At 47.1% G+C, this 68,142-nt stretch overlaps 20 protein-coding genes across 20 annotated transcripts in view; 12 read left to right on the forward strand and 8 right to left on the reverse strand.

The window, feature by feature from the left end:
• Positions 1-6,909: 6,909 nt before the first annotated feature.
• ATEG_10229 (uncharacterized protein) lies at positions 6,910-7,797 on the reverse strand (the record flags this gene model as incomplete). Its single annotated transcript, XM_001218576.1, has 1 exon — positions 6,910-7,797. One exon carries the CDS (start codon positions 7,795-7,797, stop codon positions 6,910-6,912), a length of 888 nt encoding a protein of 295 aa, XP_001218577.1.
• Positions 7,798-11,010: 3,213 nt separating this feature from the next.
• On the reverse strand, positions 11,011-13,374 carry ATEG_10230 (uncharacterized protein; the record flags this gene model as incomplete). Its single annotated transcript, XM_001218577.1, has 8 exons — positions 11,011-11,170; positions 11,593-11,723; positions 11,965-12,159; positions 12,311-12,576; positions 12,639-12,714; positions 12,760-12,885; positions 13,144-13,149; positions 13,207-13,374. 8 exons carry the CDS (start codon positions 13,372-13,374, stop codon positions 11,011-11,013), a joined length of 1,128 nt encoding a protein of 375 aa, XP_001218578.1.
• Positions 13,375-21,441: 8,067 nt separating this feature from the next.
• ATEG_10231 (uncharacterized protein) lies at positions 21,442-21,966 on the forward strand (the record flags this gene model as incomplete). The annotated part of the gene is made up of 2 exons (XM_001218578.1): positions 21,442-21,652; positions 21,713-21,966. 2 exons carry the CDS (start codon positions 21,442-21,444, stop codon positions 21,964-21,966), a joined length of 465 nt encoding a protein of 154 aa, XP_001218579.1.
• Positions 21,967-28,344: 6,378 nt separating this feature from the next.
• ATEG_10232 (uncharacterized protein) lies at positions 28,345-29,367 on the forward strand (the record flags this gene model as incomplete). The annotated part of the gene is made up of 1 exon (XM_001218579.1): positions 28,345-29,367. One exon carries the CDS (start codon positions 28,345-28,347, stop codon positions 29,365-29,367), a length of 1,023 nt encoding a protein of 340 aa, XP_001218580.1.
• A 935-nt stretch (positions 29,368-30,302) lies between these two features.
• Positions 30,303-31,003, forward strand: ATEG_10233 (uncharacterized protein; the record flags this gene model as incomplete). Its single annotated transcript, XM_001218580.1, has 4 exons — positions 30,303-30,357; positions 30,494-30,581; positions 30,636-30,799; positions 30,870-31,003. The coding sequence occupies 4 exons, from the start codon at positions 30,303-30,305 to the stop codon at positions 31,001-31,003; spliced, it is 441 nt and encodes a 146-aa protein (XP_001218581.1).
• A 2,080-nt stretch (positions 31,004-33,083) lies between these two features.
• ATEG_10234 (uncharacterized protein) lies at positions 33,084-35,025 on the forward strand (the record flags this gene model as incomplete). Its single annotated transcript, XM_001218581.1, has 6 exons — positions 33,084-33,323; positions 33,392-33,472; positions 33,537-33,969; positions 34,170-34,463; positions 34,510-34,705; positions 34,773-35,025. The coding sequence occupies 6 exons, from the start codon at positions 33,084-33,086 to the stop codon at positions 35,023-35,025; spliced, it is 1,497 nt and encodes a 498-aa protein (XP_001218582.1).
• An 806-nt stretch (positions 35,026-35,831) lies between these two features.
• ATEG_10235 (SDR family oxidoreductase) lies at positions 35,832-37,262 on the forward strand (the record flags this gene model as incomplete). Its single annotated transcript, XM_001218582.1, has 5 exons — positions 35,832-35,935; positions 35,967-36,273; positions 36,347-36,530; positions 36,588-36,847; positions 36,912-37,262. 5 exons carry the CDS (start codon positions 35,832-35,834, stop codon positions 37,260-37,262), a joined length of 1,206 nt encoding a protein of 401 aa, XP_001218583.1.
• A 1,505-nt stretch (positions 37,263-38,767) lies between these two features.
• On the reverse strand, positions 38,768-39,473 carry ATEG_10236 (uncharacterized protein; the record flags this gene model as incomplete). Its single annotated transcript, XM_001218583.1, has 4 exons — positions 38,768-38,965; positions 39,006-39,088; positions 39,142-39,256; positions 39,453-39,473. The coding sequence occupies 4 exons, from the start codon at positions 39,471-39,473 to the stop codon at positions 38,768-38,770; spliced, it is 417 nt and encodes a 138-aa protein (XP_001218584.1).
• A 400-nt stretch (positions 39,474-39,873) lies between these two features.
• Positions 39,874-40,426, forward strand: ATEG_10237 (DUF3237 domain-containing protein; the record flags this gene model as incomplete). The annotated part of the gene is made up of 2 exons (XM_001218584.1): positions 39,874-40,362; positions 40,406-40,426. The coding sequence occupies 2 exons, from the start codon at positions 39,874-39,876 to the stop codon at positions 40,424-40,426; spliced, it is 510 nt and encodes a 169-aa protein (XP_001218585.1).
• Positions 40,427-40,760: 334 nt separating this feature from the next.
• On the reverse strand, positions 40,761-41,873 carry ATEG_10238 (zinc-binding dehydrogenase; the record flags this gene model as incomplete). The annotated part of the gene is made up of 1 exon (XM_001218585.1): positions 40,761-41,873. One exon carries the CDS (start codon positions 41,871-41,873, stop codon positions 40,761-40,763), a length of 1,113 nt encoding a protein of 370 aa, XP_001218586.1.
• Positions 41,874-42,672: 799 nt separating this feature from the next.
• Positions 42,673-44,079, forward strand: ATEG_10239 (uncharacterized protein; the record flags this gene model as incomplete). Its single annotated transcript, XM_001218586.1, has 6 exons — positions 42,673-42,979; positions 43,147-43,171; positions 43,227-43,485; positions 43,675-43,772; positions 43,845-43,926; positions 44,056-44,079. 6 exons carry the CDS (start codon positions 42,673-42,675, stop codon positions 44,077-44,079), a joined length of 795 nt encoding a protein of 264 aa, XP_001218587.1.
• Positions 44,080-44,345: 266 nt separating this feature from the next.
• ATEG_10240 (uncharacterized protein) lies at positions 44,346-44,967 on the forward strand (the record flags this gene model as incomplete). Its single annotated transcript, XM_001218587.1, has 2 exons — positions 44,346-44,564; positions 44,749-44,967. 2 exons carry the CDS (start codon positions 44,346-44,348, stop codon positions 44,965-44,967), a joined length of 438 nt encoding a protein of 145 aa, XP_001218588.1.
• A 2,076-nt stretch (positions 44,968-47,043) lies between these two features.
• On the forward strand, positions 47,044-48,365 carry ATEG_10241 (uncharacterized protein; the record flags this gene model as incomplete). Its single annotated transcript, XM_001218588.1, has 2 exons — positions 47,044-47,390; positions 47,453-48,365. 2 exons carry the CDS (start codon positions 47,044-47,046, stop codon positions 48,363-48,365), a joined length of 1,260 nt encoding a protein of 419 aa, XP_001218589.1.
• Positions 48,366-49,576: 1,211 nt separating this feature from the next.
• ATEG_10242 (cellulase family protein) lies at positions 49,577-51,760 on the reverse strand (the record flags this gene model as incomplete). The annotated part of the gene is made up of 3 exons (XM_001218589.1): positions 49,577-50,301; positions 50,551-51,136; positions 51,185-51,760. 3 exons carry the CDS (start codon positions 51,758-51,760, stop codon positions 49,577-49,579), a joined length of 1,887 nt encoding a protein of 628 aa, XP_001218590.1.
• A 586-nt stretch (positions 51,761-52,346) lies between these two features.
• ATEG_10243 (putative beta-galactosidase) lies at positions 52,347-55,560 on the reverse strand (the record flags this gene model as incomplete). The annotated part of the gene is made up of 2 exons (XM_001218590.1): positions 52,347-53,496; positions 53,546-55,560. The coding sequence occupies 2 exons, from the start codon at positions 55,558-55,560 to the stop codon at positions 52,347-52,349; spliced, it is 3,165 nt and encodes a 1,054-aa protein (XP_001218591.1).
• Positions 55,561-56,370: 810 nt separating this feature from the next.
• On the forward strand, positions 56,371-58,022 carry ATEG_10244 (sugar porter family MFS transporter; the record flags this gene model as incomplete). The annotated part of the gene is made up of 2 exons (XM_001218591.1): positions 56,371-56,618; positions 56,675-58,022. 2 exons carry the CDS (start codon positions 56,371-56,373, stop codon positions 58,020-58,022), a joined length of 1,596 nt encoding a protein of 531 aa, XP_001218592.1.
• A 312-nt stretch (positions 58,023-58,334) lies between these two features.
• On the forward strand, positions 58,335-60,221 carry ATEG_10245 (fungal specific transcription factor domain-containing protein; the record flags this gene model as incomplete). Its single annotated transcript, XM_001218592.1, has 6 exons — positions 58,335-58,388; positions 58,458-58,466; positions 58,532-58,594; positions 58,764-59,372; positions 59,409-59,620; positions 59,663-60,221. The coding sequence occupies 6 exons, from the start codon at positions 58,335-58,337 to the stop codon at positions 60,219-60,221; spliced, it is 1,506 nt and encodes a 501-aa protein (XP_001218593.1).
• A 337-nt stretch (positions 60,222-60,558) lies between these two features.
• On the reverse strand, positions 60,559-62,079 carry ATEG_10246 (cytochrome and DOMON domain-containing protein; the record flags this gene model as incomplete). The annotated part of the gene is made up of 3 exons (XM_001218593.1): positions 60,559-61,634; positions 61,694-61,939; positions 62,037-62,079. The coding sequence occupies 3 exons, from the start codon at positions 62,077-62,079 to the stop codon at positions 60,559-60,561; spliced, it is 1,365 nt and encodes a 454-aa protein (XP_001218594.1).
• Positions 62,080-63,069: 990 nt separating this feature from the next.
• On the reverse strand, positions 63,070-64,674 carry ATEG_10247 (potassium channel family protein; the record flags this gene model as incomplete). Its single annotated transcript, XM_001218594.1, has 1 exon — positions 63,070-64,674. One exon carries the CDS (start codon positions 64,672-64,674, stop codon positions 63,070-63,072), a length of 1,605 nt encoding a protein of 534 aa, XP_001218595.1.
• A 1,514-nt stretch (positions 64,675-66,188) lies between these two features.
• The window catches only part of ATEG_10248 (MFS transporter), a gene marked incomplete at both ends in the record, with an annotated part of 2,118 nt that continues 164 nt past the window's right edge, over positions 66,189-68,142 (forward strand). Inside the window, 5 exons of the mRNA XM_001218595.1 lie at positions 66,189-66,512; positions 66,697-66,716; positions 66,840-66,877; positions 66,912-67,336; positions 67,402-68,086. Coding sequence (XP_001218596.1) covers positions 66,189-66,512; positions 66,697-66,716; positions 66,840-66,877; positions 66,912-67,336; positions 67,402-68,086 — 1,492 coding nt within the window. The remainder of the gene's footprint in view (positions 66,513-66,696; positions 66,717-66,839; positions 66,878-66,911; positions 67,337-67,401; positions 68,087-68,142) is intronic.

The raw sequence follows: 68,142 nt of genomic DNA on the forward strand, positions 1-68,142 counted from the left end.
CGCTATATTTAGCTTAGCTCTCTCTTAGGCTACTAGGCGTAAAACTATATTTCTTATTATATTTTCGGAAAATTCTAATAATTTAACTATTTAGAAAGTTTATCTTTAGTGTAAATAGATAAATTATTTTATTAATTATTTTAGTAGCTAGTTTTATATTCTACGGAGCGACAGCAGCGCTTATAATAATAAGATAATAATTAATAAGTCTAGCTGTAACAGTAGTAATCTTTACTAGCTATACTGTCTACCAGACGCGGAACAGCCTATCTACAGATAGTATATATACTATAATAATAAATACAATCTAATATATCCGACAGAAATAGTTAAAATAGACTTAAATAGTATATACTATAATAATAGTAAGTATTAAGCTATATACTGTATAATAAATATTAATAGTACTAAGTTATATATGTAGTATTTCTAGATAAAGACTTTATACTATAATAGAGGAATGTGTAATAATATTAAAATTATAAAATCTACTACTAAAAATAATAGCGTAGTATGTTATTAGCGCACAGTAAATATATTTAAAAAAGTCTACGAGTATTAAAAGCGCAAATACTACTGTGAGAATAAAGATAATAAGCAGTAAGATAATTATAAGTAGTATACTACTATTAGACTTATCTTAGCTAGCCGCAGTAACGTAAAAAGATACTATTAGAACAGCTGTCTAGATAATCGTATCTAAATCGCTATAGACTAAAATAAAAAAATTATATTAGTATAGAGACAAAATCTAAGTACTATAAAATAAATTTTATTATACTTAGCAAGCGTGCTTATACTAAAAAAAAAATAAACTAGTATAAAGTATCTAGGCCTTTATAAAAAATATAATATATAGATCTAATAGTTAGTATATAAAGCGCGAAATTAACTTTTATATCTTATATAGTAATTTCTCAGTAATAGAAATACTAATAATTATAATATAAAGATCTAGTTATAAATTATAATAAATAGTAGAAGATCTGCTTTTTACTTTAGCGGTGTAATATAGAGCTAGTATAATAAAATAAGAAATCTAGAATTAATACGTTGTCTCTAAGTATAAGAATCTAATACTAGCTAATATTTAGAATTAAATCTATTTCTAGACTAAAAACTTTTATTATTTTATAAGATTAATTATTTGTAATATATCTTATTATAACTTTTTATTTAATTAAAAATCTGTAGTCTCTTATAAATGTAAGATTTCTAACTACTGTAATAAAGATTATATATAATATTTTAGTAAGAAAGACAACGATAATACTAAATTCTTATTTTTAGTTAGGAATCTGTTGAAGAAACGGGCTAGACTACGATTTTTTAATATTATATTCACGAACGGCTAGAGTATATACTATATATCTTTAAGCTATTAAAGCCGAGGAAGAGTCCTGCTAATCTATCTAATAATATAATTAAAATTTATATATTCTAATAAAGTAAACTACATGATTCTTAATATTAAAATAGTATTTTTAACTACTATAACGTGTAGTAACTATACAATTAAGTACAAGCTTAAGTTTAATACTGTCTAATAATTTATTATAGATACTATAGCTGGTAGGCTCTAGTCTAGTATAGTAGCTTATACCTAAGCTATTTTAATATTCTTCTTTATTCGCGCTATAATAAGTCTAATTTTAATAAACTCTCCTGCTATAGCTGGTAATATTTAATTATATATATCTATTATTTAAGTGATAAATACGTTAGAAAGCACGAAGAACAATACTTACTTTATCTTCTTACTAAAAAGCTTAAACAGCCTAAAGATAGCAATCTAGATCAGCAATAATCCGATCAAATAAACTATTATAAAAGGCTTAATTAAAAATATAAATTCTAACGAAGCTTTAAATATTTTAAGATCGGCTTTTTTAGTAATTTATTATCTTAATTACTCTATAGCCTACGGTAACTAGATTTAGTCTAGCAAATAATATTCGTACGGAGTTAATCCGCGCGGAGTTAGAATAGTATAAAGTAGATAATAGATATAAGCCAGTTATAGTATTCTAGGATAAGTAATTACGCGACTTTATAATAGATTAAGCTAAAAAAGTAAGAAAATAGGTTAGAGGATGGGCTGTTAAGATGCGAAATATCTAGGCTGTGCGGATAACAGATAAAGTTAATTAGACTCTTCTAATACTGTCAAGTCTTTATAACAGCGCATCGGATCTTAGCATTAATCTAGATGGGATTGCACCAGGAACCGATCGACTAAGGCTGGGTTTGCGAATGAGGTGAAACATCTTGCTACGCGGGACGCCTGGCCGCTGCTTGTCATAAACCCCCTGTTAATCCTTCCTCCACTGGTAAAGTGAAATCGGGCTTCCATCCACACTTTGGACCTGTCGTTGTTGAGCCAGGTTCTATAATAGACAGAATAGACTTTGGCTGCTTAAATCGTTTGGCCTGCATCTCATGAATAAGCAGTCTTTCATATGTTTGGAGCATGATAACTACGGCGAGGGCTGAATAGCCACGGTAGTTCAAGCTATGATCAATCTGGTTGGGGGTTAGAAACGAGCAACACAATCCAGGGTATCCGCGTATCTGACTGTCCATGAGCACATGAAGGCATATGATGGGAATCGAGTACACGGCCATAGATTCTACTGGCATTCCACCGGGTTCCTGGGAAGCGTTTTGCGTACCTGGTGGTCATCCTGCTTGACAGTTCGGCTCCAGCTAAGCATCACCAATTCTTTGTACCGTGGAGAGGGAATGACATTCGCACCCTTCCGACTCTCCCCTTCTAGAATGCATCCCGAAGCTGTCGAGCCTTGGTGCCCAGTCCTGCTCCTGGCTCAAATTAAGACTATCATTGCCCGGCTCGATTGCTGTTGCGGTTTACCGCCACGGATTCGACGGTATGATGCGGTGTATTTGATGTCAAATTCTTTCTTGAGTTCCGCCTTATTTGGGCCTTGTCATGCCTTGTAGCAAGCTGCAAGCATTTCACAGTGTAGTTTGGCATGGGACTGCGTATCGCGGGTGGTGATGAGAAAACCCTCCCTCCCACCAAAGGATGATAAATAAGATTTTTCATTCGACGAGAAAGCCGACTTAGTGCGGGAGGAGCACGGCTATGCGAAGCATAGCTCCACTTATCAGACTCGGTGGTTCAACAGAAAATTCCCTTAAGAACTATTTCTCTTGGCGTTCTGGCGGGCGGAGTAGCGCTTCCTGCAGATAAAAGGAAAAAGGCCCAGCCCACTAGGTTTCTTTCTTTTCTCTACATCCGGTAAAAAAACAACAACTTCGACGCAGAACTAATTTTTGAAATTTCTCGCCCAAATTAACGTCTTTTAACTCCAAAAACCGCCTAGTTTCTTATAGCATTAACCGCTTTTAATTAATCCTACTTCCGTAGGGTCTTAATCGCTATATTATTATCGAAACTAAGATAGCTGTCTCTAACAGCTTCCCGCAGCAGCGGAAAGAGATAAAAAACTCTAAATAACTATATCTTAGAACTCTACTACAATACAGGCGTCTTTTTAAACTATTTAAAGATTTATAATTAAGAAATCCCGAAGCCTATTATTAATCTAATTACTAATATCTACGCTATCGTTAGGGAGGTTGTTAAAAATTCTCTTAGTAATAACTAGAGAAAGACAGTTGCCGAACTCCGCAAAATTATCCTTAATATTAAATAGAAAACTATTTTTATATAGTACGTTTTAACAACTTAGTCTATCTCTTTATTTTTAAAAATTTGCTTCTATATAGCTATTATAGCAGGAGCGCCGCCGCCTGCTTATACAGTCTCCTCCTATAGATTAGGCAGCTTTCTAGCTACTATATTTTCTAAGCTTAGCAAAAACTATAAGATAATTATTAAACTATCTAACGCAGGCGCGGTAACAACCCTTTAACAGCTTAAACTAGTTAAAATTAAGAACTAGACAGAAAAAACATATATAAAAACCTTTAAAGCCGCCGCCGCGGTTATACTAATTTTAGTTAAGTTTGTAGCCGCCTGCTAACTTAAGTTAGGTAACTTAAACCTTAGCCTACACACTGCCTAAAAAGCTAAAATTACTCGCTACTACCCTAGTTAAATAAAGTTATTCTACTAAAGGGCTGTTGTCTGCCTTTCTACCTAGAGCGTAATAGTTTATAATATCTAGATTAAATCTATTAGTAATCTAGCTAATCCCTAGAAGATTAAGCAGGTTAGTAACTAGTTAATAACCGCTAACTGCTTCGCCTAAGGCAATAAGACAAAAATTATCTATATAATCTGGCTAACCAACTAGCCCGCTAATAAGAAGTCATCTGCCCTTATAACTAAGTTCTCAACTCTCTAAGCCGCTAACAAAACTATTAATAAAGGAACTATTTAAGACTTCTCTATTTTAACCACGGTTTTATATAACCAGTCCGCTTAAATCTGCTGCTACTTTAAATATCAGCAATACAGCTATATAAGAAGTATCTATTCTAATATAACAGTATACGGCCTCTATATAGATAGTTATAAGACCTAAAACTACTTTCAGAGATCGTCGGCCGATTAAAAATTAAGAAAATACGCTAACTATAGGGGCATACATATCGCCTAGTTAAAAAAATACCCGAAGTACATAGAAAAGATAGATAAAGTATAGACTGTGGCTTAGTACCAACAGCAATATTATTGTATTTTATTTTATATATAGGACTTCCGCCGGGATTCCGAAAATAATAGCTTAAATTCTACTGCTGTACAGAGCGCCTCTATATTACTATTTAAAAAGACGCCGGCCCCGGTATCTGCCGTAATAAATATTAGAGAGACCTTGCTTATATAAATTAACAAGCCTAAGAGCTCGGCGGGGTTAAAAAAATATAAAAAATTTAAGGGCTCTTTCACAGCGAAAAAGACTACTAAACTATCTAAGGAATCTAAAAAAGTAAGATTAAAGCTATCTTGTACGCAGCCGCCCTATAGCTAGATATCTACTTTAACTACAGCATCCTCTCTACTTTAGTAGAATATCTCTAATACTTTAATACTCTTTAATATACTCTTTAAGCTAGATTAAAATATGTCAGACAGTAGAGGTGCCTGCCTCAGGCAGCCATTTAGTCAGCAGAATCAGGCATCTGTTTCAGGCAGCCATTATTGTCTAGGCAACCACCAGATTGATTCTATTGATTTCTATTGTTTTGATTTGCATTGTTCTGATCTATTCTTTCTGATTCTATTGCGTCATCTGCTTGCGTTCCTACGTCATTCCTGATTTTGATTGCCTGCTTCTAGAAGACTCTAGGCCTTAGGACCATACTATAAATAGGGCCTTCTGACCCATGGTTCAGGGCTAGAGTCAACCAGAGTTGTTTACTAGATTCAATTAATCATCTAGTTCAATTGTCAATTTCCTTAGCTCTCATTGGTTCATATTATCTAGTCAGGTCAATAGGGACTTCCCAATTAGGAAACCCTAGAGGGCCTAAGGCATCCGAGGTGCCTGAGGCTCCTAGAGTTCGATAAAATACTTAGAATATTTTATTTATTTTTTCGACCGCAGTCTTGTTCTCTAAAACTTTAAATAAAGTTTTAACTAAATAGACCTTAACTAAGACCCTAACTAAAACTATAACTAAAACTTTAACTAAGCTTTTTACTAAGAAAATTATTTTTACTAAAGCCTCCCGCCGCTTAAACTATTAATAAGAAATATTAGCAGATTTTTAATAAGATTAACTTTAATTCTATTATCTTTTATATATATAGGAAAGAAAATAATAATATAATTAAAGCGTTTTTATATATTAATAACAGTAAAAATATAGATAATTGTTACGGCACCCTTGCCAGTCAACTAGTTGAGGGCGGCCACGCTAGGCAGAACCGCTGGGCAATGACAACCGAACCTCGCAACAAAGAGATGCCCGCGACTCAGCCCGAGGCTCAGTGATCATGACCTGAGCGCTAGGCCTAATCAGGAAAGGGCGCACGGAATTCAAGTACGTATGTATCTCTACGAACTTGATTTTCTGGGACCAAGGAAATTACCTAATTAGGACTCGTGGTATATGGAACGGCGCCCGGATGGTAGATTCAACCACCAGCGTATACCACCCAACTACTACACCATCTACCATCGGTATACCATTACACAAGGCTGAAAGGATATAAGGACACTCACTACTATGTACTTAGATAGTTCTTGTTTAGTTCTTCGCGTTTAATACAACTGTCATTGATAACCATATCGTTGTCCTTGCTAGTACGATTCGTCAATCTCTTATCACAAGTGGATATACGTATCCCCTTGGCCTTGCTTCTATCTTTGCTGCTTCGGATCTTAGGATCATCGTGTTAGTTCTTAAGAACCTTATCGTCGCTCACAGGAGTCGCTTTACTCCTAGGATAAGTATCGATTGCCCGCTCGGACTAGTGGATTCTAGTCACCCTCGTGCTTGAGCTATAACACTAGCAGGTTACGCAGCTTAGACGGATACCAGGGTTTGACAACTACTTGTATTAACCCTTAAATTCTCGATCTTTCTGCGCATCACATCTTTTGCGTTTAATAGAATAACAAGCGCAGAGACGAGGGTTTTAGCGGGAGTAAGCTCTAGAGGGTAGTATTTGCCTCAAATCATATTATCGCATCTGCTTAGCATAAACACAAATGACAAGATTGAAGTGGAAAAGGACATGCTGGCTGAGAATCCTCGAATTATCTGCAGTAGGCCGGGAAACAGTCGCTAGAAAAGATAATAAACGTTTTGAAAACTAAGAATACTTATCCCCCGTGCTAGCGAAATCACTGGAGATCATCATACCAGCAGAACCGTCCTGGATCAAAAAGGACAAAACACCGCCAGTGACGAAGGCTTTCGTTACAGCGGACGGGAATAAGTGAAAACCTTTCAACCCTCACGGCGATGACGTTAAGGAGGATATGGATAAAACGTATACTCTCCCATAGCACCAGTCCACTTTTCAAGTTGGACTTTTCTATCGCACTTGAGAAGCTCTGGATCAATGTCGAATCCTGCTTTAGCTCCTCTGTGTGGAGTGAACCACCAGTATTTGATCGATCCGAAAAGATTCACACAAACTTTCACAGTGAGCCGAAATGGCCGTCTTGACCCAAGAACGAAGGCTCCTTGAAAGCCTGGCGGGATCCCGTTCGCATCAGCTCCACTTTCGTTTAATGTCCAGCGAGCCAATTTCTCTTTGCCCTTTATGCATTTAATGAAGCCGTTAATTGTCAGCCTTCTCTCCAAGTTAGCTTCGGTGGTGTGGCTTCCTCCGAGAGTTGCCCCGGTTTTCTTCTCTTGAATCCTGTATTCGACTGTTTGTGACCTTTTTGTGGTTTTAACTTCGCCCCGGGACCAGGCTGGCTTTATATCTTTGATGATTTGGGATCCAGTTACGTCTTGATCCACTTCACACTCCAGCTTGAGGAATGCACATCTGAGACCCGGATCCGAAGAAGAAAGCTCAACCTGAATGGTCACAACACAGTCATTCCCGTCTTGGAAATAGATTCCCCCTAATTTCACCTTGATGTCGAATTTGCCAGCACTGCATTGGTACAGCAACACACTTTCCCTATGGCAATCATGGGGGGTGAAATTTTCCTTTATGAAGTTCTTGGCTTCCTCGAAATATTGCCTGATCAGGCCTTTGGATATCTTATCTGCCTGTGTATCACCTTCCTCTGGCGGATTTGGCAGAATATAGGACTTGTGCGTATTGTCCCCCGCGTCTCGAATAACACTCCAAAGGAAGGATCTTGACAGATTCTGACCACCCAGATGTATGTAATCCATTGTGAGACATGTCTTTAGAGCTTGTAATTCTGCTCTCTGTTTTTCGGTTATGCCGCCTCTGGGGCCCCTTCGGCCGAATTTGACACACTCTTTGCGTTGTAAATCGCGACGTTCGGCTAATAATCCGCTTATTAGTTCCAAGTCATTCTCGGGAAGACTTGAAGTAGGTTGGCAAATGTCCGAACGAGTGGAAACTAACAAGTATTTTGTCAGTAGACTGTGATAATAGATTGTGCTATACGGGAGACCGCAATTTCATTACATTTCTCTTCCATCCTTCTCTTTCGCCTAGTTCAAAGGACGAATATCTTCTTGGTTGGTAGGGATTGGGAGTACTGCACCAGAAATCGTATAATGGGACATTCCAATCACGTTCCTCATGTGACGACTAGATATTCCGGGAGCTGATAGCTGCTTAGATTTATAGTATCACTTTCTTACGACACGGATCCGATTTACTGTTGAGATATATTTATCACCATGACGACATTATAGAATAGTCATGCAATCTCTGGAACCTTTGAATTAATATCAACTTGACGAGGGTGATGTAATTAAGCTCATCGGTCGCCAGACCATTCCACCGCCTTTGGAACACCAGGTGATTGGACGTCCCAGAATGTATAGGATGGAAAAGTCTAAATCAGCCTTGGACGAAAGCGGTGCGTTGACGTGTTGAATAGCGTTTTCTCCGTTCAAGGTATTATAGTTCTTGGATTGAATGCGAGGAGTATTAGCTGCTTCGTGAACGACGGGTTTGCATACGTACAGGCAGGACCAGACCGCTTGGGCCTTTAGGGACATTGGCCACCTATAATGTCCATAACTTTCCGCAGCCGATAATGTTACCGAACCGCGGTTTCGGAACGAACGACTCGGTCACCCACGCTGGTCGGTGACATTATGTTAGCTTAGCCTTCATAGTAAATAGACATGCGCCACTTCACTGGTATGCTCCCAGACATGGCAATAACTCTGCTTGCTGTAATTCGCTTACTCGTTATATTCGATGATACCGCAATTCAGTGATTTAAACTGATGTTGGACAAGTTACGTGTTACCAGTTACTCAGAGACGTGATAGTGCGATAACTTTAGGCAGGCTGTTCTTCATGAGTGCGAAGGTTCTAAATGCCTACTTGAAAGGGTCATCTCCTAGAAAACCACAGGTGGGTGTATATAGCGCAGGCTGGTAAGGCTGCTATTTCAAAGTTGCAGTCTCTGAACCGCCAACATAATTTAATTATACTCCTGGGGCCGTTGTGTGTAAGGCTGTGGCCGTGTAGACTTAATAGTTGGTGATCTATTGTGCTGGTGCTTCCAGGTGTTGGCGGATGAAAACATTAGGAAGCAGAGGTTTCGGTGAAAAAGGGGCGGCGTGGTGGGCTAAATGCTAACTCACGGAATTTTATCATAAATCACATGACTCCATAGTGATTTGAATAGAAGATGCATCTGCCTCAGGTCCAGTGATCCAGTTCTCCCTAAAAGTTTGGTGTTCACCCCTATACTACGGCTACGGCAGGGTTCTCACCAGGTTATTTCGGTCCCCATCTACCTACCTGGTGCATTGCTCCTAAGCGGCTCTTCATACAGCTCTGCCTGTATTTCATCCTCCAAATAAATCTACTACAAACTTGTGGGAGAATGCTGACTGTATTAGCAGTGCCGCCGTCAACGCATTGTACAGCGTAAAGGCTGTCTCTAGAAGGTCTTAATGATGATAGAGTTCAGATTCCGAACTTTTTTATGCTGGGAACTTTACCAGCCTATAGTATCATGTGGTGTGACTCCTGACTAACAAGCTTAATCCCCATCAAATGATCACTACCGGTAGCATGTTGGAAACCACTTCCGCGGAATGTCGCATCCCTATAGGAATGAAAGTTGAGTTCTAGACTGTAGTAAGACAGCAGAGATTGTCACGATTACGAAGTATCCAGATACTTATATTTTTCTGGGATCAGGTCCTCTTTCTTGTATCAGAAGGTTCCTGTATTATATTCATGTCCATGCGATGATGTTCTAAAGATGTGCCACCACCAACCCTGGTCTTTCTGATATACGCCACTGATGCCATGAGTTGACCCGGCCGTTCGGAAAGCTTCGTGACCATCCATCTGCCACCACTCGTTTAGCCCTGGCTGAGGATAGTGTACAACAAAGTGCCATGCATGGATCGAAGGTGGTCAGTATCATTGCCTGTAATACCATAATGCTTTCGCTGACTTCCTTTGGCGCATGTATCCGAGGTTCAGCCCAAATTTACGAGCGCCGCTTTGATGCAGACGACGGTTCGTGATCATAACCCTACTCCATAGTAGATGAGAGAACCTGCCCTCGCTCGATTTGCTTGCCCGCTAATTGGAGGGACATCTCTGACGACAACGCCTGCTACTGTTCCAAAAAAAAAAAAAGAACAGTCACGCCGATGCTGAGTGAACAAGCGTAGAATATTATCTCCCATTCTACTAATCCATACTAATTGCTTCTATTTCTTAGAACACTGCGGCAATTTATACCGACCAAGCATTTCTTGACTAAGTTCTTCATTTCATCATTGCCTGCCGTCTACCTTTTCGAACCATCGATCATATTCAGTTTAAACAACTGATAAATCTTACCGCTGCCTCGTCATCCCGTAGACTGAGTATCCCGAACCAGAAGCAAATCAATGAGAGGTTAATCGAGCTGTTTGAAGAAACACATACTCAGCTTCTCTCGCTTTCCAATTACCGGCAAGGTATCAATTGCAGTCGATTGTGGGCTTCCGACCGATATCCGGGTTTCATACAGGTGAAACTCTTGCTGCTATTGTACTCTCAGTTCTTCACAAGCATAATCTGTGCCATCGTTTATTAGGGCTGCCGGGCTCTACTTGATCAAGTTACTCATCTCCAGGATGTTATTACCAATACCGAGCTTTCCAAGACTATTCAGAACCAGCATCACATTCCGTGTCTCGCTCATGTAATTCAACTTGCTGTCATGTTATTCCTTAGTAAGCTGCGAATTGCAGCTGACAATGATACTGTTTCTTACATCTGGATGAGACTCTTAGATCATCTAGTGGTATCACACGAGCCATTGAAACGGTATGCCAAGATGATCCTGTACGGACTATCTAACTTTCTTAATCTAGCTTTCCTAGGGATTCCTGAAGAAGGCTTGCTCAGAATCCTCTTTGTTCTCTCTGCTGATATCTATTATCACTCTAATCTGAAAGATCGCTAAATTCGTGGACGCCAGCCCTTAAAGTCATAGAAAGTTCCAGCTTACCCAGTGTCTTGTATCCGCATCGGTATATATCTTCCTCCGGACTGTAAGACTCGATAGAACTCCTTCTATCTGATAATTCGGGGTGCACTAAAGCTCTGAAGATTGACAGAGAACTTTGTTCAACACTGGGAGGGTCATAACCTTGACCATCTTCGTCCTACATCCATTGCATGGAAATAGTTGAAATATCTTCTAGAGGTTCCATACCCTTTCTTTCTTTTCACATCCTGTCTATCGGAGAATTCTGGAGCGACTGTCAATGGGGTCTATTATATTTACAACAACCTGTTTGAACATCTAGAACTTTCCATCAATCGCCTGACGAAAAAACAAGCTTCCTGGAAGAAGTAAATTCTTGAAGGCTTACAGGAAGCCCACAAGAAGCTTTAAAAATTTCTATCGCCAAGCTTATCAGGCAGAGGGAGGGGGTTAAGAGGAAGTACAGTTACTGTTAGGGATTCACACACTAGGACAGCTGATATCCGCGAGATGGCCTCCAAAGCGATACCTGAACTACTTGATATTCAAATATAGGATTATAGGCGAGAAAGTTAGAAAGAGAACATGAATAGCCCGGAAATTTGAAGGTTGTAGCTGCAAATAAAACATGTCATAATCGCTAGGTGAAGTCGACGCAAGAGAAACGAACTAAGGGTTTTGTAGCACCATCGAGGTTTCAACGAAGTTGCCGGTCACAGAGAACCTTTCAATATTGAAGGAACCTGTCCCCGCCTCAGTCTATTGTACAGACTGTGGGCATGCCGCATAAAACCAGTAATGGCTCACTCCCGGGGCTCAGCAGTGACACTCGAACATCATCTAGTCGGATCCCGACTTGTACATCGTCTTTAGTCCGCATAGGGATTGGGATCGGCGGCAGCTTACATACAGGGAACTCCCACGCCCTGATTAAGACCACCACAAGCTTCGATATTCGGGTATATAGCTCAGCTTCTAACCGACCCACCAGGTGGAAAATGTTGTTCAACCAGCTAGGGATGCCGAGCATAAGCCGTTCGATATTAAGGTGGTCCATGTACCGAAAATTCAGGAACAGCTGCTCACCCCTTGTAGTGGCACTCATCTCAATTCTGCAACGCAAGTGGTACCTAAAACTTGGTATTGACCAGGGCATAGAAACGGCGACATTAAATGACACATCCGTAGATATACAAGCGGACTAGAGGCCTTTTTAAGAATATGAACCACTGGCAAGAAGGAATGTTAAAGCTTACCAGATTCGTTGAGCCTTCTTCAATGACCTTAACATCCGAAATTGGTCCAAACCTAGCATGCATTTCACCGCTAATGATATTTCCGAAGCCAAAGTTCTTTTCTTTTTCGATCTGTGAAGCAGCAAGGTTTGCCGCTGCAGTGAGCACCGACAAGTCTGCACCAACGAATACGCCTGCTGGCCAGCTGCCAGGCGGGGCCGCCATGTCTGGCGCCTTTTTACCAGATGTAGAAAACGCTAAGGCCTGGTGATTTCTAACAGTGACTTCTTTGGCAAGGTTAGTTACTTATATCACACAATTGCATCCTTGGCTCAGCAGAAGTACTTACGTGGTACACCAAGTCCTAGTTTCTGGGCGTTGGCTAATGCAGTTGGCGGAATATCAATATTATATTTTACTCGATCCTAGCTTACTTCAGCTTTTGCAGCTCTTATAAAGCATTAACTAACCTTAGACAAATACTCAATCAAGAACGGTAGCACCAGTCCGTTTATTATTGGATCAATGGAGACATCTTCAGCATCAGTCGATGTAAAAATACCATCATAAACGTTGACTTGCAGTTCAGAGGCTGACTGATCAATATTCACTGAGATCGATGCGATAAGGTCTATAGCACAACGTCGAGTTATCGAGGAAGGAGACTTCGCTTGTGGCCGATTATAGGACAGCAATATTGTGCATCTCGGAATCCGAAGGTTAAAACCAACTTGGGCTATCTGCTCTATAGTATTTTCAAAAGCCGACTCTTTTTTAGAATCCGGGAGGGCCGCAATACTAGGCTCTCTGAAGAGCGTGTCCCGCAGATGTTCTTGGAGATTAGATGAAAGTACCTTGTCCTATATTAACATATTAATAATCCTTTTCTATACTGCAGCATTATGGATATAGCAAACCTCAAAAAAGTCCACTGTAGGTGCTTCGTCAATATTTAGAGTAGCTCGTGCGGGCGACTCTGGCACTGAGAGTTCGATCGGATAAGGCGGCCGGCGTATAAAAAGCTGCTCAAGGATACTGTTTAGGTCTTCTTCACTAATACCAAATACTGCAGTCCTCTTCTCCATAAAGAATTCGTCGTAGTTCTGAGGTTAGAAGATATAGAATTAGACAGTGATGTGTGTGGGTCACGATGTAGATGTCTAATCTATCTGAAAGAAGGAGCTTGTCTTTTGACTACATCTGCTACCTATGTTGGCTGTGGCAGTAATCATGCGCCCTAACATGTCATTATGACGTGCTTCGGTGGCAAACATATAAATATCGGTTATTTTTGTCGTAGAGGCGCTCCATTTCATCCTAGAGTTAGTCACTTTCTATGGACTATGTATTATAACAAAGTTAACGTCCGGATTGTTTGTGACAACTAAACTCTAAAACTATGATTAGCCTGAAACTTAAAGAGCGTGCAGAGCTGTTTTATGCCTAGCTATTTGATTACAGCTGTGCTTAGTAAGTTTGAATGTTCTCAGCTCTACACGTGTAGAATCTATATCTTGTTTTCTCGTCTTCTTACACGAGCTCGGCGATATTAGCAAGATATAGGCGGAAGGCTTAGTATTTAGTATTCCAGGTAAAGAAAGCAAAGGTACAGAGAAATAGAAAGTGAACCATAGATGATAGTAAGTGAGAAAAGTGACAGAGTGAAGGGAGAATATAAAACAAAGAAAATAATAATGAAGGATAAGATAGTAGAAATTATCGCCCCAGCTTTTCTGTATTTTGGCCGAAAACCTTGTCCTTTGCTACCGCTTGCAATAGAAGGGCTAGAACCTCTGTGTGGCTACTATGTGATGCCGTTTGCGGACTCAGGCCTGTATTATGGGTCGGCCCAAAATATGGATGACTCCGCGGCAGGAGCTAGCTGACATACAGTACCTAGTGTTAAGTAGTCGCGACTCCAGCACACCCAGGAGCCGAGGCCTCTAGCCACAACAGAAATAGCATATGTAATAAGAGTTTTGCATTAACGTTCTGAGGATGAGTAATATTTATCATTTCCTATTTGTCTCCAAAAGCTCTGCCATAGTAAGGATCTGATCGGAACAGATCCGTGGGCTAGACGTATTGCTGGCAGGAGCCCATGGCAGCAATTGTAACGAAATTCCCATCAACAGAAATTTTGGATAAGCCAAATCCATATTAAGAGGGCTTTAAATGTAATACTTAATGCAAAGATTAGAGGGGTCATTCAGAAACCAGCGGAAGCTCTTTACATCATTATTTAGTCATGACCCAAGCGGCAAGCTCTAGAGTTAGACACTAGCATGTATTATCATATAATCCCGACATGTTTAAGGGATCTAATAATCTTTGCTCGATATATGTAGCATCTGTTGCTTGTCCAAAACTTTCTCTAACTGACACAAGGGGAAACGCACGGGGCCAGAGTAGAGGCTGCTAGGAATGCAACCCCTGGTCAATAGACTTAGCCCGACCTACATGCGCATTGTGGATGATCGCAGAACGGAAACGACAAGTTCTTGTCGAGTATCTCCTGAGAGGCAAAGTAGGTAATAGGGCTTTGCCGATGGTGTTAAAGGTTTGTATGTGTTCTACCGATTGCCATGATAATTTCGTTACTCACAATAATATTGATTCTTAATTAGACCGATGGAATACGCATCGGCAGCGCCGCAAGACAATTCCCCGTTAGGCGTACAAACTCGACAGTTAGAGTACGAAGTTTTGCAAGGAGCATTGTACTCTGTCGATAGCCAGCCCGTGCAGATACTTCTTGACTCTGATGTCGATATCACTACGCAAAAATCCACAGTATTGCGAATAGCATCATACTGTGGAAATTATCGCAGTGTCAAGCGATTGCTGGACTCAGGAGCAGACGCTAACATAAAAGGAGGGCGATACTGCTCAGCATTGCAGGCGGCCTCGTATAGAGGCCACAGTGAGATAGTCCAGTTGCTACTGAAGACTGGCGCAGAAGTTAATATACGAGGCGGGGAATACGGTACACCATTACAGGCGGCCTCATACCGGGGCCATGTTCAAATAGTCCAGCTACTCCTGCAGGCTGGCGCAGATGTTAACGTACGGGGCGGGAAACATGGAACGGCATTGCAAGCAGCATCGCATAGTGGACACACCGAGGTGGTAGTCCTTCTATTACAAGCGGGAGCAAATGGCAAGGTTTGTGCGCTAAAGTGCAGAAAAGTGAAGGCCATAGTTTGTATCTTTTTTTCCTTTCTCACTGCTTCCTTCCCCTTGTTATATCCGCCGTTCAATCTATCGCTTTTCTTTCTTACTATTAGCTGTGGGCTACTTTCTATCTTCCTGTATCTTGGCTTCACATACCAGGAAGATTAATACCTAGCTAGTTAATCTTCTGCCTATACCTTTGCAGCAACGCCGAGCTTTGGGACAATAAGGACGAAAACCAAGATTGTAGAACATAGCTTGGAAATGGTTGGTATGGCTCGGGTTTACCATCATAGACGTATGGAATTACATTACCAGGAGTAAAGTATCTCCGCACTATCTCTACGTCTCTCAAGCCACAGATCTTGAGTGTTAATGGTTGCAGAGCCTGGTTTACCTTGGGGTTTACATTTTTCACTCCGGGGTGGCGTCATAATGACATGTCAGGTCGCATGATCACTCTGCCGACATGGTTCAAATACTAGCTCAGTAAAATCAGACCCTTCGCACATCGCGAGCCATATATCAGAATCCAACTCTTTATATCCTGCTCTCAGTATGAGGATCAATTCACTATGGAGAACGGGACTGCTATATATGGTATCAGTGAGGAGGATCTAAACAGTATTATCAGGCAGCTATTTATACGCCGGCCACCCTCCCCGATTAAGTACTCAGTGCCAGGGTCACCGACAACAGTTACTCTGAACATTGATGAGCCACCTACGGTGTCCTTTTTTAAGGTTTTTAAAACCTACAGGGTTAACTTATAGAGCGACATGGCTAATAAGTTATTCTAGAGCAAGATGCACTCACCTAATCTCCAAGAACATCTGCGCGACACGCTGTTCAGGGAGTCTAGTATTTCAGCTCTCCCTGATTCAGAGAAAGAGCTAGTCTTTCAAAACACTGTGAAGCAGCTGCTCCGGGCAGGATTCAGCCTTCGGATCCCAAAATGCACAATATTACTTTCCTATAATCGGCCACGCGCGAAGTCTCCTTCCTCGACAAATCGACGTTGTGCCGTAGACCTCATCGCATCGGTGTCTGTGACTACGGCTGAATCAGCGCCTAACGTACAGATTAGCATCCATGATGGCACTTTTACGTCTATTGATCCCGGTGATGGCACCATTGATTCGATAATGAATGGCTTGGTGCTTCCTTGGCTACTTGAAAGAATTAAGGTTTGTGGGTCCTTTTACAAGTTCATAGAAACTCAAAATAATCAACAGGCGACAGACTGAATTGGAATCATTAACACTTCCAGCGGAACAATCCATTTGGGGTGTGAAACTTAGTACACCTCGTAAGTCGATCTAGACTTGCTGTTTTGTGCCATGACATGCTAACATTTCCAAATAAATGACAACTCAGAATCACCAGCTCATTGCATTTTCTGCAACTGACAGACCAACCCCAAGCATGATGGCCCCATCTGGCAACTGGCCCACTGGGACATTTGTCGGTGCGGACGCAGCTCTCCTTAACGCAGCTGGAAATATGTTTATCAATGCAAACCCCCAAGAAAGGGATTTTCAATTCGACTTCCTTGATATCTTCCATGTCAGATCCTCTGTCAGGATGAGAAGTGTTTCAAATATTAGCATAAGGAGCGATGATCCGGGGAGTATGGTATGGCTGCGCTTGTTTCACTTATGCATCAAACGGCTTTTTATTCTAACTAATGTTTCTAGGCTGTCTGTATATTTTGGGATACTAAATCCACGACGACTCTGCGTCTGCCTTGGTCGACATCGAACACCGTAACCTCGGATGCTATGATTAATCTGGTTCTTCGCCCCAGTGTTGTGGATGAGCATTTATGCATACAAATACAGAAAATAAACAAGTTTACCGTCACGCAGCGCATAGTGGGGATACCAGATTGGTTAAACGAGGCATCCAACAAGGTTAATCAGCTAACCAGTGACCTTTATACACGAATTTCGAATCATATTTTGGACTTGCTCCGGGATTGGCGGTTTCCAGTGCGTGCGTTGCGCCTATTTCCCTTACAAAACATAGGAAGGGATGATTCATGCCTCGGTATCCGCCTGGCAGATGCCAAAATTACGCAGCTTAATTCTGCAGGCGGGCCATTGATGGTGCTTTCAGGAAAACCGACACTTTGAAATAATTCGAGTTGACCACTGGATATTCCTACATGTAAAGCCGCTTATATCTACTACTTGCTTCACTATTTCAGGTTTAAACTAGTGGTGCGATATCACAAGTGTTGCGGGGAAATTGTTACCTGGTAAAGTCTGCTGCAAATTGGACCATAGGATCGTATTGGCACGGACAGGGATACCCAGCGAATAAGCGCCAGTGATCTCTGATTTCTCGAAACGAAACTAAGATTTGGTATGCTCTCTATTGAGTTGATCTCTCAGTGATTTCTATATTTAGTCATTCGTCAGGTTCGAACGCAGTCGCTGACCGCAAGAATTGGACTTTACTCACTGCGATATCGCTCTCTTCGATACTGCACTAGAGGGCTTGAGTCAGGTCGCCGGTCTTGACTTGGGCCTCCACCGGTTAAATTCAGCTCAGTATCACGCCGATTGTGAGACATAACGATTTTCTCGAGATGCAGCATTCCAGCTTCTGTTTCTTTTGCTCAGAGCCAAATTTGGGAACAAGACGACAGACGGCGCTATGGTCTACTATGGGGTGCTACTTATGGTGTCTCATTTTCATTCCTTGCCATATCTTTATCTTTCAGAATGACTACAAGAATGCTTCGGTTATTAACAGTCTCCCAACTCCAGCGGCTTCATGCGAGATTCGTCGCCCCCCAATGCTCTTCCCATCTCCAAGCATGCTGGAGTGTGCAGTTCACTCGCCGATGAATATGAAACACTACAAGGGGAACTAAAGCCGTTTTTCGACTTGCTGCGAACATTACTGAGAAGATAGTGAAAAACTATACATTCCAGGATGGCAGTAAACGCACTGCGTTACCGGCCGCCGATATGGTCTGAAAATCAACAGCTACTGCCTTCAAAAGGTACCATTCGCGTAGAATGTACAAAACAGGGGGCTACTAAATGCCCATGCCGCCGTTGTTACCAAGTAATGGAGCACTGAATAATTGGGAAACGGTTATAAATCCGTGGCAGCGTCTCGTGGTCCAGTAACTGCAGAAGTCATGAAGTATAAAAGCTCGGCTACTGAGTACTAGTCTCATACTTCGTCAACAGAGTCGGCTTTCTGAATGGCTTCCGGGTGATGTTCAGATCACACCATCGATTTGCACTTTTCGAACGGGTTGTATAGAGAAAGTATTTCCATGTCCGAGGTTGGTTTTGCCACTTATCCATTCTTTCGCTTTGTCTGCAGAGAAGTGGAGGAATCTCTTATAATGCAATACTTTATTGATTTACGGCTTATTTATATTACTTCGTCTTCTGTTACTTTGTCAAATTGAGACTACATCGCGTCCGTCCTGTTTTCGCTGAGACAGATGAATGTAGTGCTCACTACTGTAATTTTGTTTGCAAAGGAACCTGGAAGCCATTGCCTTTGGTTGTGGAACTTCAAGCATCTAGGAGATATTAATAGAATGATCTTGATGACCTTGGGATTGCTATTTTGGCTTTCAGAAGCAGTATATTTGCGAAATAGCACGCGTCGATATATTGGATACAGAATGTACCTTTGGGACCCAGAGTCTCCAGACATGGCTATCCCTGTGGCCATTCTCGGATGTCTTGGTCTCGAGAGTAGACCCTATAGAAGTATAGTAGCTACGCCTCTCCACTTCCTCCCACCAAACCAGTCACTAAGTACTTCTCGTCCCCCGCATTTGTCAGGCGGAGTTTCGAAGACGGCAGCAGTTATATGCTGATGTCGGTGAGGATGTCGCTGCTCCTGAGTCAATGACACCTATACCTCTGGCAATGACATACTAGAGGTACACCCCTCAGTATATATATATTGCCTACCTCTATAGTTAAGGAAGGCAATAATCAGTCTTCTAATAGTATTAGTCCTACTAGTACTATCGTGATCCGAAAATCTATTGTTCACCTGATTGACAGGATGTCTAACCTGCTAAAGTAGACTCTTCACATTCTGATTCTTTTACACGCTAGCTAGATTAAAAGGTTCAATGATTGCAGAACAGCCTTAATAGAAAGCGGTAGTTTTCTAGCAGTTCTATTACGTATATTTAGCATCTTGGAAAAGCAGCGTAAATAGCAATGCAAACCCAGCTGCTTTTAGAGTAAGAAATTAGGGCTATACGCGCTGAAAATAGACGACAACATTAGAAAAAGGTAAGAAAACGTGCTAAAATAGAAAATAACCACCTTTTTAACATACAAGAAGGTGAAAATCGTGTTCAGCAGCTTAACACGCAGCTTAACAAGCAGCCTGCAGAATCTACTCCGGCGCCTCGTCGACGAGCTCCGCAACGCTGTAGTAGGTGTGGAAGTGGAACAGTCGGACATACAATCCGGAATTGCCCTAGTTAATAGCTATTATTTCATGTATTTTAATTCATTAATTCTAATAGAGTTGGTGGTTTTAAAGGTTGATTTAGATAGGGGTGCGGAAGAAAACGGACCGCTCCTGGGTTTAGTCCGCTCGGTGGTTGAAAGCGTTAACGTAGTTCACAAACGAGTCGGCCACCCAAACAAGTCGGCCACGCCTGTATCCCATACTATTTTATCAATTTTTGAAATCCAATATCTTAACCAATATTAGCTTAATTTTAATAAAGCATAGGTTACAGATTGATATATAGATTTAGAATATATATCTCTATTACAGGTACATATAAACGAATATATTAGAAGTAATATAAATTTAAAATAAATCACATAAATTTACAACGTAATATATGTTACCCAGAGAACTATAGATATATAGTTTATAAAATTCCGGTAGCAGTATTAGATCTACTCAAATATAGCAATTTAGAAAGTATTATACAGATCATATAAAGTGTGGTTGAGATATTGAAGTTCAAAAATTGATAAAATAGTATAGGATACAGGCGTGGCCGACTCGTTTGGGTGGCCGACTCATTTGTGAACTACGTTATTATATTGACAATTTGTCAGCTCACTTAATGTACGACAAGCCAATATTAGACGTAAAACCCAATTTGAGTCCGAGATCACGATCCAAAACCTAACCCAACCTAGGTCTGGTCGAACTGCTATGACCCAGATCTAGCCCAGACCTAGTGACTAGGGCCCCAAGGAAATCTAAAGTAGGTTCAGTTTATATTATAATTCTAGCAATAAAACCATAACTCTGTAAATTCTTCTATAGGTTATCTGGGCCTAAAGTACGGGTTTAGAGTTCCGGATTCTAACCCAGATCCAGTACCGGGCTAGAAGTCTGATGCCAAAATCCTACCCAGGCTGGGTCTGGGTCTTAGATTCGAGGGTTCTACAGAAGCAGAGTTAATATCAAGTCGCTTCAAAATTGCTCCTCTATAAAAGTCCAGCTGGGCCACAGCAGCAAAAGAGCTAGAAATTACCAATAACTTAAAAAGCTAAGAAGAGGTGAAAGCTGGGTAAGCGGCCACGGGCCAGAACATCCTATATTACAAGGGTATCATGAGACCAGGCATATGACCAAGTACTTCAGTGGGTCACCGATCCTGAGTGGTGTATGGAGACGTTTATGGTTTATTCTCCCCATTGAGGATCCTAACGGATGTCGGATATGATAACCTTCTTTGTGTTTCGAAACCGCTATAGATACCAGAGATACGTCATATCTTTCGCCCAACATCCTTTATTGCGTAATTCGGCTCCCTGCTATTAAGTATAAAATAGACATAAGCCACTTTACTGTAGAATTAATTTATACCTATTAACTATTATTATTTTCGTTAACTAATCCACTACTACCTACCTTTGTCCTTGCTTTCAATTATATCATCTTAACTTTTGATTTTCTGTTCGCTCGATATTCAGATTTCCACAGAACAATACAGGAAATAAAGTCACCTATCTATGGACAAGTTCAACCCATCCTTCAAGACGGATAAATTCCAGCTCTTTAAAACATGGGAGTACAAAGACGCCGTTTTCTATCGAATGGCCACACGGACCAGCACTATCGCATACATAGCTTCGTGGTTTTCTGATGTGAAGGTGACAGTTGTTTTCCTTAAAATTCAGTTACCGACTTTCACCGAAGCATATGATGCGCTTGAGGCAGCTGGTGTTAGAGTGGACCCTGATGCTCGCGGCGGCCTACAGAATGACCTTCCGGGTATGATAGGACAGAAAATTGCCCTCTGGGAGACAATTTCTGGATGGGACATTATGCATCTTTGCAGAACACAGCCAGATAAGGTCCAGATTGATGTCAACGAAGTTGGCCACGAAAGGATATTCATGATTGCCTGGGCACCTCAAAGTGGAGACAAAGCAACACTGGAAGGGATGCAGGAGTTTATTAATGAGAACTACGCTTTACAGCTTGCACATGACCATTTTGAAGGCGCTATCAGGAGAAAAATCTCATCAGACTAGTATATAGGACTCCATTCCACGAGCGTTCTATATTCTATCGTACTTTATGCTTGGTTGCGGTCCCCACTCTATAGGCCTAATGTGAAGAATACCAAGACCAACTTTTGTTTCAAGACATATGATTTTGTTTCTTTTACTCTCATCATCGCTTCATTCACCCTAAAACTTTCCACTGCCTTGAACCGAACGTAGCTAAAAGCCTTGAGCTAGCCTTACAGTTACTCCGAGATGAGCTTCAACGGGGAATATGCTTCAGTTCATTTCCCTCCAGATTTATTTTAAGCACAGATACGCGCTTCCTTGTCTCGCTAGGGGAGAACATATCTAAGCTGCTACTAGGAATGGCGTGTGCTCTCTTTGTGGGAGATTTATTTCTGTTTCAGAGATTGTCGAGCTACACAATACAGACGGTCTGTTTCAACCACTATATGGAACCCTTAACCAGTGTGGGAAGCGTGGAAATAATCAGGACGTCTGCTTATTGTGCCTCAAACCGCTTTTACAAAACGCACTCCCCGGGTTCTCTGCTTTTGCACCGACTTATAACTCTGTGTCAGAACCACCCCTCTGTGCTTGAGGATCTCACGTTATTGTAGCTCATCGCGAGATATCATCATTATTTTTGTAATGTAAAACCTTGCGACCCAGAAGTCTTCGCTAAGCTACCGCGCACCTGCGGTCGCTTTTCTCGCCCCCCTGATTGGTCCAAATTTGACGTTCATCTGTGCTCCCGCCGCCTCCAGTGCGTACCCCGAAGCGGCCCGCTAGACTCTGATCGGCGCTATGTGTTCAGAATTCGATAGAATTTTTAGAGGACAAGCGTGAGGAAACACGATTTTGCTTTTTTCTTTCTCTCTTCTGCGCGCAGCGCGTGGTGGACGCGCTACCAACGCGTATAGAGATATCTAGAGATGTATAGAGGAATCGTCGTTCCCGGAAAACCATCGTCCTGCCTAATTATTAGGTTCTGTCGTACTGAGTCTAAATTAAGATAGACCTCTTTCTCTACAACCCAACCAATGAAATCTGGATCTGTACCGCACCTCACTGCCAGTATGCGGTTTCCCCAACTACTTTAATTACCCATCTCCGAACACGCCATCGCATCCATCCTAGCGCGGCGACTCCAGCCCTACAACAGGCAGCTTTAGCTGCTATGCTGCTGCAGCCTTAGGTAAACAGAGCAGGAGTTCTATGGAGCCCCGCCTATAAGTAGCCCTCCTATTCCTGGTCTTCCAGTCTATCAGGGTTATAGCTGCGCCGGCTGTGGCTATATCAGGCCGGATGTTGTAGACAATAGAGGAATATCGCCACCAGCGCCATCGCGACCAGAAAACGTCGCGGGGACTAGGTCGGCAATCTGCAGCGCAGGCCTAGGCCTCTCTTCAGGACCGTCTTACAGATCGAATCATAAGCTGCCAGCGCTTCACCACTACTCGCGCCGGGAGTCAGTTCTTTAAGGTTACTTGTGTGGACATCCCAGCCGACCAGAAATTCAAGTAGACGGCCTCTCTAGAGACTCCCGCGGCGATTATTCGGGCCTGGGTCGAGCAGGCTTTGCAGGAGGGCCAGGCCGCTGCGGAGCGGACTGACGTCCAGATATGCCTATCATTGACCTGCACCGTCTGCCGTCTCCCCCTGCCTGGAGCTTACCCGCTGGCCCCAATATCTCCGCGGTCAGGACCCGACAGCAGCAGCTCTACTAGGCGATCTGCTTGAGACGACCGAGCCTCTGCTTCAGCAATCTACCGCTAGCGTCGAGCGGTTGATTGATTAGGCCTACGAGACGATTAAGGAGGGTTAGATTAATGAACTCGACCAGATTCAGATAAATACTTTTTTTCCGCCGGCCGGGGATCTGGAACCGACCGATCCAGATCTACCTTCGGTCGGCGACCTATCGCCGGTACTGCCAGGTCTGGCAGCATCTAGTCTGCTTCGCCTACGGCAAGCAGCCGGACGGACCAGTCGATTGCGCTCCGCCACCAGCTGAATACAGCCCAGTTCGCCGCGCTCGACAAGATGGAGACCTATGGCCAGCAACTGGTTAATTTCCCGATCCAAGTACAAGGTCTCTAACTGTCGCAGCGCGCTAATCAGCAGAAGTAGGCTGAAGAATAGCTCGATAAGGCATGCCTGATATTTTCGATCGCCTTGCTCGACCATACCCTTAAGGGGGACCTCTTCGAAAATGCTCTTGTCGGGTTTCTCGCAATCCTTGGGATCTTAGGGTTTTTTGGGGTTTTCTAGTTGTTCTAAATTTCTGCAGCGTATTTTTGTAAGCTCTTTTAAATCTAAGATTTTAATTAGCCTGTTTAAAATACTTTTATAATTTAGAATTAGATAACTATCTAATAGAATGTTTTAATTAGTTAGTATAAAGACATTTGCTAAAATTATAAAAACTATTATTTAGCTCTAATTAGCAGGGACATTTTCTAGATCTATTCCTAGAAGTAGAGTGGGTTAACCTGACCGTTGTACCTCACTATAATCTGACTATAACTGGCTAGGTTAGGTTAAGGTATAAAGAACCTAATAACCGGACCGGTATAATCAGACTAAAAATAAAGATTTTATCTTATCGAATTAATCGGCTAGTAAGAAAGAGGAGATTAATTTAATAAGGTTACTAACTATAGGTTAAATAGTAATTAATATATTTTTATTATCTCTATAATTTACTATATATAATATATATTATTATTTTAGTATTAATACTCTTGTAATTCTATAATATAGTTTACTATTTAAAACTAATTAATTAAAATATTCTACTTTAACATACTAAAATAATATCTATTATTTATTTTTTATTTTTTATACTATCTAAGATATTATTAATAATTTTAAAAGAATTATATCTTTTTAATGGTCTAGGTAGTATATATAGATTTTAGTAGTAATCTATCTTTCGGATTCTTATCTATATTATTGTCAAACTCTGGTATCCGTCTAAGCTGCGTAACCTGCTAGTGTTATAGCTCAAGCACGAGGGTGACTAGAATCCACTAGTCCGAGCGGGCAATCGATACTTATCCTAGGAGTAAAGCGACTCCTGTGAGCGACGATGAGGTTCTTGAGAACTAACACGATGATCCTGAGATCCGAAGCAGCAAAGATAGAAGCAAGGCCAAGGGGATACGTATATCCACTTGTGATAAGAGGTTGACGAATCGTACTAGCAAGGACAACGATATGGTTATTAATGACAGTTGTATTGAACGCGAAGAACTAAACAAGAACTATCTAAGTACATGGTAGTGAGTGTCCTTATATCCTTTCGGCCTTGTGTGATGGTATACCGATAGTAGATGGTGTGGTAGTTGGGTGGTATACGCTGGTGGTTGAATCTACCATCCGGGCGCCGTTCTATATACCACGAGTCCTGATTGGGTAATTTCCTTGGTCCCAGAAAATCAAGTTCGTAGAGGTACATACGTACTTGAATTCCGTGCGCCCTTTCCTGATTAGGCCTAGCGCTCAGGTCATGATTACTGAGCCTCGGGCTGAGTCGCGGGCATCTCTTTGTTGCGGGGTTCGGTTGTCATTGCCCAGCGGTTCTGCCTAGCGTGGCCGCCCTCAACTAGTTGACTGGCAAGGGTGCCGTAACAGTAGTATATGTAATAGTAAAATAGTATTTATTTTATTCTGAACAGGCAATACTAATCTACCCCCAGGATTGATATGCGTCGAATTCAACTAGGTCGAGGTACTGGTTTTCAACCTGCTAGGTTAGGAGAACAAAGGCTTCCCGATTATTATAAGCAGTAAGATACGCGCAATACTCTTTAAACGAATTCACCCCTAATGAAAAACAGATCTTAACTATAAATATCTGTAGCTCGCCTGTACGTCGCTGCGCATGACCCGGGTCTGCGTAGAGGATGCCTACCGACACGCTATTAACTGGGAAACATTCGGCAAGAAGCTGATTAAGAACCAAGTAGTCCGGGCGAAGTTCAGCATAATGAGCCGTAGCCTGGATTCTACTAGTTTTCCGGTCTATATAGCCGCAGTATAATAAAGTCCCAGAATTTTAAATATATTCTCCTATAGTATCTAAACTATGTAGAAGCCCGCAAAATTGTACTTAATAAACTATATAATATAGAAAGGCTCTAGAGAAAACTCTCAGACTATAACGCACTTATACCTAATCCGCAGGCAATCCGCTATATCGCTGAATTTATACATTAAGTAGACTTGCTTAACCAGTTCCGCTACACCGATATAGGGGACGTGGAGTAGGCCTAGGAATATAGAAGTTTTTCATCGGGTTCTAGAATAGATATAGAAGACGATGGTTAGAATGAACGAGCCAGTTGCCTAGAAAGAGTTATTTTAGGTGCGGAATTGCGTCAGTTTAATAGAACAACTATATAGAATAGAGTGGGATAGGTGTTAGACGCGCAGGATGGCGCAGGGGAAATATCTCGCCTCGTAGCGGGCGAGTCTAGTAGTATTTTCGCTTTTAATATAGCTATACGCCAATTTTCTGTGTCTCTTCTGTATTTCTAGGTTTATATAGGCTTCCCAGGCGTTCGGATACCAGATTCTTACTTCATTTGGCGAAGCGCCTGCATAGCTAATCGCTTCAATAGATAGGCTACAACAGGTTAATAGAATCTTGATTGATTGATGGATTGATTGACCTTGTATGAGCTGCCTTATGTTCGAAATTTCCAATTATCTCCTTAAGCCGGTCCGCTTTTCCGTCTTCCGTCGGAAAGGAAGAGACAAGGAAGACAAGAGCAAAAATCAAGTGGACGACCACTCCAGTCCTGGGGCTCGGCTTCCTAGCCCAAGTACAAGTGGTCGTCATTCGAATCGTGCACCTGGCAGTCGCCATATTCCTCGCATCCAGCATTCAGATGGCGAAGTGGGCTCACCATATGTTTCATCATAATCTTACCTACAACAACCCGCTATCAGCCTCCGCAAATCGTGCCCTCATGAAGAAGTTGAGAACGAGTGAAAAGAGCACATGATCGGCAAGGTACAGAATCCACTACATGAATGTTTCTGGGACTTTACGAGCAAGGAGGGCTGTCTAATGTGTCAATTGTGTATCAGTACCTTCGTCTTGTGAGGCTTGCCTTTCTTTATCAGTCTCCATGTGAGTTTTGGATTAATCTCAAGCAACGTATGTGCTTATATATCCTTGGACATTACTAGCAGTATCAGGTTCCCGAGAGCAGATCGAGAGTCCCAAGGGCCCTAGGCCCCAAGTCAAGAGCTCAAACCCTTCCAGGCTATGGTCAACAGCCCCTGCACCTCCTTCTAGCATACCAAGCCAAAGCCCAGTGGTCTGAAATAGCAGCCAAAGCAGGCCATAAATAGAGTCACTGTTTTTGATAGCTCTAGATGAATTCAAGTCCTTGCTACAGTCCGGATTTGGCAGTATTTCGCGCAGTGATGCCGATATCAGCAGTTTGACAGAATATCCTGATTGCTTATCTTTGTGTTCCTCAACTTCCCAACAAATGGGTGGTATCGCAACAAATCTGGGAGAAAGATTGAAATACCAGTTTGAAGATTGGAGACCCAGGGAGCTAACCGACTAGTAATTGCGCTTCCATGATCTGGCGCAAGCAAGGACTACATACTGATTTCTTGCTCCGGCACTTCTTAAGACTCCAACAATAGTCGAATAACGCCCAAAGTTGTCTGTAAACCACTTATTACAGCAGTTGTCGTGGCGTAGCCCTTTGCCGCAAATGCTGTCATAATCACACAAAGAATGAAAAGTATAAAGAGGACAATATTCCGAGGAGAATGGAGAATTGCCTACTTGCTATAAGTCATTAAGCTGTTCAAGCAGTTTTGACGTGCGCCCACCTGGATATTCCTGAAAAAAATCCTGTTTACCGCCATTCTGATAGACTCAGGACATAATATCTGATTTGCATTCATAGTTCCTTTGGTCCACAGAAAACTGGAGCTCTTATCACCGTTCTCGTAAAGTTAAATTCAACTGATGTTTGAACCACGAGGTCATGACGTCTTCGGCTAGTCACAAAACACGATTGACTTGAGCCAAAAACGGACCAAAAGACCAACCTAGAAACGTTGTGTAGGTGTTCTAGATCCCATCATTTGTAACTGGTTAACCTTAGCCCGCTTGTATGATGTTATGTCACACAATACTGTAGTTAACTCAGTTATCATTTAGTTTTGTAACTAACGTACGCATTTGTTTGGGCATAATAGTCCTCTCATAAGATTCACGATGATGGCACGGATTCCCTACTGACTGTGGTAACGTCAGCGGATCGTGAAATAATCGTTCGAACTTATCAGAGATTTAAGCATCAAACCAAGCTTCCATTGATAGAGCAGTCTCCCTCTTCCTCGACATAGGTTAGTGGAAAAAAGATGTGTCCGTCCAACACAAAGAGCAGTGGACAATATGATGAAGGCACGAAGAATGTCGGTTACCATGGCTTGTGCCTTCTATGTGTCCTCTTCATAGTGCAAGTGGCACTAGGAACTACAATCACTGCACTTGCAGCAAAAGGATACCATCCTATGTCTACAATTACAGCTTTGGCCGGGACCAATACAGGTGTCGTTGCTTTGGTGATCGTGTTACAGCCCTTCTACCAGAGAAGGAAGGAAAACAAAAACCAACGGGACGAAGAGTCAGTGCTTCCCGGCTGGGCGGAAATTGATAGTCTCGAACGACACCTCGGCGCGCAGATTTGTAGCCTTAAACTACACCTCAGCGCGCAAATGGAAAGTCTCGAACGACATCTTCGCAGACAGTTCCAACGACACCCCAACGGGCAGAATAATAACCCGCGAGAAAAATACAAAAACAAGGCCGATAATATTCTGGAACATATAGAGGACTTCAAACAGGACCTTCAACATCAGTTTGATATCTACCAACACGATCTTGGGGCGCAGCTCCACCACTTGAAAAAAGTGCTCCAAGTAAAGATCGGTACTTTCGAACAAGGCATTCGCGCGCAGATCCATAACTCCCAATATAACCTGCAAGAGCCGATCTATAACGACCAACAAGAACTCTGGGTGCGGATCATACCTTTTAAAAAGAGGCTCCAAGAAACGATCAGTCAAGTCCTCCAAAGGCAGATTCATGTCCTTCAAGACATTCGCGCACAGATCGATGGTATTCAACCGATTTCCGATACACAGTCGATTAATAAAATCAAACAAGACGTCCTCGACGACATACAAAAACTCCTGGAAGGGATCAAGCGAGAAGTCCCCGCGGAGGACTTCAAAAATCTTAATAGCCTTCTAGAGGAGATCGATAAACTCCTCCGCCTCCAAGAGGAGATCAGCAAAAACCTCCAGAGCTTTCGCAAGATAATCGATTCTATAGAAAGCAAAATGGATTGGGGATTCCTATGTGGTCGCAACCCTCTTTAATTTGCAGCCACTGCAGGGGTTGGGAATTCCGAGGGCTGATCGCTTCCTGTTTTACTGTCAGGAGCATTTGCCGGGGTTTTTGTCTACGCTTGAAAATATGCCGAATATTGATGGTTGCTATGTCCCGCGACAGTTGTTGCACGGAAGCGTTACTAAGATGGCCTCCGATCTAGCTCTTCTTACCACGAATAATACTTCTGTTGGTCGATATTATAAATCGTTTAGTGTCGCCAGTGACATTGTTCTTAATAATAATATTCTTCTTGAGGCGGTTGTCTGCTTCTGAGCAGATGTCGATACTGTGACAAGCAGTATTTCATTCGTCGCGTAGTCTTGCTAAGTCCCTATATTCTTCGGCTTCGATATAGCTAACAGAGTCGATTTATAAGACTTTGTATATGTTTCTCTAACTTTACAGTTGCAAGAGCCAGTTAGAGTGGGCAATGGCCAGGTGAGGGGAGGTTAAGGACCTCCAGCATAACCTGACCGCAGGTTAACGGTGAGGTTAAGTACCTTATTTTTACCTGACCGCGGTATAAAAAAAAAGAGATTAGGTTAACCTGATTAACCGTTCTTGGCGCTAAAAATAATATATCTTGCTTATTTATGTTATGGGTTCTACAGGCCCTGTACGAACCATAGGTTGGAGCTCGGCAGGGCCTCGCTGGAACCTTTAGCCCTACGGGCTATAGGGCTATTCTGCCACCATACACCGCCTTTCCCCTATTTGTTGACGTCTGACCGCTGCCCAACTTCCTGCTCTTCAGCTATTCCTTCTTGTTTGTACGGCACGCTTAGATAGGAAGATCCATCTCCGTTCGTCCCATAACAAAAAGCACCCAGAGAGTTAAGAATAAAGGAAAATAGGTTTCTATAAGGAGCCATTTTCTTTCTAATATCTATTATATTTCTTAAGGATGTGTTAATGGCTAGGGATGCACGCGGTGCGGGTTGGGTACAACCCGCAGGGTCAGAATTCAACCCGCGCGGGTTTGCGGGTTCTAGATAAATAACCCGCAGCGCACCGCAACCCGCAGTACTAGATCTGCGGGCCACCGCCAAATTGCCCGAGTACGTATCCGGCCTGATCCTTTGTTGCCCCCGCGTGTAGTACTAACCACAACAGTTGCACACGGTTCCTTACTTGCCGCGATAGATTCGACTTCCGACTGGATTCTGAGATGGTGCCAGAAAATCGTGTCGGAGGGCATCAAGTACGTTCTGGTTGCTGTGTGCCCATGCAAAATCGCACTAACAGCGTGACTTAGGTGCATCTGTGTCAAACCGGATGCTCTAGATGATTACAATGTGTATACACAGGAGATCCTGAAGCGCACGGTTTGGACTGGAGGCTGCCGGAGCTGGTTCAAAGGCGGGAAAAGGGATGGTGCGGTTACCGCCATGTATGGGGGTAGCATCATCCACTATAAAGGTGAGTAACATAGAGCGGGCACGAATGTCACCCATCCGACCAACTCCGTCCATGTGACTGACATTGATAGCAGAGATCCTTGAGGGTTTCCGCGTGGAGGATTTTGATATAGAATATGATTCCACTAACCGCTTTAGATTTATGGGGAATGGGACGACACAGCGTGAGGTACTGCTGGAAGACTTGGCGTATTATGTGAAATAGTCATAAATAGTCATAGATATCGCATGATCAAAATGGAGGACAGATTCGATGTGGTCAACTTACAAACATGGCAGTAGTTTTGAAGACCACTCTCCAATTTTACCGGGCGCTGTGGCCATAGTGGGGAAGAAGAAGGCAGTAATGTTTTTTACGACTATCGAGCCGCGCCTTTTCTTACCAAAACATCTGCTTTCTTCATTCAACATGTCTTTATCGCCACCACAATTCAATACGCTTATTTCTAAGGAGTCCCGTATCCAGAATAGCTGCGGTAGGGTAATCAAGCGATAGGTACACTGACTGTTCGCTGGTCTCCTGAATGGGAGGCCAGCGGTAGGGGGTTTTGACGTGGCGGTAGCCACGTGACTAGCTGCAGTGCTTAGTCATCACCCGCGGTGCCTGGGTCCTAACATATATATAACCGGCGTAAAGCGATTACTTATTCTGGACGGCTATATTAGCCATTTGGCTTCGAATTCGATAACTTCTGCACGCAGAATGCGATTATATATCTCTGTATATCTCCCTATATTTCGTATCTTCTTCAACCCTTAATGTGGGCGTTTTTAGCCTGCTTAAAGGGACGTACAGAAAGCTTCTTGATGACCGTATAGCTGCCGGCAACAATCACATTGATAAAGAAGACGTTCTTTCGCTATATCCAAATGCACACAAAAAGTCTTTACTTTATCTAGTATCTGCAGTGGTTTTAAGAGATAGAGTTGAAGCCATTCGATCCAGACCATGTTCTCTCGAAACTTACCTTCCAACTACGTACGCGTACACCTGCATTAGCGCTAGTTATAAGGCTTGATATCCTCTGCGTTTCAGACTGCGCAGATTACTCGCCAGCTACATTGAAAAGGTTTGAAGCCCGCAGAACGGCCTTAACAGAAAAAAGCAACTTTCTAGCAGTCCTATTGCTCATATTCAATATCTTAAGAATGCGGGGCAAACGGCGATGTAAACTACCCTTTTTTGCATCAAGAAATCAAAGCTGTACGACCTGAACATGGACGACAACGTTAGTAAAAGGCGAGAAAATGTGCTGAAATACGCAATGGCCGTTTTCTCAATGTATAGGAAGGTGAAAACCACGTTCAGCAGCTTGATACGCAGTTTACTAAACGGCCTGCGGGATCTACTCCGGTGCCTCGTTGACGAGCTCGCAACGCTGTAGTGGCTGTGGAACAGTTGGACATACAATTCGAATTGTCCTACTAAATATCTATAAATTCATGTACTTAATTAGTCAAACTTAATGGCGTTGGTGGTTGAAAAACCTTCGGAAAGAGATGTTTTGGTAGAAATGGCGCCGCTCGGTTGTACGAGTGGCTCCATAGTTGAAAACGTAGCGCGGTTGAATGAAACTCAGAAGATTGCCTAGCCTACCTCGGCGGCGAAAAGGCCAGTCACCACCGTGTCCATAACGGTAAATGAACTAGTAGGGTGTAGAGAAATAGATTCAGTTAATAGAGCGGCTAAGGCCGTCAACAAGAAGAATCTCCATTTATGTCGATTCCTGTTAAAGCCGGACGAGTATATAAACTAGCATGCAAATTATTAGCCTTCAGTGTTTTCCGCATCGATCAAGACCTCTACTGGAAACCATTAGAAGGGAAACTCTTAAATCTCTACTCCTATTCATAGCCCTCGGGTCATTCGCATGATTCTTGAATTGATATACTCAACAGGCCTACCTGGCCAGTTCCGCCACGCAGAGAGCGCAGAACTCCAGTATTCAGATACCAACTCCTGCTTCATCGGTCCAATGCTCACCTGCCCCTTTCGAAGCATTCTGCCTTTTCCCTCAATGAAGATATCTGTGATCTGCCACCAACCCATAGCGAGCCGCGGGACATTTCGTTGTTCCGTGGCCCTGTAGGATGTTTCTGGCCTAATACACGGAACTGATGGGCGGAACAGGCAAGCCGAAGGCATGCCGACGGCTGGGGCAGATTACTGGGAGACTCACCTGCACAATCCAAGGCAAAACCCCCCAGTTTGCTCCTGAACAGATTAGCTCCCTTTTTACATCTCTTTCCACGCCTAGATGCTTTGAAATCTGACTTCAGCTACCATGGTGTACACTGCGGAACCCTTAGAATACCCGAAAGGGAAAACTCTGCCAGATCTTTTGCTCAAGCTAAACGTGAACAATGTTCCAGCCGAGAGGCCTGCTATAATCGATGGCGTTTCGGGGGCAATAGTATACACCTACAGCAGCCTTCGAACCGCCGTGAGAAGAGTGGCCAGCCACGTCCGAAGTGAGATCCAACTACCCCGCGGGGCAGTTGTAGGGATTCTTGCGGCGAATAGCGTGAGATCAATCACCTCGCTCGCAAAGATATGACCGTGGATCCACTAACATGCTCTGGACGCTTTCAGGATAGTTACCCGGTACTCGTGCATGGCATCTTGGCTGCGGGAGGGGTTGTTTCTGCGTTCAACCCTTTTTATCGAAGACAGGTAGGTCACCACATGGAGACGGGGACCCCGAAAGTCCAAACTTTCGCTTATTCGATGTCACCAGGAAATCGCGCACTCTTTGCGTCTTGCAAAGCCCAAGATTGTGCTGGTGGATCAGTCTTTGGCTGGAACACTCACGGATGGGCTGTCCCTGGCGAAGCTGGACTATGCGCCAGATCTTTACATTCTGTCGTCTGATACCTCCCATAGCGCTCCCTGGGGCCCCATTTTTGATCTGGAACGCATTATAGACACCGGTGCAGAGAGCCCCAATGTCTTGGAAGCGCAATCCGATAAGAACAGCAGCGATGTAGCCTTTATATGCTTCAGTTCTGGTACCACCGGACCGATGAAAGGAGTCGCTCTCACTCATAAGAACATTGTGACAAACATCTTTCAACACCGACAGCGGCTACCGGAGATGTTCAAGAGTCCTAAAACCGTTGCAGCTCTTATCACGCCATTCTTCCACATTCTGGGCCTGGGAGTGTTTGTCTGTCAGTATATTTGCCAGGTGAGAGACTCCAATTCCTCTTCGTGTAGCCAACCAGGGTAACAATCTGTCTCTAGGGGATCCCTATAGTGGTTTTCCCCAAATTTGAACTACCGTTGCTCCTGGACGCCATCCCGCGTGATCGCAGTGAGTCTCCAAAGGGCTCTTTAACACAAGCGGCCTCCAACTGACCAGTACGTCCAGTCACTCATATCAATATTGTACCGCCTGTTGCGCTGAGACTTCTTCAGGCGACCACTGGCAGCACCGCCGATTTCTCTTCCCTGTTGTGCCTCATAAATGCCGCTGCACCCTTGAAGGAGGTGGTCTCCAGCGAGCTGTCGCGACGCATGGGTTGTAGCATCACACAGTGGTACGGCATGACAGAGGCCAGCCCCAGCGTTATTTCTCAACGGGAGGATGAAGTGGGGATACCAGACACAGTTGGGAAGCTCCTACCGGGCATGTCGATGAAAATCATTGATTCGGAAGGCAAAGGTATGCCTCTTCGATGCGTGGAGTGCCTATACTAAACCTGAAATAGAGTGTCCGCCAGAAAAGCCCGGAGAGATTCTCATCCAGGGTCCGAATCTGATGCCAGGCTACGTTGGAATCCAAAATGGGGCAGCGGATGCCGCGTTCATTGATGGTTACTTCAAGACCGGCGATATTGGATACGCTAACGAAAAGGGGTATGTGTTCCTTGTCGGCCGTTCCAAGGAGCTGATCAAGGTGAAAGGGTAGGTCGATTTCATTTGTTTATCCCTATTCGTGGAACCAATTAACGCTCTATTCTGTGTGTCCTAGACATCAGGTCGCTCCGGCCGAACTAGAGTCCATCCTGCTTAGTCACCCCAACGTGCGCGATGCCGCTGTCAAAGGGGTTTACTTTCCAGATCAAGAAACTGAATATCCCGCGGCCTACATCACGACTGGCCTCAAGCAATGTCAGCTTGGGCGACTAGAAGCCGAGGTTGAGGCGTTCGTAAACCAACAAGTAGCCAAGTATAAGTGGTTACGAGGCGGCGTGCATGTCATAGCCGCGATTCCTCGCAAGTAAGCCATCGAACCCGGGAACACTTCTCAGCACAGGGGTCTGACTTAGTTGCCGTGATACTATAGTACATCAGGGAAAATTCTCCGCCATCAACTGCCTGGACCAACAAACAGTCCAGAATAGCACAAGTTGTAGCTACATTTTCAGTGTCCTGTGTTCTGTCATCGGTTTTTGTTTTATGGGCTTGCCAGCCAGACCGAGGAAGTTGGAATTGTGATCAGTTTGTTCGAGCCGTCTATCTATATTACGTGTGTTCCGTGGCTAGCTAGCTGTGTCCATTCCCCTTGCATGTCTGGTCTTGATTTGCGGCACTTTATTTTGCAGTGAGCTCCACAGAGAGCGTCCACCTCACCCTTGTTCCTCCATAAACATTGAAGACCGGCGTGTGCAGCTAGCAATGATGTCACTCAACTACCTATCTCGGTACCAGGGATATTCCGCTCATCGATGGAGCGGAATCAAATTTACGTCCATCTCCAAGGTCTCCCCCACTCCCGGGAGACAGTACAGCACGCATCGGATCAAATCGTGCTCCGTAATCTTTTCCGCCACAGTCCACTCAGGTAGTAGTCACCAGTAACGGGAAGAATGCCATTTTGTGCTACCCCGTAGCCATTGCCGCCGTTCCGCGGCGACGGCATCTCTGTAATTCGCGTCATGCTTCGCTCCAATCCTTATTCCATTGCCCGGGCCTCGGTATCCCTCATGGGGCATGGTATATAACCGTCAGTACACTGCCACAATTTGTGCTATCTAATACACAGCAATCGAAGAGCATCGAAGTCGTATGCACCATCTAGACCGCCACGATGAGTTCTCCCAATTTCGGCAAGACTGCTTTTGTTACTGGTGCAAATGGCATCACCGGGTACGCTATTATCGACCATCTCATACGCCTCCCCAAGGATGAGTGGTATGTTGACCCTTTTTGCGGATCCTATCAGCACCAGCTTTAACATGTCTGGCAGGAGCAAAATTATCATCACATCTCGGCGTCCTATCAAGACTGCCTTGATCGATCCTCGAGTACAATTCATCGCGTTGGACTTCCTCGACCCTGTGGACGAAATCATTACCAAGATGAAGCCCCTCTGTGACGAAGTGACCCATGCGTTCTTTGCGTCATATGTCCACTGTGACGATTTCAAGTTGCTTCGTGAGAAGAACGTTCCCTTGTTCCGCAATTTCCTCGATGCGGTGGATAGAGCATGCCCAATGCTGAAGCGGGTCTGCCTGCAGACGGGTGGAAAAGTAAGCCCATGCTAGCATATTCTTCCATGTCTTGCACGCGATTCTGCGAGCTGAGCTGATAGGTGCCTTTTAGTATTACGGCGTCCATCTAGGGCCTGTCAAGGTGCCCTTGGAGGAGTGGTTTCCGCGGTACGAGGATGGAGGTTACAATTTCTACTTCCCACAAGAGGATTATTTGAAAGAACTGCAGGCTCTTCGAAAGACGTGGTCCTACAACATCATCCGCCCTAACGCAATTGTTGGTTATTCGCCGCAAGGTATGTGCTCTCCGTATCTATACCACAATTTTGTCTATCACTGAACTAGAACGACAGCAAATGGAATGTCTGAGCTGGTGACCGTTTGTATCTACATGCTGATCTGCCGCGAACTGAATCAAGCACCTATCTTTCCTGGAAACGAGTATTTCTGGAATACCATCGACGATAACTCATATGCGCCTAGTCTTGCAGACCTCACAGTTTACGTTATGTCCGAGGACCGTTGCAAAAATGAGATCTTCAACCACACCAATGGCGATGTCTTCGTATGGAAGCATATCTGGAGTGACTTTGCGGCCTTTTTGGGGCTCGAGGTATTTTTCAACTGGCCTCTTCCCTTATCTGGTCACTTTGTTGGTGATAAATGCTAACTATCAGCCAAATAAGGCACCGGAACCCGAATTCGAGAAGGCTCGCGGCCAGGCCACAATGCTGGCCAATGAAGTCGACTTAATTGAATGGGCCAAGGACAAGCGCGAAGTGTGGGAACGAGTTGTGAAAAAGTATGGAGGGAGTGTCTCTGCGTTTGATTATGGGACCTGGGGGTTCTTTAGCTGGGCAACCGGCAAGTCCTGGCTGACCATTTCGTCTGTGAGCAAGGCGAGGAAGTTCGGCTGGAAGAGGTTCGACAACACGACGGATACTTGGTTCGAAACCTACCAAGCTTTCGAAAACGCAGGAATTCTCCCTTCACGAGCTGCTCTGTTGTCTTCATCCAGTCATCTCTGAAGTCTCTCCGGTTTTATCTGTTGTTGGAATGCATGTTTATCCAGTAAACTCCGCAACATGACCCCGGCGGATATTAGCATCATCGCTATCAAACTATGATGCTTTAGAAGTCCATTGGACTACCGATATCTAGTGTTCTTCTTGCTCTCTAAGCAATACGTCCGCATATGTAGTCTTTAGCATCCTTCTTTCCTATTCGGTTAGCTGATCTAGTTGAGCCGACTTTACAGAGGGTGTGAAGGGGTTCAATAGCAGCGGCTAAACACTTTGTAATTACAATCTGTCAGGTTAGGATAACTCAGCTTTCTGATAGTGTAATGCACTGGTTCACCATGTTCCAAATAATATACTTCTAACCTTTTCCATTCAAACCACAACACACTCTCAAGTGAGGTGTATAGATGACTTTCAGAAGACGCTTTGAACATTCAACACTGGAAACATCAATTGGAATGTCTGACCAGGATCATCCAGTGTAGATAGTTTTCTTCCTCGACTCGGTCCCATAAACGGCTCTGGAATAACTACGTGGTTTGCAGATTATATAGTCTACGTAAACCTTGAGCTTTAGAAATCACCCGAAGTCCTGTATTTATATACCAAATACAATATGTAGCTGTTGGAACTCCAATTCAGGATTCAGAAATGGCGGTTTTTCCCACTGTGCCACGTGCGTGGTCTGGAGAGAGATCCGTACATGCATCAGCCTCTCAGAACCCACGGAATAGATGAAATATCTTCAGCAGCTCGTCCAGCGACACCTCGCATGCAAAGTCCCACAAAGTACTCCTGCGATCAGCCTCCATCCAAAAAGAATGACTTATGTCTCACACCTCGTCACCGCAGCCTTCACGCGACCCATAAACGCGGGCGTGGAACCCCTAGTTCAAATCCGTCGACTGCACAGGTGGCCAAGGAGACTGCCCATGAGTGGTTCTCCTTTTCCCTCTCACTTCGAGAAGAGATATTCGGGTATTCTGAAATGCGATATCAAGGGGTGGCTTTTGGTGGGAAGTGTCTCTTGGGCTTCTTGTCGCCGTAATTGTCTACCAAGCCCTTGTAAGTGTGCACCTACCTGACCTTAAAACCTACGCTTTGGATCATAGGTCGACAACAGTCGCAACCCTTTCCGCTTCTTGCTTTCCGTCCCCCGTCCATGGGCGAGTTCCGTTTTCGCTGTGTCGGCTTCCAGTTATTCCGTCCATGCACTCCTTATGCGTGCCTCCCCCTGGCGTCGGGAAGCGGGCTTGATGAAACTATGGAGCTCTCACTGGGCTGCTCAAGAAAGCACCTGTTCCGTCGCGGCTACAGGTTGGGTAAAGATGAAACACCCCGGAGATGAGAGCAGTCATCGAGAGGGGGTTTGACGTCTGTGAATGTGCCGTCTACATGGAAGCTGGCTCATGTCATTACCACAAGAAATTGGATGTTATTAATATGTCGGCTTACTTCGGAATGAGGTTTATCAAAGCTTCTGTACTAGTTCTACAACCTGATGGTCTGATCTACAAAACCGGCCAGTCGTCGCCAATCTCGGGAAGATGCTCACCACGTCCCTCAAGAATCTCATCGATGACCCCAGACTTTGGAACCATATATCTGTCAGTTTGAATACCGATCTTGGCCAACTTGCGCCATTGCTCTATATGAGTCGTCTTGTGGCCTTGGCAGATCTTTCGATTTTCCTGACCCCATGTGAGTGTCTGTCAAAGACTATCAAAAATTTGCAGCGGGTGTACTTACATGATGACCTTTTGTAAAGGCGGCAAAAGTCCAGATCCTCTTTTCCACGATGTCAATGGTCTGGGTGACGATGGTGCCGGTCTCTGGATTGATCATGAGTCGACATGCTTTTGGAGGCTTGTTGGAGTCTCCTTACCTTCCATCCAGGAGATTTTGTACATCTTGTTAGGGTAAATCTCCTGGTACCAGGCCTGGACATAGTTGGTCCTTCCAGCAAGCGGACCTGTGACCGCTCGGTAAACAACCCGGTCCTTGAATGCACCGTCAGCATTGAACAATGGCGTCCAGATCAGCATCAACGCACCGGCGACCTATACCACATCTCATAGGACCAGTCCACTCCCTCAGTGTAGTGATACTGCACACGCTTGTTCTAATCATAATATTTTTTTTTGTTAAGTACTTCTTTCCGAGATTGGTAAAAGCCCGTGGAAAAGGAGAGCTCACCATCAGATCTTCGATCCCCATTTTGGTAGAAAAAGTCGTTCCTCTCGCTATATTGCCCTAGTTGTGATGCTTTTGCCTTTACATTATTCCTCGTGGTTCGCAGGTACTGTGTGGCTTTATAGAACAAGAACAGGCAAGCAGCGGTTGCGTCGGAACTGAACGGAATAGCCAACGATCGCACGGCTTGACGGCGGGGATATCTTGGACAAGCTCCCCTCACAACGGACAACCATTCGTACTCTTAGAGGTTCTGACTTCAGTAGACCCAGAGCGGAACACGTTGGTTCCGGCCGCCCGCACATAGGAGGCCCGTCCGCCTCTCTTCCGGGAAGGGATAAAAACGACTTGGGACACCACATCAGCACCAGTCATTTGATCTCTGCACCTCCGCACATTAATATTTGCAACATCTGACCTTACCATGCCACTTCCCGAAGTCCCTCATGCCTACGTCCCAAGGGACATCGACACCCTGAAGATTCCCCAGGCGAAGCGGCTGGAGTTCAAGACCGAGTACCTCTTCACATATACAATGCAGCTCCCCGAGGACGATCCCCCTTTCATCATCGGCAGTAACGCCGACGGAGTCTCATTGATTATTACGGAACGCGGAACCCGCGTATCAGGGCCTCGCATCAACGGATCGTTCATCCGCGAAGGGAATGACTACGTTACTATCCGCCCGGATGGGAGCTCGATTCACGACGTGCGCTGTGTGATTCTTACCGACGACGGTGCGCGCATTAAGTTCATGTATAAGGGAAAGGGGGACTTTGGTTCGACTGGTTATACAGATGTGCTAGAAGGAAAGATGCCCGAGAAGGTGAAGATCCGTTGCGGACCGCATTTGGAGACTGCGCATCCGGAGTATCAGTGGGTGAATGGGCTGCAGTGCATTGAGGTGGGCGAGGTAAATGTAGTGGAGAAGTATGGGACTTTTGATTGTTATGCAGTCATCTCATAATGATAGTTGAGGGATGGTCATAGCATGCTACCCGCTGCCGACATTCTCCGAGACACCGCGTCATACAACAGTGCAGTTTCAAGACGTCAAAAGCATTTATATTGTACACCATCAATTGGTTCGAATTCTGTGGTAGAATATGGCCATAGAAGATCAATCCTAGCGCAAGACGTTCAAGGAATCGAGAAATATTGTACTCTGTAGTGGCAGGTGTGTTTGCGAAACCAGGGTGTTATCCATGACCTATCTCTGATGGAAACTATCACATCGGTTACTTCGAATGAACGGATCTACCATGAGGTACACCGTAGCCTTCCTTTCAGCTTTAGTTCCTAAGACCCGGATCACTCCGCCTGCGGCTCAATAACAACCTTGACTGCCTTTCCCCCTGCCACTGTTTCGAGAGCCTCTGATACGCGGGTGAGAGGGAACCGATGCGTCACGCAGTCGACAAATGGGAATTCCCGATAGTTGGTCTCCACCAAACGTGCCGCCTGGTAATAATTTTCGGGGGAAGCATAGGTCGTTCCGATGATCTTCAAAGCCTTGTGAACGGTCTCGAAAGGAGACAGCGGCACGGTTCCAGCACCGGCCCAAGTTCCAACCAGCAGATACCGAGCGTTCCGACCCAACAAAGACAGTCCCTCTTCCACGGCGGATGCATGCCCGCTGCACTCAATGGCCAATTCCAAACCCCGCGGTCCAACGATCTCCTGTATGCGAGCGGCACGCGCCTCGGCGCTTCGGTACTCGGCGCTTTTCATGTCTAGCACCTCCGTGGCCCCGAACTTTTTGGCCATCTTCCGGCGTTCCGGGTTCCCCTCAATACAGAGGATGGCCCGCGCCCCAGCAATCTTGGCCAGGAAAGTAGCGGCCAGCCCGACAGCACCGCACCCTTGGACCAGCACAGCCGAGCCGCGCGTAATCGGGCCCATGTTCTCCAGACCCTTCAGCATGGTTGGCAGGGCACATCCAAGGGCAATAAAAGCATCTAGGGGCACGCTTGGATCCACGCGGTAAAAGTTGTTGCTCCGTTGCAGGGTCGCAACCTGTGTGTAGCTAGCCCAGGTGGTCTTGTTCCGGGCGGGAGAGACGAAGGTGCCGTTTCTACAGCCGGTGAGGTCGCGTTGAATCGTGCAGTCGAAGCAGGCGTAACATGGCCGGATCGGGTTCCAGTAGACAGTATCGCCCACCGCGATAGGCGCCCCACTATGGTCAGTTTTCACTCCTTCTCCTAAGGCAATGACCCGGCCCAACCCTTCATGTCCAAGGATAAAGGGCTCGTCATCCGTGCTGTCTCCCTGCCATAGATGAAGATCGGTACCGCATACACCAGCTCGAACAACGGCGATATTGATGCATCCAGCAGGCGGATCAATGTAGTCATATTCCCATATTTCGATCGGCTGGCGGGCCGCCGTGATCACAGCTGCCTTGTATTTCTCAGAGTCGGTCATGAGTTCGGTGGAGGACGGAATGACTCACTTCCAGCAACTCGCTGGTGGTTCAGAAACGAAGGACGCCCAAGATCCTGCGACTTTTAAAGACATTGACGACATCATGCATTTGTTCCGCGCGGCAGGCAACGAGATCATGTTGTCGGGCTGGGAATCATCATAGCATGATGTCTGCCCCAGTCCGTCTCTTTTCCGCATCAGCATGCGTAGGCCGTTCCGTATTTGTTCCGCCTCTGTTCCAGGAATTCTTGTGGGATAGAACCAAACAAGCTTGGAAAGGAACTCTAGTAAGACCGGGGCTTTTCTTAGAGGATTAGCTATCGCCGACAATATTAACTGTGAAATTCTTCAAAGGTAATCATTTATTGTATACACTCAAACAATGTTGGGAGTATTTAGACTATAGAATCCGGTAAAGGAGATCTGTGTAAACAACCTTCGCGCATAACGCCGGCGACAGACGATACATATAAAGGGCTTTTCCTTCCTGTGGGTTTGGAGGTGGCGCGTCAAGTGTTCTGGCTTGGAGAAGCTGCGATTGCACCGCTGGCAATAACGCTCGCGGGCATGTTGATTGTCAGGGCCTCTCACCTCTGATTTGGGCATGCTGCTCCGCCCATTAACATGGGGCTTAGGAAGAGGTGATATGGCCAAAGCCCTCCCCGGCCCACCGCGGACAGGGCCGTTGCTTCCGGCAGCGGAACCGTTGCGGCACTGGCAATTCCGCCCTAGTCAAAAGTCCAGTCAACACCCACCTTATCTCACCACCGTATCTTGGAGGTTCGCAATCAATACAGTCATGTCAAGCCCTCTGCTCACAAGGTCATGGGTGGTGCCGGCCACTCATCCTCGTGCTCCGCTGACAGTACAATCGCCCGAGGCGCAACTGTTCGTCGCAGTCAACGAATACAGACCGCGCAGGGCGAGTCCTGGGGCAACTATTCTCCTAACGCACGGGACATCATTCTGCAAAGAGCTCTGGGAGCCATTGATTAACTATTGGTTGCGGGACGATAGCCCCCTCAAAATCCAGGCAGTCTTTGCTATGGATGCCGCAAACCACGGTGACAGCGCCGTAATCAATCAGAATAGGCTGGGCTCCTCAAGTCAGTAATACCGCCATTTGCCATCGACTATATCCAATACTCCATCTAAATTGAGTTCATGCTAACTTATTCTTCTCTATGCTCCGTAGCGTACTGGCCGGACCATTCCCGGGACATTCTCGGCGTCTTGGATTATCTTAGAGCTGACGGACCTTTGATCGGCATAGGGCATTCCTTCGGAGGAGGTACTCTGTAAGCAATCGCCGTTTGCAAGCATTCCAAACAGTCGCTTACAGATCTTGCACAGGGCACATGCTTCCATCCTCTCCCCGAAAAAATTTGATGCAACGATACTCGTCGAGCCCATCATTTTTCAAATGAAAGAACAGACTACTGCTATCGCGAAATTGGTACTGAATCGAAGGGATACATGGAAGAACCGGTATGGCACCCGTACCGGCTACCTGGTCCCCACTGACGCCCATTGGAGAGAGGAGGCGTGCGCCCTAATCTCCAATAGCAAAGGATTCGCAGATTGGACTCTCGACCAACGAAAACGTTATGCAGTAAGCAGCTCTCCGAGCAAAGCTTTGGCTAGTTATTGACGCCGCCGAGACGTTTGCTACACGAGACGTAACTACTTCGCCCCAGGGCACGAGAACATTGAAGACCACGAAGGAGCAGGAATCGGTATACCTTTCATCTTCGCGTTCTCGCAGAAAGGACGCATGGCCGCTCACAACTAAATAATCCAGGCCACGTACTTAGCCGGTCCCCATCCGGAAATCATCCACCTTCTCTCTAAGTCGCGGGAACCTCGTTACTATGTCATGGGCGGGAAGAGTTTGGTCTTGTGAGTGCTGGCGCGTTCCATGCTGCCGAGGTAGACGAACCTGTCGAGACTGATACCTTTTGGTTCGTGTAGAAACAACGAATGTCGAGCAATTATCCAGGACTTGGCTCGTGTTCATGGCGACATGGTCGTCATTGGGGATGGAGGGCATCTGGTAAGATACAATCCCAGGATTGCAGCAAGGCACCGCTGATACATATCCCCAGTTGCCAATGACACACCCTGCTGAACTCGGTAAGGCGTTTTCTCCATGCCATAGTTAGAAGTCTAATTCTTTGACCAGGGGCTATCGTTGAACAGTTTTTAAGCAAAATATTGTCGAGCATTGCTTATACACGGTCCGCTTTGTGACCATATTAAATGTCCTCCAGATAAGTATGTGACCCCGTTTCTGCCTCTTCCCTGTCCTTCTCCCGCAGCAGATCCTAGCTTGTTCATTAATTTTATTCTAGTCGTCGAAATATTATGGCTGACCCCCCACAAAAGCTGTGGTCTTGGTCATCACAGTATTGTACAGGGCCGAAATACTTGTTTCCACTACCGCATACCCCGTACAGGGCCAGGCAAAGTACAATGCCTTTGACTTGGCGCTTGCGAGGGCGCTCCTTCAAGGCGAGCCATGGAATGGCTGCCAGCAATCGCCAGACTGTTATTTTTCTACCGGCATTTTCTCATACCACACATAAAAATTACATGCGCTTTCTCAGGCCTTCATTTCCTAGCAATCTCTGGCGTGGACACCAGCCGCGCTGGAAAAAGAACATTAAGAACGCCCGATTGCCGAGTATGGAGGTAAGCAAGGAAGACCAGATGGTTCATTAGTCTTGGTCAACTGGATGCATGGGCGTGTGACTGTATTCATCATGGACGGACGCCGATGCACTAGTTCCTGGTATGTAGCTTGATGCGCGACCTGTGCGTATTAGATATGGTTGGGAAGATCACTTTCCAGTGCTAAGTTAGCTAACCAGGACAGATTATTGTTTATTGCACTGTGCGCGTGGATGGCTTGGTGGATGAATTCGTCTGTGGTTGCGCACGGCTGCATGAGCCACCCCTTTGCAAAAAGCGGATGGCGGTGAATCCCACTACGCGCACATCGTCCGTCACCGTACTCTGGGAATATCACCCGAAGGGATTTTCGTCCGTACCCACGCCGACCCAGTTCCTTTTTCTTTTTGATTTCCGAAGTTAAAATGTTGGGTCAGATTGCATTCAACGTGGTATGCATGATTACTAGACTTTAGCTTGGTGGGAGTCTGAGAATGGTGCAAGAGAATCAGTAAAGCCTACCCCAGAAGCCCCAATTATAATAAATCACAGTCAGATATTACTCTATTTAACATTTTTAGCTTGCTCTTTAACTTTATAGCTATATTACTAATCTATCTTAAGAATTCTTATACTAATAACCATCCGACGCCATCTGCAACCTCTAAAAATTCGCTATATTAGATTTAAATTTTATATTTACTAACTAGTGAAATTATAGAAAGATATCTAATAAACTAGATAGCTAACTTAATAGTAAATCTAAATAGAATAGATAGTTTTAGTAATTTTCTAAGCTAATTAGCGCGCTTCTTTACCCGCACCCTAAATAAAATATATCTTTATTCTATTATGCCCAGTTGGTTAGGGCCCAGTCTGTTGTCTGTTGGAGAATCTGTCATGGTTACCCCCTAAAAGTGCCTATTCCATCCTAACAATAATCCCTAACAGGAAATCATCACGCTCCACTAACTCTAAATAGAAAACCGTCGCGCTCTTAGTAAATAATATAATTCAGGTCGAATTCGACAGCAAAGTATATCATTAAACTATATTAAAATAATATATTACTAGTGGAGAACCCTTAAGAATAAGCTTATGAAGATGTCCAACTTATGGTACTCTTTAAAATCGCCTTTATCATCCCAAATCCTAAGTAGTTGACTATTGGCATAACATACTTCCGACGAGAGCGTACGACTTAATTTACCTGGGATCAGAGTAGTACAGCCCAACGCGTTGCGATATACAATATCCTGGAGACATGGTAACTACTGCGAGAACTCTAGGCCACCACCTCCATATGCTCACGTTGAACGACTGGAGAATGCAAATATTGGGCATGAACATTAGCGTCCTGCGTAACGAGACCACAATGCTGCCAATAGCTCTGTCAATTTCAACAACCAAGGAAAATTAGATACCCTAATTCCACAGGCCGAGCAGCCAGCCAATTACAAATTGGAGCATTCTGCTTCAGGAGTTCGTAGGAGGAACAGATGGCAAATGTGCCACTCCACCTGGGGTATTATCGCAAACTGTGGACGGGACTGGCAGCCGCCGTCCAGCATTGGGTGCGATTCAACCCTTCAATCAGACTGTCCAATATTTGAATTCTCCGTACATACACACTAGACGGATTTCACGAGACAAAGTCTACAGCTGGACTAATCATGTACTGTACTGAATTTGCCCGTCCTGCTCGCATTTGCTGACAGAGACCCCCTGTCCATCCACAGCGGTGCGCCGAGACACTTTCCAGAGAATATGTTGGCTGAGTCCGAGTTGCTCAGCCAGGGTTGTGCGAGGAGCTAGCGAGCAGGCGTGGCGAAATAAGCCTCCTCAGCGAGTCAGACCTAGACCCAACGAGACACGAGCCCGGTGGTAATCTAGCCAGTTCATCATTGGGCTGGCCGTCTTGTTTTCCGATTTGACATCCCTTGCGGGCGGCGAGCGTGGAATAATCTCGCGAGGTCTATACGAACAGACGGCGAGAGAGGGGGACAGGTGCGCTCGGCTTAGAACCACCTATCGAGCAGGACCTGGAACACTACCGGAACTCGGCCGACGCGAAAACAGGATAGTGTGATTCAACGTTACATAGCTCGGATGTAGTTAAATTTAATCTAGCGTTAGATCGGCACCATCGCGCCGAGCCGCACCAATCACACGACTCACTTGAAATGTATGCCCCTGATCCAGCTTCTAGCCGAGCAGGCTAGTGCTGACAACTTCCATTGTTTCATGCTGTCTCACGTCCAAGCGACCATGAGGCGCCATGGGTTGATTGTCTGTCTGGCGCAGATACCGCAAGCTCCACGATGGCCGGAATGGCCGGGATGGTCTATTTTCGCTACTCATTTTGCCTTAGATCGGTTTGATCACGGACCCAGCTGTAGTCGCTCATCTGTTCCGACTTTTGCGTCGACAGAGATGCACCTCCAGGCAGCATGCCTTTTAACGGTTGATTTTGTTCAGCCTGTGGGTTTACATCATCACCATGTACCCGACAGGAATCCGATGCCGTGCCTTCCGATACCCGGTGCGCCGTCGCGTATGCACATTTGTCCTGATCCTATCCCTCTACTGTCTACTACACTACCTTCCGGATCTGCCTGCGACGCAGGGCAATACATGGGCCGACCAGCGACCGCCAAAGCACCACGTAGACGAAAAGCCTCATTTCCTTTACCGCTCGCCCTTACGACAGAATCCCGACCTCGAGTATGAGAAACAGCTATCCAATGCTCTGCAGAAGTTCGAACAAGAGGTCCTTGCTCGCAATGGGGGAAGCGAAAGGGCAGAGGATCGCATCTGGCAGATTGCACAGGATGAAGACTATCGCGGGTCCGACTCGCTCGCGTTCGAGCAGCGAAATCACGATTGGACATATACTGTATGCTTGCTAGCAACCCTCAAAATCCCCCTTGTGCAAGCATTGAACCGCAGAAGCTAGTATCGGACGCCAAAGCCCTCGAATTCGTAACTACCGAACTATCCGCCATCCCCGAAATCGCATCCGTCTACCGATCTTACCCGTATAATGTTCTGCGCGCAGACCTTCTCCGCTACCTTCTTCTCTGGTACTATGGGGGCTTCTATGCAGATACAGACGTGATACCCGCTAAGCCGATTAAGGAGTGTCCCGCATTACAGCCGGTCTTTACATCTATATCTAATCACAGTGGCGTGCCGACTGTCTCGCCGGCGGTATCCCTTGTCGTCGGCGTTGAGATCGATGAGCCGTACGCAACGAGGCAATTTATGCGCGACTGGCGCTGGACCCGGAGATACGGCTTCCTCCAGTATACAATGTATGCGCCGCGGCGATTTAGCCCTCTCTTAAGGGAGATCATAGTGCGAGCGATATCTCACACCCACCAGTATGAGTCGCAGCGCTGGGGCCTGTTCCGCAGGCTGCGGTATACGCAAAAAGCTATATTAATGGTGACCGGCCCGGACGTTGTTACAGATACAATCCTCGATACAGTCTCTACGTCTCTGCCGTCCACACATCCACTAGTACAGGAGTCGGTCCGTGCAGATGCGGAGATCGGTGACCTAGTCTCACCTGAGACGGGGGCGACACAGCAGCGTGTGACATGGGCGCCATTTCATAGACTCCAGCATACCTTGTGCATCGCAGAGGATGAGGCAATCCCGACCGCGCCGATGGGCGGTCTCTGCGTGCTCCCAATCAGCGTGTGGGGCAATGGGCAGAGACACAGTCAGGCGGAGGGGTTTCGGAGTCCGCACGCCTGCATCAATCATCGATTCAAAGGGTCGTGGAAGAAGGGCTGGAGGCGGTATATCTCTGGGTGAAGACCAACGGTTGGCTTCTGATCTGCATCATCGGTGGATGACGACAAGTACCGTCGGCGAGCACACTGCCCCTTGGTTATACATCGAGCAATCTACGGTCCTGTACTACTGGTATCCTTCGCACAGGCATTTCGTATGGCTGAAGACAGCGGCGCATGACCCCACCTGAATGGCTGTAGATTAGAATAACCGGTTTGGCGGGACGTAGCAGAGGGGACAACCGTAGCACATCATCAGATCATGATGTCTACCAGGGCAGCCGTCAGCGTAGGGATTTCCTAAAGTATGGCTACTGAACTTCTGGATGCGCGAAGCAGTGGATGCACTCTGATTGAGGCTCTCTCAGACTGACATACATGCGGATAACTATAGACAAGCCGTGGTATGTGGGCAGTAGAAGTCGCTATATTGCGCGGCCAACCTTTTGATCACGACGGCACGCCGCGTGCCACGGGATACAAGAAGGTTCAATGAATCCTGCCGCCAACTGGGTTCATAATCGTGCCACGATACGATGGACTAGAGGAGTACCTAACGAGCGGCAAAAGTCGGCTTCAGATCTATATATTATTTACAGGCAGCAGACAAAGGAAAGCGGTAGCGGTGCTCCGTGCGCTCATAGTGACCACGAGATGCGCGAATCTGTTCACAGGTCCTGATTCCGACAACAGTTGGGAGCACCTACTTTGGAAGGGTGGATTCCGAGGGTCGAGCAAGTAAGATTGGTCTGCGCATAGTCGAAAGCACGGAGATAGCCTATCAACTGGATCACAGCGCGCATACCACCAGGAAATGAAAGATCGAATGAACCCCCATAGGTCGAATTTGCCTGGATACCGACTTTCGGGAAACCTGGTCGTCAGAACCGTGTGTCAGGGCCAGCGTCTCTGTAATATAGAGATCCGGTGACTTGCTGCATAAAAAAGGTCCCAGACAGAAGGCAGCCTGCTTTTATCAGAGTATTGGGGAACTCTTTTCTCATCATCTGGAAGAGGCCGAACACTGCCAGCACTATGTGGATCATAACGGTCGCCTGCGCCACACTCGTTGCCCTTAGAAGCCTGGGCAAATTCGAAATCGTAGATATCCACCACGTCACCCGGGGGTTCAATCCTTGCGCATCGCCGTTGTTATTCTGCAAGATAAGAAAGCAAGAAGAAGCTTAAATTCACAGCTAAAATAGAAGGTAGAATAGAGAAAAGGTTAGTATATTAGAAACACCCAACGGCCAAAGTCATTGAGTCTGGTTGCGCGTAAGTGTATACTGACAGGTCCACCAGAGTCTCAATTGCGTGCAGATAAGTAGCTGTCGGATGGGTGCTCTCGACGCCGCAATCTTCGTTGAGTTTTGTAAGGTTCTCGAGGGCCTCCTTCACACGACTGGGAATGGCAGTGTCGGGGGTACGGGCATCAAAAAGCGGCGCAAATGTGCTTTGCCACAGGTGGGAAAAAGCTGTATTCGTAATTTTCTGAACACCACGGCATAACACAAAGATATTCTTGAGCGCATCAAGGCTAGGCTTGTCGGGTTCGGCGGACCCTGTGAGCGCTGAGCCGAAGGCAAATGCAACGACAAATCCAGCAAAGCTCACCATAGCTTTAGCGTTCGTTAAATTAATATCTGTGAGTCCTCCCACGAATGAATGAAGCGCCTTGGTCTTATGTGCCGACGCCAGATCCAGGCAAAACGACTCGGCGAGAGAGATATGTAACGCGGACACAGCCAAGATCCCGTGCATTAGGAACGGGTTTCCCAAGGCTTCCTCGACTATGAGAACCAGCCAGACATGTTTGGTTTCCTCCCTACGAGTGAACGTCTTATAGGTCTCCGTCTGCCAATGCACAAGCAGCCTGAGCTGACTCATATTCAGGACTAGTGTAGGGATAGCCACGCGACTAGTAACTCCAGATGCATGTAAGAAATTATATTGCGCGTCTGTAGAATATTTGATAATTTAATCTATTCGGGTTCGTTGATCCCGTTTTTGGTTCCCCTTGCTCTGAGTAGCGACTGGCACCACTCAATGTCCGGGCTCACAAAGTGCTCGGTTGGCCAACATTTCATGCATGGAGTGATGACTGCACCATTACCTTGAGTCCCTGCTGAATTGCATCCTGGGACCTCCATCCAGACCATGTATGGTCAAGCATACCTGCACACCTATCAGTAATTTCTCAAACGTACCCACGCAGGCGGAATCTTTCTCACCCCATGTTTCGTCCATGTCTTGATTTCCTTGCCGGATGTAATAGCTCCCCGCAATGACCCAAGTCATCCAACCGACGTGCTGCTCAGGGATCCACGTCCTCAGACAGCTGGCATACACATTCTTCCATGTGGTACTGTCCTGCAGGAACCCAAACTCGGTTAAGACCACCGGCATGGAATTCACAATCGACGGATCAGACGAATTGAGGGCCTTGAGTCCAGCATTCCATAGCGCACTGGACAGCGCACTGCAGCTGGTAGCACCGGTCTCATAGTTGTGGATCTCCATGACTAGCTTACTCGCAAAGGCAAAGTCAGAGAGACGGAATTTGACACCATTGCCCAGGTCCGATGCTGTCGGAATAGGCGAGAGCGTGGTATCGTAGTTCAAACCGGACAGGAAGATCAGCGCGTTGGGATTGGCCGCATTGACCCTCTTCGCTGCTGTTGTCATCTGCGTGTACCACGTCCCCCAGTTATAGGGGTATTCTGGGTTGGCAGTGGCGGGCTGGCGAAGCTCATTGCGCAGTCCGATGCTGACAAAATTGGGCCATGATTTGGCCTTGCGGGTCAGTATGTCTTTTTAGGCTGCCTGTGCTAGGTGACCTACATGAGAAACCATGTACTCCAGCCCTCGCATCCACTTGGGAACATCAAAGTAGGTATCTCCAAACCATGCATTGCCATCCGTGGTGGAGCAGCACCACATCGCTTTCGAGATGTGATTATCCAAATGTACATAGATTCCTTGTTTGTTGCACTCCGCAGCTACCATGTCATATACTTGAAGTCGAGTCGTCGACGCCGTGATCTGCGGGTTCACCTTCCGGATCTCGTCGAATACCTTGGTGCCGTTCGTTAATCCCAGCGCGTTGGTAAGCGATTTCTGGACGGTGACATCTCCGCCACTGTCGAGTATGTCATCGACCAGCTCAGTGGGAAAGGTCAATCGAATAACATTCATTCCCAGGTTCTTGAGTTTGGAGACCGTTGATGAAATAGAGGCGTACTGCATCCCCTCTGGGATCATGACTTCGCCTGCACCGGGCCAGTTGGCCCCAGCGTAGGTGAAGACTTTACCCTTTGAGTCATGGATCCATCGGCCTGAAACACTGAATGGGACATTCAACGCTGAGCAGGCGAGGGACTGCAGCAGTACAAGAGAAGAGACAATGTTCAACTTCATGCTGAGATGGTTTTGCTCTCCCAAACACGGCTGATGCTAGGAGACAAGATATCTCCTTCCTTGTGCCCTTTATAATGGCGTAAACAAAGTACTTGAATACACCCTGCCATATTCCCCGCACTCAGGACGCAGCGTGACGAAGCCGGTCCACTTTCTGCAAGACCACGGGGAAGCAGAGAAATCAGGATGTGTTCTCGACTCATTAATCGAACCGTTGATCTTCCATTTTTCCAACCCAGTGGTTGTCTATATCCTTCCGGTTTCCCCGAAAACGGGTAAAATGTCATATGCATGTGACGCTCTTCGCACATTGTGGCTTTTCTTTCGGGACAATTGCCGTTCGGGGTTGTCGCCCAGCTCCTTAGCCTTTCACCGAATGATCCAGAAGGGGCTGCGATGGTCACCGGATCGCCCGTTCTTTGATGGCCGTCGCTCAGCTAGCATGGGAAGGTCTACGCCTACGGTAACGGGCCGTCGGTGACATACTTTGACATCCTCCATGGATTACGACGAACCTAGAGCAACTAATGCATTATCCAAGCCCAAGGCAGTATCCTTCGTACTAGAAAGAACCAAAACAATCAATCTAACATATCTCTGCAAAAACCGGCTGTAGATAAAAACCAAACTTCCTCTCCTCACACTTCACCCGATACATGTCCAGGGTACGAGGGCCACAAGCTCCCGTTCCCACACCACAGCTCTCCGCATCCAGTCTCAACCTGACCCGTTTATCAGGAACAAGCTCAGACGCATGCCTGGCGGCTTCGACAGCCTCGGCGCTGTACCGCGTGGCAACCCACTGGAACAGTTCAGTCGGCTGCTTGTCACTCTCCTCCTTAACGCGAGTCACCCGAAGGCCCCATCCCCTGCTGTCGTGCACATGTAACCACCGGGTCTCCATCCGGTTGCCCCCTTCCTGGGGTACTTCGTAGGGTGTATGCAGTTCCGCCGTGGTGGCGTTGTAAATGCCCACCTTTTGTGATCGTTTCTTGTCCGCATACGCTTCGCCGGGGCCCAGGCCGAACCACGATGCATTGTCCAACTCATCCGCGAGGAGTAAGTCCAGCCCCATCCGAGGCAGGTCCGCTGGGGTTGGGCCGTGGGGCTTCAGGTGGACGTTGACCCTTAGGGCACCATTGCCCGAGACGGTGTAATTGATCGAGGCGAAGAATCCCCATCCCAGAATTGGCGCGGAGAGATATGTGTCCGCAGTGACTTCTATGCTCGTACTATGCTGAACAACGTGCATCTTGCGCAGCTGAGAGGTGAGAGCGTCGAGCCCGAACCGTCGCCATTCCCCGAGGTCATAGGACATGTCGTTGTCTGTCGGTGGCCGCCAGAATCCGGGACAGATGGCACCAGTTGTTGAGGACTGGTCAAACAGGGAGAGGCCATTGGCCGTCCAGTTGAAGAGACTGCCAGTTTCTCTGGAGAACTCCAGGCAGAACGTGGCGCCCGCAATCTGGTGCGTCGTCTTCGTGGATGTCAGCGTCAATTTTTGAGCAGGTACAGGCAATGAGGGACGTGGAGACGATGACTCGAGGCACTGCTGGTACCATGCGACTTCGTAGTTGGCTTTTGCCCATGGCGTCTCTGCTCTCTCGCGGAAGCTGACGGTGAGCCAGACCTCCCCGGCAGTTGTTGCAGCTGGCCTAGCCGGCAGCTTGATGGTCCGGTTCTGGCCAGCAGGAATGGCCGGAAGTTGTATATTGCCTGTGGAAATAATGCACCCGCTACCAATGAATCAGTACCTCGTTTGGGGATACGTAGAGAGACACATACCTATCTCCCAAGATCTCGATCTTGTAGACGGCCTCGAGGCCTTCCAGCCCAACAAAATTGTAGTCATTTGTAACCACCAGCGTCCCGTCCTCACCAGGCGCCACACGAACCGGGGCATAGGCCTTTTTCATTTCAGTAATCCCAGGTGTGGGGGTGTGGTCACTGAAAAGCAGTCCGTCCAACACAAAGTTGCCGTCGTGGGGCGCATCGCCAAAGTCACCACCATAGCCATACCATCCTTTTTCCTCATCCCAGAGTCCGTGGTTCGCCCACTCCCAGATCCATCCTCCCTGTAAGCGCCGATGAGTACGGAAGGCTTCCATATACTCTTCCAAGCCGCCCGGTGCGTTCCCCATCGCGTGAGCATATTCACAAAGCACAATTGGCTTTGTGAACACATCTCCCTCTGCAGTAGCCAGACGCACAAGTCGGTCGACCGATGGATACATGTACGAGTATATGTCAACCGTCTTGGCCTCCATGTCTCCTTCGTAGTGCACTGGACGACTGGGATCAACCTGCTTGACATAGTCGTACATGGCCTGGTGGTTTGAGCCGTAAAACGCCTCGTTGCCAAGGGACCAAAGAATAATACAGGAGTGGTTCTTATCGCGCTGCACCATTTGGACCATTCGATCGACATAGGCGTCCTTCCACTCGGGATTGTTGGTGGTGAACTGCGCGGCCTGGTCAAAGGTGAGCTTCTTTCGCTCCTCGTAGTCCATTGACTCAGGAATATCTAGGGGCCGTGCAATGGCATCGTAGAATCCGTGACATTCCAGGTCTGCCTCGCCCATCACCCATAGTCCGAGCTCGTCGCACAGTTCGTACAGATGGGGATGGGATGGGTAGTGCGAGCAACGGACAGCGTTGACGTTGTGCCTCTTCATGATCAAGAGGTCCTCGCGCAGAAACGATAAAGGAACAGCTCGACCGAAGCGTGGATGGTGGTCATGCCGGTTGACGCCGCGGAACATCACTGGTACACCGTTCACAGTGATATTGCCGCTCTTGATCTCCACCTGGCGGAAGCCGACACGGTGGTTGATCGTCTGTACCGGTACAGTGGCATCACCTACGCAGAGAGAGATACACAGGTCGTAGAGATATGGTGTCTCTGCTGTCCATTTTCTCGGGTTACAGACGGAAAACTTAGCCTCCAGTTTGTCTTGCCTTGCTCGAAGAGAATTCTCTTCAGACACCAACGTACTGCCGGCAGAAGGATCTCTCAAGGTCACTTGCACGACGGCTGCCGCCTCCAGAGAGAGATTCAAAGACAAGCGCAACGTCGCGTCAACATAATCCTGGTCGAGTTCGGTGCGCACGAAGAAATCTTCGATACGAGCCGGGCCAGGGAATGCGAGCAGCGTCACATCGCGAAAAATTCCTGACAGCCACCATTGGTCTTGGTCTTCAATATAGGAGCCATCACACCACTGATAGACTCGGACAAACAGTTCATTGGCGCCGTCGCGCTCTACAACTTGTGACACATCGAATTCCGCCGGGTTGCGGCTCCCTTGCGCGTACCCAACCTGGACTCCATTAACCCAGACATGATACGCGCTGTCAACGCCGTCAAATCTCAGCCGTAGCTGGGAAGAAGCATCCCACTCGGCCGGAACGTGAAAGGTGCGACGATAGGTTCCCGTCGGATTCTCTGTCGGCACAAATGGCGGGCAGACGGGGAAGGGGAAAATGACGTTGGTGTAGTGTGGACGGCCATAACCTTGCAATTGCCAATGGCCAGGGACAGTGATGGGAGCCCACGATGTCTCATAGGCTGCGCCGTCAGAGCTGGATTGGTAAATATCCCGGCGGAGTTCGGACGTGGCGCTCTTGGGGCCCTTGGACCATGATGGCTCGGGGGCGCTCACGGGAGAGGCTGCATAGTTAAAGTCCCAGCGACCATTGAGCGAGAGAGACGTCTCCGGAAGGAAATATGCTCTTGGATTGAGTCGGTTGCGCTGAAAGATATGCTGGTTTTCGTAGTCGGGGGCCGAGGACAGCGTCATGATGGCAGACAAGGGAGGCGAGAGAAAGTAAGACGGTAACTCCTGCTCGCTCGGTCGGGTCTCAATAAGCCACGGACCAGGATCTGAAGAAGAAAGTTGAATTGCGTGAAGGAGAACAAGAAGCAGGCCAGTTTCCCCTCCTAAATAGGCGGATTCGTGGAATAACAGCTGGACGAGAAGAAAAGCCGGGCTTGAGGGCATTCACCCGCATCGAAACCCGTAACAAACGCCCCTCTTCGGACCAACTTCCGACCATGATTGATCCATCTTCCTGATGCAGACCTATGCTTTGCTGCTGGAGAGCGGGGAAATCCATGCTCTCTTTCAGCTGTTGGTGGTTTTGTCCTGCGTGGCGCACTCCGCCGGGGATGTCGGATGGAAGAAGAAGCAATCCCCGCACTCAGGACCAGGGGGCGGTTAACTTCAGATTAGCGTGCAAATCATAACCTTCGAGTGCAACTCACAGTGCTAAGAGCGCTGTGTTCCCTTGTTCTCAAAAAGTGCGACAAGTCCTTCCGATTTCCCCGGCAGACCACCAGCAACGGCCCCCATTGACTCTAAAGTATGTATCCAGCATGATTCGTTGGGGATGTCGGAACCGAGAAACCACTAAAGCTCGTCTCGTAAAAAATGGCCCTTTCCGCATTTCCCCAGATTTTCTGGCTGATCATGGGCTAATGTACGTCCGTCCAGGATATAACCACCGTGGTCGCAGCGCCAGATGCCTTGGTATTCGCTACAAAAGCGAAGCTCCTGTCCCTCCTTCACTATCTTTGAATCCGTTCTTCCTCGCGGTGCCTTTCACTCACGATGGCAGCCGGCGAAAAAACCGACTCGCAGTTCCATGAGACGGTCCCCGCGCGCGAGGGAGACGTGGGGGATGCCATTGAACTGGCCCAGCAAGCCGCATCGGCCAAGTATAGCCCATGGACTCCGAGTATGTTCCGGCTGTATGGCTGCCTTACCATCGCGTATCTCTGTGGTTGTTTGAATGGTTACGATGGATCGCTCATGGGCAGTTTGAACGCGATGCAGAGCTATCTGGACTACTTTCATATGTATGTTTGACCGCGCCAAGCGAAAACTAAGGGAGTCAGCTGATGTCTCTCGCCAGGAAAACCGCCGGTTCGAGCACAGGCCTTGTCTTCGCCCTCTACAATATCGGTTCCATCCCAGCTGTGGTCCTGTCAGGTCCCGTCAATGACTATCTGGGCCGCCGCGCGGGCATGTTCACCGGTGCTGTCATTATCATCATCGGCACATGCATCCAAGCACCTTCGATAAACCATGGCATGTTCATGGCCGGTCGATTCATCCTCGGGTTTGGCGTCAGTTTCTGCTGTGTCAGTGCGCCTTGCTACGTTAGCGAAATGGCGCATCCAGCCTGGAGAGGCACCCTGACCGGTCTTTACAACTGTACCTGGTATATCGGGTCGATTGTCGCCAGTTGGGTGTCATACGGCTGCGCCAACATCAAGAGCCATATTGGGTTCCGCATCCCCATCTGGTGCCAGCTCATTTCGTCGGTGGTTGTCGCCATCGGGGTCTGGTTCCTACCGGAGTCGCCGCGCTGGCTTATGGCGCAGGATCGTGTCGAGGATGCCGTCAACGTGCTGGCCAGATACCACGGGGAAGGCGACCGGAACCATCCCATGGTGACGCTTCAGACGAAGGAGATGCAGAGTCAGATTACGACCGATGGCTCGGACAAGAAATGGTGGGAATACCGGGAGCTGTTCGATACGCACTCTGCCCGTCGAAGGCTGATCTGTGTCGTTGGGATGGCGTGTTTTGGACAACTGTCCGGTAACTCGGTGACTTCGTACTATCTGCCCAACATGGTGGCCAACGCCGGAATCAACGATGAAAAGACCAAACTGATGCTCAACGGCATCTACCCAGCCATTTGCCTGGTGGCTGCGGTCACCGGGGCTCGGTTGACCGACAAGATCGGCCGTCGGCCCTTGATGATTTACTCGCTGCTATTCTGCTCGGTGGCCTTTGCCATCATTACGGGAACCTCAAAAATTGCGACTGACAATCCGGATAATTCCAATGCGGCCAACACGGCGATCGCATTCATCTACCTGTTCGGCATCGTCTTCTCGTTTGGCTGGACCCCGTTGCAGAGCATGTACATTGCCGAGACTCTCACGACTACCACTCGAGCCAAAGGTACTGCCTTTGGCAATCTCATGTCCAGTATCAGCAGCACCATCATCCAATATGCCTCTGGCCCGGCTTTTGACAAGATCCACTATTACTTCTATCTGGTGTTTGTCGGCTGGGATCTGGTCGAGGCGGCAGTCATCTGGTTCTACTTCCCCGAAACGAAGGAACGGACGCTCGAGGAACTGGCCGAAGTGTTTGAGGCGCCCAATCCGGTCAAGAAGAGTCTGCAGAAGAGAGATATTAACTCGGTCTTGAACACTCTGGAGGTTCAGGGGGACGTTAAAGTATAGTCTATTCAGGGTTTTTACGAGTTAATCATTTTCAATCGCTGAATATATTCCAATAAAATATATATCTAATTAAATCCGTACGCCTTTGCCAACTTGATTCTCATCTCGGTTGACACAGGTCCCTGATCCTGCCTTTTCTGGGGAACTCTTGCTGGCCCGTGCTTGGCCGAGGCGGGGAGAGACTGTGAGGAATGTGGGGGGAAGATCCTCAGTCTTCATTTCCGGTCCATCGCGCTGGTTCCTTTATGCACTGTGTCTTACTAGATTCTTTCCGCTTGGTGATTCGGTTCCTTTTCACTAAAATAGTTTATCATGTCGCTAGAGGAGACGCCCGAATATCGGAAGCGCAAGAGAACTTCCCATGCGGTTTGCTCGACCTTTCCCAGTTGGGTGACCCATGCTAATCAGCAGCCAGTGTGACTCCTGTCGATACAGAAAAGTGAGGTATGTCTTCTCCGTGTCCGGTCGATTAGGAGTAGAGCTGAGTAGGCAGATGCGATGGCCGGCAGCCCTGCACAACATGCGCCAACACCGGCGAGGAATGTGTCTACGGCACCGAGGCAGTCCCGTCAGTATGTCCCTCCAATGCATTGATGGTGCAGTGCCTGACCCGCTCCAGCAAGAACAAAAGCGACTTAATTCTGGAGGTGGCCGCTCGCTCCGAGCGATTGCTGCAAGATTTGTCGGCCCAATTAGTAGCTCTCCCTGTCGTGAATGCATTCCTTCCACTGACCCGCCTAGGCCAGGGTGTCGGGAATGCTGGACGGTAAAGCCTCGTCGCAGTATCATACATCTCCCACGGCCATCATCTCGCCTTCCACGATCAACGTGGGCCACCGCCCCGACAGTCCGGGAGACCACATGTCCAATGCCACGCTGTCAGCCTTTCATGCCTCCACCACCGAGTCGATCCTCGCCTGGCCGCACTTTGATGACTTCCCGTCCCTGCGCAAAGATCACAGTCTTTCCGTCTTTCACCTGGAGTCCAGCCGTGCGCCACTCGCGCCTCGTGCAACAACGGTGCATCCCTATGCCAGCCGCAGCGAAATAGACCGCGTGGTGCAGAGTTTCCAGCGCAACGTCAATTTTTGGTATCCCACCATGTCGGTAGCCCAGGCGGCCGAGGTACAAGTGCACATAGCTGCGGGCATGTTCGCCGACAGCGTCAAGTCTTGTCTGGCTCTTTTGGTAATGGCCCTGGGCTGCACAAGTGAACTGGTCCGCTCGTACGAGGAACATGAAGATCCGGACTCGGACGAGCTGGAGCTCCGTAGTCATCGGTGCGCGATGGGCCAGCTCTATTTTGACTGCGCATTCAAAAAGATCTACCTAGCGCAGGCCGAGTGCACGGTGGATGCAGTCCAATCTCTATTCTTTACAGCGTAGATCCCGGCTCCCCGTCATACCAAGGCGTTGACACCTTCTGACTATTCTAGCATCTTCTTTGCATTCCTCCAGCGTCCTCTACAAGCATGGTCGTTTATTCACGCCACTGCCGCCAAATGCCGTCTCCTCTTAGCATACAATCCCCCCGACGCCAACCTCGCAGAGCAAGAATGCCTTCGTCGGATCTTCTGGTCCTGTTACATCCTAGAAAGGTATGCACCTCCTTGAATATCAGCATCAGCTGACCAGAGAAGTGACTACCTCGCCGAACTCTCCGCACTCCCTCAAACGGGCATCGCTGACATCGAGTCATCCGTGCCCCTGCCCGGCGAGTTCCAGACGCACCTATCGCAAAACGACGAGGAACAATCCTCCCTCTACTTTCTCGCCTGCATCTCCATGCGCCGGCTCCTCAACCGCGTCCACAACCTTCTCTACGCGCGCGACACCGGCGTCGCCTTTGATAACCACCAGTTCCCCTCCGTCGTCGCCGAACTCGCTCACCAGCTCGAGGAATGGAAGGACCTCCTCCCTCCGCCGTTTCAATTCGCCGTCGACCTCCGCCCGCTGGCCTGCACCGCTGGCGCGTTCCTCCGCCAGCGCTACCTCACCTGCAAGAGCGTCATCTACCGCCCGTACCTCACCTGGGCGCTCTCCATGACTGCCACCGCAACGGTAGACAATTTCCCGCCCCAGCTCTTTGAAGGGTGCCAGGTCTGCCTCGAGGCGTGCTGGCTGCATGCGCAGAACCTGAGGAGCTATCCACATACGGTGCTGGTGGATACGTGGATCTGCTCGTTGTCGTATGACTAATCTACCCTGAACTCAAGGATCATGCTAATAAAGTTATAGGATGGCAAGTGTGATGCTGATTACCTTGGCTGCGTCGCGGTTGACGGCTTTACGGGGGTGCTTGACCCCCGAGGTGGCGGAGACGGGGCCTCATCTAGCAAAGCTGCTAACCCAGTGGATGCATATCCCCGGGGATGGCGTGTCACCAAGTATGTTACAGAGTGTGAAACTTATTGTGGATGCAGGGGTGTTGTTAAGGAGGAGATTGGGGTGATCATGCACAGGGAATATTTAGAAAGTTTATATTCGGCAGTCTTAAAGATGCACACAAATGACAATACACATGAAGGTCGGAAGGTCATAGTCGGTCGTAGTTGTTGTGATAAGCCGGCGGTCTGTCTGAGTCGCCGCTCTGCCAGATTTCGGAATCCTCGCGGCGCTTGAGAGGCCGTAACTCGAAAGGGCTGCGTGACATGCCTTTCTGGTCGCGCGCAGATATCCATCGGGCCCAGCCAAAGATGGCTATGAGGCCAGCGCCCAGGATGGCCACGACAACCGAATACCCGATGACGACGGACTTGGACGCGTATGACCAGGTGAGTCCAATGCCACCATTCAGGATCGCCACAAAGAAGATCACGTATCCAAAGTAGCGGTGAACCGAACCTAGCGGGGTGGGCGACTGAGTTCTTTTGTACATGTAGTGATGCCAAAACCCCAGAGCCCACTGGGCCGCAATCGCGAGCAACACCACGATTCCGAGAATTTGGTGAGCCGAGCCGTAGGACTGCGACTTTGTGTACATTGTGCTCAGATAGAATCCGATCGCAATGCCAATGCCGGCGATGACCGTTGCGAGACTTTGATTGATCCAGTGCCATCGCACACTCCCTGGCGAGATGCGGAGGAAGACGACACCCGTCGGCATCAGAAGGATGAGCGCTCCACAGAGGCACAAAGCGTGGATGATACTGGGCCAATTGCTGTCAGTTGAAATCTCGCCGTTGACTGCCGAGCCCACTGTAGTTTTGTAAGAAGTGGGAAGGACCCCGGAACCACCGGTTGCTCGGACCATGTCCATCGTGAAGGATCCTACAAATCGACACCAGGTCAGCACATCATGGATCTTTTTGGAATGGCGAGTCCAACATTTCAACGAACCGTATTCAGAGTGCCTCTCAATACTCGCAGTCTTGGAGTTGCTCTGCAGCATGGCCGCTACACTGCCAGTCGGTCCCAAGCCAAAAATCCATGGTTGAGAGGTAGACCGCAAGTCCAGCGAACCAGTACTCCAAGAGGTGCAGTTTGAACAACGAGCGTTCACCGTCATCATTCCATTGTATATCCCCGTTCCGTCAAGGAGTTCGATGGTGATGGAAGGTGAGTAGACTGGTTCCTGTTCTCCCGAAGAGAGTCGTGGGCTGACCGTGACGTCTGTAAGGAAAACTTGTTAGCACGACACGCACAATGCTTTCGCGACTGGAGAAGCTCACTGGTCCCAGCCGCATCCGAATACATCACAAACATCATGGAGTTTGCCATCTCGCTCCCCGTTCCGACTGCAATCCACGAATATGCAGTCGGGCCTGCAAGGTGGAAGTAGAGGTCGGTGGAGCCATCGGGGATGTTCAGGGCGAATGTGTAGTTGGCGGTATTGGACTGGAGGGGAAGATTGAAGATGCTCACGGCATTCGAGTTCGTTGTTGCAGCGACAAGGGGGATTAGTAGAGAGAGGATGCCTGAAGAGCAACACTTTGTTAGCCAAGCCGTCAAACCCGTCCAAACAGGGGGACCCCTGGAGATGCCAAGAGAGCCAAGCAGTGGGACCCGACGAACCCGACAGAACAAGTGCCGAAGCACGTGGAGTTGCTAGTAACATGTTGGCGATCGTCCCACTGTGCGGTAACAGTTCAGTACAGCATTTGAGTGAAGCATTCGAGTGAAGAAAAAGTCGACCCTGATCGATCGATATATTCCCATTGGGGCGCCACCCGGCCTTTACAGCGGGCGCATCAAAGATGACAAAGCTTGGGAAATTGGCTGCTGACGATTATGTCGAGTGCCATTGGCCCTCGTTCAGCCCCAGAACTCTATATTCTGGGGGTTGTACAGGCTCTGGGCCCTATCAGGAACTGTCATCGAAAGGTACGCCACCTGTACAGTGCCGCGTGGTATCTTTAGGACTCGTCGTGTTCAAGGGGTGGCGTCCTTCGCGAAGTTATCACCGCTGCCTACGCACTGCCCCGGGACTGGCGGTGGGTCTCAGGTTAGGACCATGGTTGGTTTCCATGAGACAATGCGTCGGCATTGGGGTTTCAACAGCCTTCTCTTACCATGGTATCGGTGATTGAAAGAGGTCAATCCCGAGAAGACTTCCTCTCCGTGCAATGGTCTAACAGCGCAGAGTAGTCTCCATCAAACACCCGCTTGACAGTGCTCGGAACTTCTCGTGTTCACAAGCTCTCGCTGACTGCTTCTATTTTCCAAGCAACAACCCTTAAGCGCCATCGCTGTCGACGGTGAGCCTATAGGAAACGCAACGACCGTCGACTTCGAGGTCGCGCGGCTCGTGATGACGCGTCAATGTCAGCCAGTGGCTCATTCCTGGACGTCCCGTTGAAGATGCCTGCGGCCACCTGCAAACAAAGCAGCCAGCCTGGAAGTAACCAAGACAAGGGCCTTACGGCGTTGCGACGCGACGCCCCGTCCATCTCGTGGTATCTCTCTGGTAACCGGATCAAAACACTTGTCACGGAATGTAGCTGGTATAGAGTATAGTCTCTGATCCAGGTGTTTTGCAATCGCTGCAAATCTCACTGACTACTGTATGACTCAAATAGATCATGAGTACTACTATAAATGAACTTTCTTAAGGGTGCGGCGAATCAATCTGTTGTCCCTGCAAACCCTCCCGTAGATCTGAACAAATCATGTTCACTAAATACCCGAGCATCCATAGGATTTCCTTGCTTCTTTCCGTGGCCGACATGTTGGAGTCTAGCAGTTCAGCCAAGGTCGTATGTCGATACGGACTGGTAATAGGCGTGGCATCCAACACATTATCCTCCTTGCTTTCAGGATGGAGCAGTGCGAGAATCGTAGCCCACTCACTGGAAAGATCCAGGTGGGTAGTAGAGGGGCTTTGTAGAACTGCGATGAGCTTGCTTGCTTCTTCGCCGAGAGAAAGGGAGCGTTGAGCGGCTTGTATAAGTGGTTCACATGACTCCCTTTCCTTACAGGTTGCACTACCGCTTGGTCCACTGCTATATGTTTGCCTGGCCTCTGCGGGCCCGGAGACATGACTGCTACCATGTGGACCTGACAATGAATTCCCTTTCTCCCGCTCACCGGGAGCACTGGGATCCATCCTGCTTTGTGCATGCTGATGCGGGAGTCTGGAGCTTTTGAGTCTCCATATATAGGGTAGCAAACAAGTGAACTCCTCAAAACCCGATTGTGCCATAGCAGCAACAAGGTTAGTCAGCACAGGAATAGCAAGGAGAGACCAAAACACAAAGAATGCTTTTCCAAAATTGCTGGTTGGGTATAGATCACCATAGCCGATCGTGGTCAGAGATGTGAATGTAAAATAAAGAGATGCGAAATAACTCCAATCCTGTCTTCTCTCGGAGCGACCAAAGATAGCAGCACTTACCAGCCAAAGAAAGAACCAAGCTATTCCGGAAAAGATTAAGGTCATCCATCGGTGTCTCCGATATAAGTCATGTTTGATACGTTGCAACCGCGAAATATCAGCTTTAATTGGGTACCAAGTATCTGTTGGCGGATCTCGCGGCTGCTTCCCCTTATCATTACCACTGTTGCCAGTAGGTCCATTGATGTGTTGGCGGCTCTGCATATCACGGCGCAGTTCAGCAATCCTGAACCTGATGCCCAGCTCCTTCATGCTTTCGGTGAATGAACTTATTGCGCTGATGACTAGGCCCGCATTCATAAGCCCCGCAAAGACGTATGGGAAAAGTAAGCTTCGCCCAAGGTGAGTTTTGGGAGCTATGTTTCCAATACCGACGGTTAGAAGGGTAAAGTCGGCCCAGTACAATGCATCCATAAGACTCCACCCTTCAATGGCCGTGTAGACAGCAGCACCCCCGAGCAGAAAGGCTCCGAAAGCCGTCACTCGCAAGATAATTCTCGTGCATTCTATAGTTCGCCGTTCCTCGTGGGTGAGATGTACTGAGCGCACATTGCCAGCGTATGCTGCCAACAACACAGCAATCACTAAGTAGAGGCCCGCCGCGAATGTCCCATAGAAAAAGCTTTGCGTATATCTCAGCGTCTGCTGAGGTTGCACCGTTAGGTCGCGACCAGCTATAACACCAATGACACTAAGTAGTGTAATCGCTGAGGCACACCAGCATAGTACGGTCACGATAAATCCCTTGACCGGATCACGTTTGGATATCATCGTAAGCAGAAGTACGATATGAGCAATGACGCCCATAGCCAATGACATGGATTTTAGGGTGACAGCCCTTGATGGTTTTGATTAATAAGTCAATTCGAAGTAGCTGATTATCTTAGAAGACAAAATGTTGAACGTACCAAGCCGGCTGATATATGATTCTTATGCTTCCGTTGGCTTCTATTATCTCTCGCCATCCTTGCGATAGAGCGCAAATATTGAATATTATGGCCAAGACACAAAATGTTCCCTGGAGGGAAAGTTAGCTCGACTTTGCCTGAAATTCAAAGGATTAGGGGAAGTACAGAGACAACGGGGAAGCTTGCCACCACAAGCCACATCTTGTCGAGAAGAAGGCGACAATCGGTTTAGTATGCGCTCGTTGTGGTGGGTAATACTAGCCACGTTTCATACTGGGTGATTGTGAGCGGGTGTACATCCGTCATACCGTTCCCTGAAATGAAGGCGTATGATTTATATAAGGGCATCATAAGAAGGGATGAGCGCTTACTCCGACAGAACTGGGTCGACGGCAGGTGGAATTTCCCGTGAGAGAAGTTGGGAAAATTCAAATCTCCCCTGTTTGGATGGTACGGCGTCTCCTCTGAATGGAAGTGCATCATAGTCTAGCTAAGGTGGAAACCGATCAAGCCACTGACACTCCGAGGAAGCTTTCCTTGAAGTGTAGTTTGCCTTCTACCACATTATCTAACTGGAAATTGGGTTCTAGTCTACACATCAGACCTGGGCCCATGTATCCCTTAAGGTATACTAAGTTTCCGGATAGTATCCAACTGAAGGCTAGCTTCACTATGTAGAGTGCCGTGCATACAAAACCTAAAGAATTGCGAGTCGCTCCCGCGAAGACGTCCCCACCAGTTGCCAGTAATCGAAAAAGCCCACGAACGCAGAACTCGCAGATAAAACCGGAACACTTACCTTGTAGAAGAACGGTTGTACTTTTGGTCGACGACGATGCACGGAAAGCCAGTCCCCGTGAATACATGCAAATGAACATATCCTAGGACCCACGACCATGGAGTTCGCAGTTTACTTCACCCCAAATCAATTGTAAACCACACTCACCCTAAGATAATCGGCGCTGGCTACTAAACTTACTTGAGACATGCACTAATATCGGATCGTGGGCAGCGGTGTGGTCTACCCAGGATTCGAGCAGTCTCGAACACAAAGGCCGCAGAGACGGTCCGCTCACATCTACAGATCAACGAACCTTTTGGTGCTACGAAGCAATAATACTGTGGAGATCGAACCCGTCAGTAAGCTGGGTACAAACGTTAAGAGAAACTCTAATTTCGCCACATATCTCAACAACAGTTCGTCACAGCTTATTGTCTGTACAGTAGACGTCATTGGCACGCAAAATACTGACCGTGTGACTGAGAGCTTGCTGTCATAAGACATTCATATTAAGATGGTGTTGTTTGTATCTTACCGGACGCAGAGATTTTTGGGTTGAATCTGTGACTCTGAATCTAACATGCAAGATTTCAACTTTCATTTATGGGATTATCTAACGAACATATGCACTACAAAAAGATGCCATGATAGAGACTATTCGTGACTCAGCTTTTGGCAAATTAGTCCGTTTCTTGAGCGGTTACAGTCTCCTACTGTACCCGGAGGAAATGGATGATTCTACGTGGCGGAGATATCTACAGACGCCAGAGGCCTACGCGGAAGAAGGCTCGACGCCGCTTAGGGGCGAAGACTTTTACGAGATGCAAAGCCTACATACGGTTATGTCGCAGGCTGTTCGACGGAGGCGGCAACGACCCCCTCTGAAAAGCGTTTTGGCAGGTCCATGGCATGGGGTCAAGGAGGGTCAGCCAGAGGTAATTGGCTGGCGAGGGCCTGATGATAGCGAGGTATGCAGCCGTCACAGAATACTTGGACGGTGTATCCCTGCTAATCAAGGCGGGATTCCGGGCTGATGTTAGCAGAATCCTCAAAATTGGAGTATCGCAAAAAAGACGCTGACCACTCTCCTTGTCTGTCTGCTTACATTTTCGATCTATATTGGGTCTGCTATCTACACGCCTGGCGTACCAGGTGTGGCTGGGCAGTTTGGTGTAAGTAACGTAGCAGCACTTCTCGGTCTGACACTATTTGTGGTTGGCTACGGACTGGGTGAGCTAAGTCCATTTAACAGACTTTGCATGGATCTTATTGAGTGCTAACTAGGTGTTATGCAGGACCCATGGTCTGGGCTCCAATATCAGAGCTTCCCACAGTAGGTCGGAGTCCGGTATATGTTGCAACACTAGTTGTGTTTGTTTTCTTCCAATTCGCGGTCATATACGCAAAGAACTTTGGCATGCTCCTGGCCTTTCGATTCCTAACAGGATTCCTTGGGTCGCCCGTTCTCGCAACGGGGGGAGCCTCCATTGGCGATATGTGGGATCCCAAAGTCCGCGATTATATGATTGCTATCTGGGCATCATTTGCCATTGCTGCTCCTGTGCTGGGTCCCCTCGTGGGAGGGTTTGCTGCCTCCGCCAAGGGCTGGACGTGGACTATCTGGGAGCTGCTTTGGATGTCTGGAGCTACCCTGGTGATTCTCTTCTTCTTCCTACCTGAGACTTTTGCGCCCAACATCCTGAGTCGTCGAGCACGACGTATTCGTCGGATCACGAATGATCAGAAATATGCCTCCCGGCCCGAAATTGAGATCGCGCAGGTAGCTTCCAGGGTGAGCCTTCGTCGGAGACGTCGTTTGCTCCGCCTCGGAAAGTCAAACTAATAGGTCGGCAATAGGATGTCTTATTTGAATGTCTCATCCGTCCATTTGCCCTGTGCTTCCTCGAACCCATTGTCCTTCTGATGAATCTTTACATCGCGCTGATCTACGGAATTCTGTATATTTGGTTCGAAGCCTTCCCGATCGTTTTTGAGGAAAAACGTGGCTTCAACCCAGGCGAAGACGGGCTGGCATTCCTGGGTATCCTGATAGGGGCTGTATGCATTGCCCTTCCGGGATACTTCTATTGGAAATACCGCTGGCAATCGAAACATGTCGATCCGGACGGCTACCTCTCCCCCGAAGAACATCTCCCTCCGGCGTGTCTTGGGGCTGTGTGTCTACCGATCTCTCTTTTCTGGTTTGGTTGGACTGGCAACTTCGCAAGTATTCATTGGATTGCGCCTATTCTTGCTTCCGCGCTCTTTGCCATCGGGGGATACCTTATCTTTAACAGCATTTTCTGCTACGAGACACAGGCGTATCCGAAATACGCAGCCTCAGTCCTTGCCGGAAACGACTTCCTAAGATCATCGTTTGGCGGTGGTTTTCCCCTGTTTGCGTCCCAGATGTTTCATAATTTGGGTGTTGGCTGGGCTTGTACATTGCTTGGTTGTTTGACTGTGGTGTTCATGCCATATCCTTTTTTGTTGTATACTTACGGGGAGAGGATCCGGATGAGAAGCAAATATGCCCAGCATGGTAAGTAGCAAGGGGGTTTCCCCAAGCGCCACAGGACGTCCCTGACATCCTTGCTT

The sequence above is a fragment of the Aspergillus terreus genome, genomic scaffold, assembly GCF_000149615.1.
Source record: "Aspergillus terreus NIH2624 scaffold_17 genomic scaffold, whole genome shotgun sequence".
NCBI lineage: Eukaryota > Fungi > Ascomycota > Eurotiomycetes > Eurotiales > Aspergillaceae > Aspergillus > Aspergillus terreus.